The following is a 70,796-nucleotide window of genomic DNA, read 5'->3' on the forward strand; positions in this document are numbered from 1 at the left end:
TATTTTACATTCCTTTTTAAACCAGCAGTTACACTATAGGAGCGACACTCTGCAATTCTGCAAAATCTGTAAGTTCTCACTTGTCACTCCCGTCCTTCTCTTTTATTTCTTCTCTTTAGTTTCACTCTAGTAAATTTCTTAATCGTTTTTTTATTCCCTTATTTATTCATTTATACTTAAAATCCAATTGAATGAATTTTAATGAGTATCCATATTTTTAGTATTTTACATTGTGATTAAGGTTAATTTACTTGTTAACTTAGATTGGCTTTCATGGATACAAAAATGCCATCTTCTTCCACTTCTTATGGCCATCAGTGGAAGTATCATGTTTTTCTAAGTTTCAGAGGAAAGGATACTCGTAAAAGTTTTACAGATCATCTATATACTGCGTTGAAACAAAAAGGTATCTCCACCTTCAAGGATGATGAAAATCTCGAGAGAGGAAAACTTATTTCCACTGAGCTTTTAAGAGCAATTGAAGAATCGATGTTTGCTATTGTCATTCTCTCAAAAAAGTACGCATCTTCAACTTGGTGCTTAGATGAACTTGTAAAGATTATGGAATGCAGAAAAAAGATGAGACTAATAGTGTTGCCCATTTTTTACGATGTGGATCCATTTGATGTACGGAAACAGACAAGAACTTTTGCACAAGCATTTGTTAAACATGAGATATGTTTTAAAGAGAATATAAAGAAAGTTCAGACGTGGAGAGTTGCTTTGAGAGAAGTGGCCAATCTCTCTGGATGGTCTTTAAATGATAGGTATTTTATGCTATTGACATGATTACTATTTTTATTTTGTTTTAATGAGAATCAACATGATTTCTATTGAATATATTAAATTGCCATCTTCGTTAACATACCACGCTCTTTTAATATGTCATGAACATACCAAATTTATATTTTTGATCAATAACATACCTCATTTATATTGTAACTACTTGTGAGGATTTGATTCTAAAGCATTTGACATGACAACAACAATCTTTATATTTGGTTGTGTAATAGTCCCTACTCCCTTTGACATGTATACTTAATATATCATATAAATTATTATAATACAACACTAAGTGGGTAGATCTTTTAGATGTAAGATTATATTGACATGTAGAACCCTAAGTCTTTAATTATAGCTCATTACTATCTTCTTATAAATGTGATATTACCATTTTTACGTAGGAATTTTTATCTCCTTACTACTTTTTCAGCATGGAATTCATTTGAATTTAAAATGATTTAAAACAAATTTTCACATTGACGTAAAAGTAAACAAATAAATTTTAATTCTCTACTAGGATATACCTACCTTAATGAAGCTTTATACTAGCTTCACCTTAATGATACTTAACATAACTCGAAAATCTTCACGTCTACATTTTTGGATAACACTAATTAAAATCCACTATAAACAATAAGGAGTATATATAATCACATGATTTACTATTACAAATGACACTCACAAATTCTAAACAGTGCTATTATACTCAAACAAGATACTTCTTTTCAATTTTTTTAATCCCACAAGCTACCAGGCATCTTCAGCTTCTAGACACAATTACACCATATATATGCATGTATATTTCAAAGGGTACATCCTTCAATTTTATTATTTCCCATCTGAGAGGCCCCTCCAAAAACATGTTTTCACCCCCTTATATTAATCCTCCCCCACCAATAACCTCTCACTTTTATAAGTACTGAGTTTTATAAAAATTACTTCTCTATCTCAGCCAAGTAAAAAGTTGTTCTAAATGTTTATATATTTTAGGATTCAACTCACATTAAATATATATACAGTAAAGTATAACAGTGAGTGGGATTAAAAAAAACAAAAAAGCTTTGGGTGCTATAAATATAACATGCCACAATACACCAACCAAACCAAAGGTCCAAAGCAGTCAGCAGATAAAAGAAAGAAAAAAAAGAAAAAAAAAAGAAATTGCGAAACATAGAGAGAGAGAGAGAGAGAGAGAGAGAGAGAAGAGAAGCTTGGACCTGTCCACGCCAAGAGAGAGAGAGAGAGATCGGAAGGGACAAAGGGACAGAGGGAGCTCGCAGACTCGCTGATCGGCCCGATGTAGCGCCGGCGAGGGACAGAGGGCAGCAGGCAGAGGGAAATCAACGGTTGGGCTGTGTGGGTTTCTGATTTGAGATTTCTCACTTCTCACTTCTCACTCAATGGCATATCACAAAATCAACGGTAAAGATTTGTCCATCTGTCAAAATCTTGAATTTTATGTTTGCTTGTTTTTTCCACTGCTGCTGTGTTGGTGAAGTGAAGAAAAAAAAAAAAAAACGGTTTCGCTCGGACACCGAAGTCCGGCGAGTCTTACCAGTACCGGACATCTGTTAACCTTTTCCTTATATATATATATGCTACTTCATGTATGAGGTATTGCATTTATTTAGTTCTCTATCTCTCAAAGGTTACAACAAAACTTAACACTAATTATTTGCTCTGTTTCAAGAGGTGGAGGGTAATATGGGTGATTGAATTTCGTTGTTTGATTATCTCACTTCTTTTTGCAGGCATGAGTCAGAATTTATCGAAGATATTGTGCAAGCGATATTGCACAAATTAAGTTATGCATTCCCAAGAGATACCAAAGGTTTAGTAGGAATAGATGCTCCAGTGGAGGAATTGATGTCGCTTTTGGCTATAGGATCGAATGATGTTCGCATAATAGGGGTTTGGGGGATGGGGGGAATTGGTAAGACAACCCTTGCTAGATTTGTCTATTGGCTGATTTTTAATGATTTTCAAGGTGGTAGTTTTATCACTAATATTAGAGAAGAATCTGAAAAGCATGGTTTGCTTCCATCACAACAAAAACTTATTTGTGAAATTTTAAGGGAAAGAAGCATGAATATACGTGATGTTGATGACGGAGTTCTTATGATCAAGAATAGGTTATGTCATAAAAGGATTATTCTTGTCCTTGACGATGTAAATCAATTCAACCAGTTGAAAAAGTTAGCTGGAGAGCCAAATTGGTTTGGTGCAGGTAGTAGAGTTATAATAACAACAAGAGATAAGCATTTGTTGATAAGACATAAAGTATGTGGAATATACGAAGTTAAAGGATTGAAAGATGATGATGCTCTTCATCTTTTTAGTTTGAATTCTTTTAACAAAGATCATCCTACTCAAGATTATTTAAAGTTGTCTAAACAGTGTGTGAATTATGCACAAGGTCTTCCTCTAGCTATTGAGGTTTTGGGTTCTTTTTTGTTCAATAGAAGTAAGGAGGAATGGGAAAGTGCATTAGATAGGCTCAAAGAATTTCCGGTAGAAGAAATGAGCAAAATACTTCAAATAAGTTTTGATGGACTTCATAGAGTGGAACAAGAAATATTTCTACATATGGCATGTTTCTTTAATATGAAAGACAAAGATTATGTAGTAGAAATACTTGATTGTCTTGGTCTTCACCCTAAAATTGGATTAAATGTTCTTATTGAAAAGTCTCTCTTGCAAGAGTATGAAAATAAATTTTGTATGCATGAATTACTGCAAAAAATGGGTCAAGATATAATTCATCGAGAGTATCCTCAAGAACCTAGGAAGTGGAGCAGATTGTGGCGACATAAGGATATTCACAATGTGCTGATGAAAAACATGGTAAGAGATCATTTGGAGAACTTGAGCATATACCTTATCACATTATTTTAAAATTTTCAATTTGAACCATTTTAGTAATCGTATATCTTGCAATTCACCCATCTCTTTTTCTTTACTAATTAGGAAGCAGAAGCAGTTCAGGGCATAGTCCTTGTACTTCCGAAGATGCATGAATTGGGTGAACTACAAAAATCTGTAGAGGCACATTGGAACCTTGAAGCCTTTTCAAAGTTGCCTAACCTTAAGTTGCTTATAATTCATGGCGTTCACCTTCCACATGGTCCGAAACATCTTCCTAATGACTTAAGATATCTTGATTGGAGTAGATATCCTTCAAAATCTTTGCCATCAAGTTTCCAACCAAATGAGCTTGTTGAACTTCGCATGTGCGATAGCAAAATTGTTCGACTTTGGAATGGAATAAAGGTAACATTTTTATTTAAATACTCATATACGTTTAGTAAAAATTTATAAATTCTAAGCTTTATGGAACCTAATCTTACTTTTCTTATTCAATATTTTTTACTCTTAACAGCATTTTGGCAAGCTAAAGTTCATCAAATTGGAAGACTCCTTAGACCTCATTACAACCCCTGACGTCACTGGAGTCCCAAATCTTGAGAAATTAGATGTTAAAGGTTGTAAAAATTTGATTGAAATTCACCCATCTATTGTAGTTCATAAAAGGCTTACTCATCTCAACCTAGAAGGTTGCCATAACCTTAATACTCTTCCAAGTAAGTTTGAAATGGAGTCTCTTGAGATTCTTATCCTTTCAGGTTGTTCAAAAATCAGGAGAATTCCAGAATTTATGGGAAATATGATAAGCTTATCAAAACTTCACTTAGATAGAACTGCTATTACAAAACTTCCCTCTTCAATTGCACATTTGACTAATCTTGCTTCATTGCATTTAAGAGATTGCAAAAATCTTGTATGTCTTCCTAGTATCATTTGTAGCTTCAAGTCGCTTGAAGATGTCAATTTGGCTGGATGCTCGAAGCTTGATAATCTACCAGAGGACTTGTGGAATCTTGAAAGTCTAGAGGAGCTCGATGTGAGTGGAATAGCTTTAAGAGAGCTTACTTCCTCTATTGTTCTCTCAAGAAATCTTAAAAGATTATCTTTTCGGGGATGTAAAGAGTCACCGCCTAAACTTTGGAATAAGCTTTTCTCCTTTAATTTAATGCCACGAGGAAGCCTAAATCCTATGAGCTTGTTATCACCTTCTTTTCCAGGTTTGTGTTATTTAAAGAAATTGGATTTGAGTGATTGTAATCTCCAAACAATCCCAAATGATTTTGGTTACTTATCCTCTTTAAGTTGTTTAAATCTAAGTGAAAATACTTTTGATTGTCTTCCTGAAAGTATCATTCAATTATCTAAACTGACACATATTTATTTGAGGAATTGCACAAGACTTCGTTCATTGCCACAATTTCCATCAAGCACTTGGATGGTTGATGGTTGTAGCTCATTGAAACCATTACCAAATCGATTAACACTTGACAAATTTTGCCAACCACGTCTTTTCCTCTTCAATTGCTTCGATTTGGCTGATAATCTAGGTCGGAGTGACATGTTCTTTAGAATGCTATCAGTAGTTCCTCAGGTCTCTCTCTCTCTCTCTCTCTCTCTCTCTCTCTCTCTCTCTCTCTCTCTCTCTCTCTCTCTCTATATATATATATATATCAATTCTAAATATAATGGTTTGTATGTTTCAGGATATTGACAAGGAATCTATAGAATCTACTTTGGCAGCTATCTTTGGTATTGTTATTCCAGGGAGTGAAATACCGAGGTGGTTTAGCCATCAAAGTGTGGGGGCTACAGTGAATGCACAAGTAACTCATCTGAACAAAAATGTTTTGTCTAAGTGGATTGGAATGGCTGTGTGTGTTGTTTTTTCAGGCCGTAATCTTCATCCAAACAATCATGTTTTATCTAACTATCTTTATTTGTCATGTGAGATTCTAGTCAATAAACATGAAGGTGCAACCATTTCTGAAATCTTGGGCAAGAAATCTATTCAGATTAAATCAGATCACCTTTGGCTATTCTATTTACCCCCACAAAATTTTAATGAGAATGGGAGAGCATTATTGAGTCAAATTGATGAGAATGGATTCATTCAAATAGAGGTTAGATTTGATTGCCCTGTTTTGCAATGCTTGGAGGTTAAGAAATGTGGGTTTCGCCTAGTATTCGAGCAAGACATTGAAGATATCAGATATATGATGGCTCATTCCAGCAACAACACTTGCATCACTCCTTATGAGGGTTTGGATGTTCATCATGATTTTGACAATTCAGCAGAAGCTATCAAAATTAAGGGAAGTCATGATAAAGACGACGTGGCAGGACCTAGTAGTGAAGGCAGGTTAGGAAGCTCTTTTGATGTACCACTCTCAAAGAAAATTGAAAGATATATAAAGGATGTATGGCTCATGGTAACTTCGATTATATTAACTCTAATTATGGTGACTCTGATTGCAAGGATTGTAATGAAGGTGGCCAGGGACTGGTAAGTCATCATTACGTTGACTCTGTAGCTTCCTATAGCTCATATATACATGCTTTTTTTTTCACCAATTTTAACTTTAGAATTTAAGTTTAGTGAATCCCTTGATACATAGACTCTGGAGCTTCCTATTAGGCCTGTGGCACCCTTGATTTTTTTTTCTTTTCACAGAAAGTTGGCCATGATACAAAGGAGTCTTCCTTGTCCACAAGATTTTTTACAGGACATCCATATTATGAGACACTTTCTTTGTTACACATCCCCAGATTGCTTGTTTGACATCCAGAGTAAGCTTAGTCTGGTTGAGATTGAAAATGAATATAGGCTAATTTGGATTACTGAGAGAATTGCAAAATATTCTTGTGCAGGTGCATGGAACTATGTAAGGAAGAAATGCCCCAATATTAAATGGTGAATATCATCATCTGGTGTCCCAAAGTAATTCTAAAGCATGTGTTTATGGGTTGACTAAGGCTTCACAACAGAGTGTCCACAAAAGATTGAATGTGTAGTGATGATGTGCTAATCTGGATACTCAGTGCGTTCTTTGTAAAAAGAAAATTAAAAGTAGGGACCATTTATTTTGTGATTGTTGTTTCTCGATGAAGATATGAACCATAATGAGCTGGTGCTCAATAAAAAAACCCAAAGTTCCATTGGCTTGAGATTATGCTCTATGATGAGGAATCCATTATGTCTATACGGGCATTGTGGTCTATTGTGGATCACATTTGGCTTCAGAGGAATGCTAGTATTCATCAAAGAAGACTACTTTCTGAAGAGGCTATGGTCAAAATGATTGGGTGAGAAGTGAAGAACAGAGTTGAATGTGGCAGTTACTACAATACTATTTAGAACAGGGGTATTGATACTTAGAATAGAAGCTGTTAATGGTCATTGTCTCCATTAACTAACAATGTTGGATTTTTCACTTTGTAATGTTTATGGTGTAGGCTGTTTCTGTATTGGTGTTTTATTCTTTGGTGGTGCTTTAGACCAATCGGTTTCTACTTAAATGAATTGCTCATTCATCCAATTTACAAGTTGTTTGATTAACTAATACTTTTTTTATATAGTAAACACAACAATCAAATATTTTTTGCCCTTTAGAAATCTATGTTAATAATTATTGATTGAGTTATAGTTGAAATCATATTATTTGAGAAAATTAGATAAAATGATATTCTTTAATGAACTCATAAAAACTAGATTTATATTAGCTTTTTATAGTTACAAATTCTATATAGTTATTACAATTAAAATGGAATATTTATAATAAACTTAGTATACAATCTAATATGAAGTCTATATAAGAATATTATACACACACTTAACTTAAATTTCATACTTGTGAGTTTGTTCACAAATACATAATTATGAACTCATTTGCTAAATAAACAAACTTAAACAAAACTATTTATGAGTTAAGCTTGAACTATTCATAAACTATTGGGGTCTGCTTTCTTGTATGAGACTGAATGAATGTGCCCAAGCGTTAAAAAGGAGAGAGAGAGAGTAATAAAAACACTGCCTAGGCATCGAGTCTGCAGTTAGGCTGATGGTGAATATTCAATTCGTTACTCAATAAAACATAAGTCTTATTGAGTTATTTGATAAGACTCCACCCACAAAGAAAAACAAAACCGATCCTATTACCTTAAAAAAAAAAAAAAAAACGCAAGATCTAAAAGACAAAACTGCCCACGGCCCCAGCCAAAGATAAGACATAAGAGTCATAAGACTAAAGACTCCCCGTTTACCCACAGCCACAAGTCTTATACTCTTATTAGATAAGAGTATAAGACTATAAGCCACCCACAGCCACAAGCCAAAGATAAGACAAGTCTTATTTCATATAAAAAAAAGACAAGTCTTATTTATACAAAATGCTTTTTCCACACCAGCACTACACCCACGCCAAAGTTTAAAGTGAGTTAAGTCAGGTTTAAATGATTTCTAGACTGGACTAAAAACGAGCTTGAAAAAAGAAAAAAGAAAAAAGAAAAAAAAGAGTTACTATTAAGGGAAGATTCTCTCTCTAGTTCTCACGCACAACACGCTGTAACTTCCTTTACTTAAACCAGCAATTACTACATAAATATAAGAGCTTCACCGACAATACAATTATTACTGCTATTCTCCAAAATCTGTAAGTTCTCACTTTTTATTTTTTTATGAGTATCTGTAAGTCATCACTTGTTACGTTGAATCTTCTCTTTTATTTCCTCTCTTTAGTTTTACTCTTTAATTTCTATATCGTTTCCTTCTACCCCTTATTTGTTTATTTATTTTTATTTGAAATCTAATTGAATGAAATTTTGATGAGTATCTATAATTTTGTATTGTGATTCAAGGTTTACTTGTAAGTTTAGATTGGCTTTCATGGATGTGAAAAACTCATCTTCTTCCTCTTCTTCTAGTCGTAAGTGGAAATACGATGTCTTTTTAAGTTTTAGAGGTGAGGATACTCGCAAGAATTTTACAGATCATCTATACGCTACCTTAAAACAAAAAGGTGTTTTCACATTCAGGGATGATAGAAATCTCGAGAGAGGAGAACCTATTTCACACGAGCTTTTAAAAGCAATAGAAGAATCAATGTTTGCTATTGTCATTCTCTCAAAAAACTATGCATCCTCAACATGGTGTTTGGATGAACTCATGAAGATCATGGAATGTAAAAAAGAGATGGGGCAAACAATCTTACCTATTTTTTATGATGTGGATCCATCCGAGGTGCGAAAACAAACAGGAACATATGCACAAGCATTTGACGAACATGAAAAATGTTTCAAAGAGAATATGGATAAAGTTCACATGTGGAGAGCTACTTTGAGAGAAGTGGCCAATCTCTCTGGATTTTCTTTACAAGATAGGTAATTTGTTCTAATGTTATTATTTCCATTTGTATATAACTATGTATTAAATAATTGTCTTCATTGACATGCGGGATATATTTGTATCCCATTTTTAGGATGTCGTTTTAATGCATTTGACATGACAACAAATGATCTCTACTTTTGGTTGGGTACTAATCCCTTTGACATGTATACTTGGTATACCATATAAATGATAGCAATTGATATAACACTATAAGGGTAGTTCTTTTAGATGTAAGATAATCTTGACACGTATAACCCTAAGTCTTTAATTATATCACATTACTATCTTATGTGAGATTACCATTTTTACACTAAAATTTTATCTCCTTACTTTTCCACTTTTCAATATGAAATTCATTTTGAATTTATGATTTACAACAAATTTTCACTTTAGACTCAAAGAGTTCTAGAAAGAGGAGAATCCTATTCCACCAATTTGAAGTGGATTTAAAAATACTCTTCTATCTTAGCCAAGCCCAACAAATTGTTCTAAATTTTTATTTCAGGATTCAACTCACATTTCAAAAAAAAAAAAAAAAAACTATTTTGGACTTGTATTTCTCTTTCATAAGTTTTTAAAGGTTACACTTTTATAATCATAATGCATGGGACATCCATTTCATTAATGATAATAATAATAACTAGCCTCATCACATGCGCTCTGCACGTGATAACGCTCTTTTTTTATTTTTATTTTGAGTTTAATATAATTTTTCAATTTGAATTTATCGATTGTTAGTGAGATTACATATGAATGAAATTTAAGAAATTAAAATTTAAGATTTGAAAATAAGTGAACTGCTAGGTTTAGTGTGTGCTAGTTTTTAGGAAAAAATGTATCAAACGTGTGTGAGATATATTTAAATAGAGTGTGCTAATTTTTAGTAAAAAATATCTTTGGTAGTTTTTTTTTTTTTTTTTGAATTTTGTTGAATTACAATTTTAACCCGATTTTATTATTATTTAAGAATAAGGATTATCTAAATAGATTGAGGATATTTTTGACATTCTCTAATTAGATTGAGGATTATCTAATAATAATAATAATAATAATAATAATAACTACTGATGTGGTATGTGACACGGATGAACTATCAATTATAAATAAAGAAATAAAGATAATTGTTCCGCAGAACCTTGTTTAGGAGTTTCATATCCATAATTGCAATAATTGAAAATGAAAGTTAGGTGCTTAAACTAGAGAAAAGAAAGATTAATTATTGTACACATTTTTAATGTCTGTTTGAGAACAACTTATCTAGCTTTTTGCTGAAAATGTGCTACAGTATACTTGTACCTTGAAAAAATTTGAAAAAGTGAGAAAAAGCGGGAAAAAGTGAAGTTTTAAAAAGCTATACATAATAACTAAAAGCTGGAGTTGATGCCAAATAGGCTCTTAAAATAATCAAAATCACATATAGAATTTCTTGAAAATTTATAGGTAATCTTAAGTAGTTAAATTATTTGTTTACATTTCTTATATTTAGATTTCTCTTTATAAGTTCTTATGTTGATGAATACATATATTGATTTTTTATAATATATTTTAATTAATACTATGCTTTAAAGGAAATTACAATTTATGATTAAGTTATATTTTTTATGTGCAATTTTTTTTTGTTTATGTTTTAATTCGTTTACTTTTTATAACAAAGATGTTAAGATTTTAATTTATTTTAATACTAATTTTAATTGAAAACTTTGAATCAATATTCTGGCAAACTATGTCTTTTATTCTTACCCCGAAACTAAAATCTTGACTCCACATCTACTTAATAGAATTATTTATATATATTACTACATTCTTAGTCATTTGTGTTAAGAATATAAAGTGAGAGAGAAAGACTGAATAGTCTGTATATTCAGTGTAAATAATAATGTACAATAGATAGCCTTATATAGACTAGGTATGTGTGCAGTGCAAGTAATATGAGTGAACTACAAGTACAGTATACTAGGATAAGCCCAATGGGCTAATCTAGTCTAAGCTATATACTAACATCCCCCCTCAAACTCGAGGTGGCAAGGAGGAAGCCAATTGAAGTTTGGATATAAGATCTCGAAGATGACTAGGTAAGTGAGTCTTGGTGAAGATATCAGCAAGATGGTCAATAGAGGAGATGGTAAAAAACTTAAGATTACCTTTCTTGAGATGCTAGCAAGTGATGTGGCAGTCGATCTTAATGTGTTGGTATGTTCATGGAAGACATCATTATGAGTAATGTAGATAGCACTATGATTGTCACAATAAAGAGGAGTGACAGTGGGCTGTGGAGCATCCATGTCAGCCAAGAGCTAGTGAAGCCAGACAAGCTCGCAGGTAGTGTCAGCAAGGGCACGATATTCAACCTCAATACTGGAACAGGAAACCACATCCTGCTTCTTGCTACGCCACTAGACAAGAGAAGTACCCAACAGGAAACAGAAACTTGTGATAGAGCATCGATCAGTCGAATCATCTGCCTGGTCCACATCTAAATAAGCATGAAGCTCGAGAAAAGACCGAAATGAGTAGTGGAGACCATGATAAAGTGTGCCCTTGACATATCGAAGAATCCGAAGAATGGCAGAATAGTGGACAGAAAAAGGGGCATCCATGAACTTACTAACCATACCCACGACATGTGAAATATTTGGACGAGTAACAGTGAGATAGATCAGACTACCAACCAACTAACGATAACGAGTAGCATCGGATATAGATTCACCATCCAAGAGTGTGAGCTTTGCATTGTATTTCAAAGGAGTGGAAACATTCTTGTTGTTGGTGATATTGGCTTTGGAGAAAAGATCAAAAGCATATTTAGCTTGGGAAAGATAGTATCCATTAGAGGATGAGGTAACCTCAAGCCTAAGAAAATAGCTGAGAGTGCCTAGATATTTCATCTCAAAATGCTGACTAAGGAAGTACTGAAAAGAGCGGATACCTACAGAATCATCTCCAATAATAATCATATCATTAACATAAAGAAGAATAAGAATGATACCAGCAGAGGGGACAAAGAGAGCAGTGTCATGAGGATTCAAAGTGAAACCCTGCTTAGTAACAACTGAGCTAAACTTTTCAAACCAAGCTCGAAGAGCCTGCTTAAGGCCATAAAGAGCATGGCGAAAGTAACAAACTTGACTACCTGAGTGTGGATAGCTAAGGGGTGGTTGCATGTACACTTCTTGGAGGTCTCCATTGAGGAAAACATTCTTCACATGCATTTGATAAAGAGGCCAACAGCGAACAGCAACCACATCAATGAGACATTTGACAGATGTAAGGCGAGCAACAGGAGCAAATTTTTCCTCATAGTCAATGCCATACTCCTGAGTAAAGCCCTTAGCAACTAGGCGAGCCTTATACCGTTCAACAAATCCATCAGCCTTGGTCTTGATCTTGTAAACCCACCTACAACCTATTACAGACTGGCCAAGAGGCAAATCAACCATATCCTAAATGTCGTTCTTATAAAAGACATCTAGTTCTTCTTTCATAGCTTGCTATTAAAGAGGGTCAGTATGGGCCTCACGATAGGTGTGAGGTTCATAGAGGGTGGCAAGAGCAAAAGAGTAGTGATAATCAGTGAGATAAGTGGGAGTAATGCTTACCCGAGTGGAATGACGAAGTTTAGGATCAACCAGAGACTCAAGAGAGGGTGGTGCCATAAGATCCAAGATAGGCGGGTCATATGCCGGGACAGAACCGGAGATGAGTCGTCTAGAGAGGCAACCGATGTCAAAGAATCCTCCACAAGTTCAGGATAGAGAAGGAGGAAAAAGATCAGTAAAAATGGGAGACTCTAAGGAAGAGGTCGCAGGAAACTGCTAAAGAATTGTGAAAGGACGATGTTCCCAAAATTCAACATGACGGGGACACGAAGGCGATGAGAAATGGGATCATAGCAGCCAAACCCCTTTTGAGATACACCATAATCAAGGAAACAATAGAGACGAGCACAAGGCTGGAGCTTTGTTAGTTCGTGAGGAGGAAGAGAGACAAAGCAAGCACAACCAAAAACCCGAAGAGATGAGTAGTTAGGAGTTTGACCATAGAGAAGCTCGAATGGTGATTTGTTTTGTGTAGTTAATGAAGGAATACAATTAATAGTGTACACGGCAGTAAGTGCGATCTCACCCCAAAAGCGCTTAGGAAGAGAGGCAGAAATAAGAAGGGTGCAGACAACATCAAGAATGTGATGGTGTTTTCGGTCTGCATGACCATTTTTTGAAAGGTGTAAGGACCAGACCGCTGAGGAAGGGTACCATGACTGTCTAAAAAGGATAGGAAAGATTTATCATTACATTCTTGAGCATTATCTGATCGAAAGACTTTGATAGTGTGATTGAACTATGTTTCAATCATTTTATGAAATATTTGGTAAATAGACACAAGTTCAAACCTATGATAGGAAGACCCTAAATATCAGAATGTATAATATCAAAAGGTGCAGAGGAAAAGGAGTCACTATTATTAAAGGGCAATTTTGTTTGTTTGCCAAAATGACAAGAAGTACAATCAAAATTTTGAAACTGAACTGAACCTAAATGACCTTAAGAAGCTAACAACTGAAGACGAGATAAGGATGGATGACCAAGACAAGCATGCCATAGATCAGGTGAGGGGGTGGCAGTGGTAGCAACTACAGAAACAACTTGTGAAGGAATCTTCAAGTCATGAACCTCAAACATGCGACCAACCTTACAGCCTGTCCCAAGCACTTGACCAGTCCGGGGATCCTGCATATGCACACCATGATTAGAAAAATAGAAGATCTATGCCTAATTCACAAAGTTGACCAACAGAAAGCAAATTAAGGGATAATTTTGGGATATGAAAAGTGTCACTAAGGGATAAACAAGGAAAAGAGATTGTTCCTTTATGACTAACAGGCACAGGAGTTCCATCAGCAGTGTAAATGGTGATTGGATGTTCTAAAGGTGTCTTATCAAAAAATTGGGATTCATCAGGAGTCATATGGTTGCAACATACAGTATCAAAAAAATCAAGGTTGTTTACCTAAGGTGACAGAAAGGGCAGTGGAAGTGCAGGATAAAACTAGTTGAACTACTGCCTCAATATCAGCCGTAGTAAGTGAGGAAGCCAAAGATGGACCTATAGGAACCGATGGATCTTAAGGACATACAACAGCTGCCTAAGGAAGAGAAGCTTTATTCTGCTCTTGCATAAATTTCTGCAGTTTGCGACAAACTAAGATGTCATGGCCTTTGGCACGGCAAAACTCGCAGCGAATACCTTTGGAAGACTGAGAGGTGGGATGCCCAGAGTTTATTTGTGGAGGAGCAGTGAATGCAGCAATGAGAGGCTGTGGAGATGGTGTAGTCAATACATGATCAGATGATGACATGTGATGAGTAAGCCGACGGTTCTCCTTAGAAATGAGCTCCTTGACTGCAGCATCAAGAGAAGGAATAGGAAACCGGCTAAGCAGAGAAGTCTTAGTAGGCTCAAAATCCTCACGTAAACCCATCATGAAGTGCATAAATTTATGGCGATCCTGATATTTGACAAAGAGTTTAATGTCCTTAGAACACACTAGTGGAGGATCTGCAGCAGAGAGTTATTCCCACATAGTAGAAGTTTGAGAATAAAAATCAGAAATAGACTGACCTGTCTCTTGGCGCATTTGATAAACCTTTGATTCAATCTGGAACTCCAACCTTGAATCATTAGTACAATTATAGCGATCGGCCAAAAATTTTCAAGCAATCTTAGCAATCTCAAGACAAGGAAGAAGATTATGAATGGAGGGAATAGAGGTATTGATAAACCAAGATAAGATCTTACTCTGAATACTCTCCCATTTCTCTAGGCGTTCTTCATCATTATTTGCTGTAACCACAGTCTTGGAGGCATCTTCAGCAGTTGTGACTTTAGATTTAGGGTTTGGTATTGGCTTAGGAATTGAACCAGTCACATATCTCCATAGTTTATGACCCTTGAGAAAGACAATCATATTCTGAGACCATGCATGATAGCTAGTAGAACCATCCAACATAATGGTTATCGGACGAATGATATCTCGTTTGTTTTGTTAAGCCATAATGAAGAAAATGACCAAAAAGTGGGATTTAGAGACTTTAAATGAAGAAAAGGAGCCCAAAATTGGAACCTACGCAAAAAAAAATTGAGCAAGACAGGCCCTATTGAAAATTTTTTACTTTGGCCAAAAAGTAAACGGTCAACAGTGTTGGTTAACGGTCAACTGCTGATGTGTGCTAACGTAGGCGGATAACGCAAGGTGCTGACATAATCCGGTGATGCAGATGCTAACCTGTGCAGGATGCCGTCAACCTAGGGCTGATGTGGATAGACACTGATAGTGTTAGCAGCGTAGAGGCACGTGGTGGCACGTGTGAATTGTTGGTGGCGTGTGGTGGCGTGTGGAGCGCGTGTTTGACAGTCAAAAGCTTCAGGCAGCACGTGTGGGCGCGTGTCAGGTCTTTTCTGGCTGTTCTTGGTTGGGTTTTGCTTAGGATTGGCTGTTCTATTACGCTATTCCTTTGCTTTGGCAGTTGGATAAACAGAACGATGAGATTCGAGAGTTACAGGGACTGTGGATGTGACGGCGGTAACTTGCTCTGACAGTGGCTACTAGATGAAGGCAAGAGCAGCAGAAGAGCGCCAAAGATGACCACAGGAACTAGAATGTCAGAGCAATGGCTTTGATATTATGTTAAGAATATAAAGTGAGAGAGAAAGACTGAATAGTCTGTATATTCTATTTAGATAATAATGTACAATAAAGAGCCTTATATAGGCTACGTATGTGTGTAGTAGAAGTAATATGAGTAAACAATAAGTACAATATACAGGGCTAAGCCCAATGGGCTAATCTAGTCTAAGCTATACACTAACAATTTGGATTTTGGAATTACTATTCTTGTGTTTGCATTTACTTAGTTTTCTTCTTTTCAATGTGAGATTTGCAAGAATTTGAGGGTAATTTACAGTGACACTGAACACTAAATATATGCCTTCTTTTGGGAGGTGGAGGGTAACATGGGTGATTCAATTGCATTGCTTGATTGTCTCTCTTCTTTGTAGGCATGAGTCAGCATTTATCAAAGATATTGTGGATGAGACTTTGCACAAATTAAGTTATGCTTTGCAAAGAGATACCAGTGATTTAGTAGGAATAGATTCTCGAGTGGAGGAATTGATGACACTTTTGGCAATAGGATCGAATGATGTTCGTATCATAGGGATTTGGGGGATGGGAGGAATTGGCAAGACAACTCTTGCTAGAGTTGTCTATCATATGATTTTTAATGATTTTGAAGGTGGTAGTTTTATCACTAATATTGGAGAAGAATTTGAAAGACACGGTTTACTTCCATTACAACAAAAACTCATTTGTGAAATTTTGAGGGAGAGAAGTATGAATATACAAGATGTTAATGACGGAGTTCTTATGATCAAGAATAGGCTAAGACATAAAAGGATTCTTCTTGTTCTTGACGATGTAAATCAATTCAACCAATTAGAAAAGCTGGCTGGGAAGCTTAATTGGTTTGGTCCAGGTAGTAGAGTTATTATCACAACAAGAGATAAGCATTTGTTGATAAGACATGGCGTATTTGAAATATATGAGGTTATGGAATTGAATAATGATGATGCTCATCATCTTTTTAGGTTGAAAGCTTTGAAGAGAGATTGTCCTGCCAAAGATTATCAAGAATTGTCTAAACAATTTGTAAATTATGCTAAAGGCCTTCCTCTAGCTATTGAGGTTTTGGGTTCTTTTTTGATTGGTAGAGGAAAAGAGGAATGGGAGAGTGAATTAGAAAGGCTTAAAGAATTTCCGAAGAAAGAAATTATCAATATATTTCAAAGAAGTTTTGATGGACTTCATGAAGTAGATAAGGAAATATTTCTACATATTGCATGTTTTTTTAATATGAAGAATAAATATTATGTGGAAGAAATTCTAGATTATCTTGGCCTTCAGCCAAAAATTGGTTTAAGCGTTCTCATTGAAAGATCTCTTCTAAAAGATCATGATAGTCACATTTTGATGCATGACCTACTACAAAAAATGGGTCAAGATATAGTTCGTAAAGATTGCCCTCAAGACCCCGGCAGGTGGAGCAGATTATGGTTATATAAGGATATTCATAATGTGTTGATGAAAAATTTGGTAAGAGATCTTTTATAGAACTTGAGCATATACCTTATAATATTATTCAATACAGTTAAAATTTGAAAAATTCTAACCATCATATATCTTGCAACTCACTCAATATCTTTTTCTTAACTATCAGGTAACAAAAGAAATTCAAGGCCTCGTCCTAGAGCTTCCTAGGTTTCCTAAAGATGAAGAGCAACATAAATCTGAAAAGGCATATTGGAAACTTGAAGCTTTTTCAAAGATGCCTAACCTTAAATTGCTAATAATTAATGGTGTTCATATTTTGCACGGTCCCACACATCTTCCTCATGGTTTAAAATGTCTTCATTGGAGCGAATATCCTTTAAAATCTTTGCCATCAAGTTTTCAATGGGATGAGCTTGTTGAACTTTGCATGTTCCACAGCAAAATTAAACGACTTTGGGAAGGAATAAAGGTAAGATTGTTATTTAAGTACTCCTACACATTTAATAAGAAAGCAATAAATTATATGGTTTGTGGAACCTAATCTAGCTTTTATTATTATTGGCTTTCAACAGTACTATGGCAAGTTGAAGTCCATCAAATTGAACGATTCCTTGAATCTAATTGCAACCCCTAATGTCACCGGAGTTCCCAATCTCAAGAAATTGGTGTTTAGAGGCTGTATAAATTTACGTGAGGTTCACCCATCTATTTTAGTTCATAAAAGGCTTACTCTTCTTGATCTAGAAAATTGCAAAAGCCTTAGCAGTCTTCCAAGCAGGTTTGAAATGGAATCTCTTGAGATTCTTATTCTTTCTGGCTGTTCAAAAATCAAGAGAATTCCAGAATTTATGACAAATATGGAACACTTATGGAAACTTCACTTAGATGGCACTGCAATTACGAAACTTCCCTCTTCGGTTGAACATTTGACTAACATTGCTTCATTGCATTTAAGAGATTGCAAGAATCTTGTGTGTCTTCCTAGTATCATATGTAGCTTCAAGTCACTTAAAGATATTAATTTGGCTGGATGCTCGAAGCTTGACAGTCTACCGGAGAAGCTGTGGAATGTTGAAAGTCTAGAAATGCTTGACGTGAGTGGAATTACTTTAAGAGAGCCGCCTTCCTCTGTTGTTAACTTAAAGAATCTTAAAGAACTATCTTTCCAGGGATGTAAAGGGCCGCCACCTAAAGTATGGTATAAGATTTTCCCCTTTAATTTAATGCCAAGAAGAAGCCTAAATCCTATGAGCTTGGTATTGCCTTCCCTTTTGAGTATGTGTTATTTAAAGAAATTGGACCTAAGTGACTGTAATCTCCAAACAATCCCTAATGATATTGGAAACTTATCCTCTATAACCTATTTAAATCTAAGTGAAAATCACTTCAGTTGCCTTCCTGAAAGTCTCGTGCAACTATCTAAATTGTTAGAAATTAATTTACACAATTGCACAAGACTTTGTTCATTACCAAAATTGCCATCTGTGACTTTTTTTATTATAGCAGATGGTTGTATGTCATTGGAAGAATTTCCAAAAAGGTTAAAATCACACCTTTTCGCCCATATGCATCTTTTCTTCTTCAATTGCTTCAAATTGGCTGGTCGGAGTAACACGCTGGGAATGCTATTGAAAGTTCATGAGGTTTCTCTCTCTCTCTCTCTCTCTCTCTCTCTCTCTCTCTCTCTCTCTCTGTGTGCGCGCGCGCGCGCATATGTGTGTGTATGTTTGTATGTATTTGTCAATTCTAAAATCATGGTTTGTATGTTCAGGAAAGCTGCAAGCAATCTATATTTTGTCGCTTTGCTGCCTATGATCTTGTTATTCCTGGAAGTGAAATTCCACAATGGTTTAGCCATCAGAGTGTGGGGAATATAGTTAATGCACAAGTGCCTTCTCATTCTAGTAATAAGTGCTTTGGAATTGCTGTGTGTGCTGTTTTTTCATGCTGCAATGTTCATCTTTCTAATAGGGCACTTTTTTTGAGATGTCACATTCTAATCAATAAATGTGAAATTTCAGAGTTTCATGTAGGCATTTGGCCAAGATCTGTTCAGATTAAATCATGTCACCTTTGGATGTCCTATATACCCTCTCAATTGTTTAATGAGGATGGGAGAGCAGTCTTGAGTCAAATTGATGAGGATGGATTCATACAGATAGAGGTTAGATTTCAGTGGGATTTCAATGGCCTGGAGGTTAAGAAATGTGGGTTTCGTCTATACGAAGAAGATATCAGAGAAATCAAAATGAAGCGAAGACGTGATAAATATGAGGGGGCTGGAACTAGTGGTGAAGGCAGCTCTAACGATGTCCCTCACTCAAAGAGGATTCAAAGATAGAGAATATATGGCTCATGCTAAATCTGATTGCAAGGATCTAATGAAGGACCTGGTAAGTCATCGTTACATATATACTCTGTAGCTTCCTATTGGGCTGGTGGTAACCTTGTGTGTGTGTTTTTCCCGAGAAAATAGGCCATGATACAAAGGAATCTTCCTTGTTTACATGATAGTCTGTGAGTTTTTTTTTTTTTTTTTGGTGTCGAAATGTCGTAGTCATTACTCATTACTAGTTTCTTAAACCTGTTAGTGCCAGAAGGTTACTATGCCATTTTCATTTTAGTTAAGTAGTTTGATAATAAGTTAAAGAGGAAATTTAATGCAAATCAACCATATATACATCACTTGCTTGTTTTATTTTATAATTTTAAATTTTTTGTTTGTTGTTTACACCAAATTCTTATTAACTTTCTATTAGTTTTGGTGGAAAGTTAATGCAAATCAACCATTGTCTTTGCTTTGTTGAGTATATTAGCCTCCACTGCTCTATATTTGCACCCACTGGCAGTTTCTTATTCTTCCCTCTCTCACTCATGGTCACTGGCTCCTGAAGTAGTTGCAAGCAGTGGCAGAACAACGTCTGTGAAAGGTGAGTGTGCCTTTTCTTTTCTCTTTTGGTCTTATACCTGAATGCATCATTGTTGTCCATTTTTTATTTCTTGGATTTCATTTGATAGAATCACATTTCTTTGTTTGATTTAATAAGATGAAGACATATATGTTAGAATACCGTAGGCTATATCAAAACCGAGTAGATCATGCTTTTGTAGAATACATTGATTTTTCAATATAACTAGCTACTGTGATTTTAAGAATTTCATAATGGATCTAAAGTATTCCTATTTATACCCTTTCTATCATACAATTTAACAAAATAAAGATGTAGTTAGTCAAGGGTTTTCTAATATATAAGCGGAACCATGAAAATATTTACTTTTACTCTCTTTCCTTCTCAGTCTAAATTCTGAACACTTCTATTTTACATATTCTGACAATATGTGTAAGTGAGATTTGGAATTTGTGTGCTGAACTCATGCAATTGTATTCTTGACAGTTTCCCTACAAGGTGCTCGTGAAGATATTTGAATATAAATTAATTGTTTTTACTGAATTTTGGCTTATTTACTTGAGCATTTATTTTATTTGGACTTTCCTCCATGATGTTTCATCTTCTTATCCCTTCTTGTTTTGTTGGATTTCAATTATTATTATTTATTTGCACTCACCAGTGGTTTCTCACTCATCGCTCTCTCACCCACGGTCTGCGACTCCTCAAGCAGTCACAAGCAGTGTAGTCTCTGAAAGGTACATAAGTGTTTTTCTACTTCTTTTTTTCTTTAATTGGTCTCATACCAGAATGCACCATTGTTCCTTTTTTTTATTAGAATGATATTTCTGTGTAACTGTGTTGATGTAATGTGATCAAGACATATATGTTAAAATACAATACGCTATAATGCTATATCATCAATAGAGTAGACCATGGTCCATGGTTTTCTAGCTACCATGATTTTAAGTTTTCCATAATGGGCATAATGTATTCCTATTTATACAATTCAGTTTTGGATTCATTGTAGCATACAATTTTACATAATAAAGATGTAGCAAGTAAAACAAATTTTATTTTAACATATTCTAACAATATATGTAAATGTTGGTTTGAATTGATAGGCCTAAATCATGCAATTCTGTTCTTGACAGATTGCTTACAAGGTGCTCGTGAATGAGCTCCATTGTAATTTTTTTTTAAATGAAATTTGGCTTATTCATTTAAGCGTTCTCTGTTGGGTTTACTCTCTCCATAATTTTTCATCTTTATATTCCTTCAGGTTTTGCTATATTTCATTTAATTTGTATAATTTTTAAATACTTGGCTTAATTTAGGTTAGTTTGGAATCTTGGACTAATGGGATTAGACAACTGCAAAGACAATAGCTATATTGCCTACAAAATTGGTCCTGCTACATTTTTAATCCAATGTATAACTGCCCCCACAGCATTTTATATCAACTTATTATGACGAATCATTAAACAGATAAATAAAAAATAAATAAATTAGAAATTCTCGTTCAGATATGGAGAAGGATGCTAGAGGCTTTCACAATAAATTTGTATGTTATAGAAACTTCTAACAGCAAAATATTCTTGTGCAGGTGCATGGAACTGTGTAAGGAAGAAATACCCCAAGGTTCAACGGTGAAGATCATCATCTGAGTTTCCAAAGTAATTCCAAAGCATGTGTTTATAGGCTGGGAAAGACTAATGGTTCACAACAAAATGTCCAGAAAATATTGAATGTGTAGTGATGTTCTTTGTAAAAGAGAATTGAAAGTAGAGACCACTTATTTTTGTGATTGTTCTTTCTCAATGAAGATATGGTGAACCGTAATGAGCTGGTGCCCAATAAAAAAAACCCGAAGTCCCATTGACTTGAGATTATGCTCAGGGATGTGAAATCCATTTGGTCTATACTGTCATTGTGGTCTACTGTGTCATATTTGGCTTCTGTGGAATGCCAGTATCCAGCAAAGATTACTTTCTGAAGTGGCTATGGGCAAAATGGTTGGGTGAGAAGTGCAGAACAGAGTTGAATGTAGCAATTTCCGCAATTCTGTTCAAAACAGGGGTATTGATACTTCAGAATAGGGGTATTGGTCCTTGTCTCCGTTAACTAACAATGTTGGAGTTTTCACTTTGTAATGTCTATGGTGTAGGCTGTTTAATTTAGCTTTGCCTTAGCTGTAGAAACTTACGAAAGTCTAATCTATAGAAGACTAGTATCTAACAACTCTTTAAAACGTTGCATATTCCTTTGAAATAAAATAAGAGAGAGGGGTTTGAACTTTGAAGTAGACATTAGTAATTGTTGGATGGGCTTACCTTTCGGGCCTGTTGTAGCAGCAGCTTATAATTTGATGAATGGGTCTTTACGGTTCAGTTTTAGTTTTCGTTTGTTGATTTGGATTTTTTTTTTTTTTTTTTTACTTAATTATATTTTTTTAGGCTTCAAAACGATGAAGACAAAACAAACACTATAATAAGACAGGTCTTCCAACAAAGTTCAACAAAGTTCAGAAGAAGACAAGTAAACAACCACAAAAGTCATTTGCGTTTGAAATTTTGAATCCCTATTTACCAAAAAGAAAACCCACTCAATTTATTTATTTTGATGCACAACTTTTTAATCATTTTTTTAAAATTAAAACCATACAACTGTTTAAATTAGTAGCAGGAACCAAACTGTGGATCCCACCTTTAGCCCGCGTGAGAATCTGAGGGTGATTTGAGTATGAGTAAAATAGTTAGCTTGAACTATTTTTATTTACATTAATTTCCTTGAAGTTTTGGGCTTCCATAATTGGTGCAAAGTTAGGAACAAGCTCAGTAACATTGTCGGAAAGTGCTGGTAAGAGTTCGGTTAATAGGCATTAGCATATTTTTTGGACCTGTTGTTTTCCCTATATATTTTCTAAGCAACATCTTAGGAAGGCAAATAGTGCTGCTAAACAAAACAACAAAGTTCAAAAGCACTTCACAAAAAATGCCCTCGGAAGAAGACAAGTAGATAACCACTAAAGTCATTCTTATCTGTTTTGGGTTCGAATAGCTATATATATAGACAAAAAAATACCTACTCAATTTATTAATTTTATCTACAACTTTTTAATCATTTAAAATAAAATAAATTAATACAACTTTTTAAATTAAATAAGTAAATAAAAAATAAACTATAGCAACTATAGGGTCTATTTGATAATGTTGTTTGAACAACAGTTTTCATTGTTTAAACAACATAACACGTATTTCCACAATATTTTTTCACTCACACTTATTTCCACAACACTTAAATAACGTTACTAAAAATCTCTTATCAAATGAGCCTATATATCTCATTTTGTCACCTCTGCATTTAATAATTTAGCTTTGCCTTTCCAGTTGGAACCAACTATCAGCCCGTGTCTCCATTCTATAGAAGACTAGTATTTAACAACTGTTTAATTTACTCCATTCTATAGTCTATACTAAAGTCTAAAGATACTTTAAAAAAGCAAGGGTCATTACTTTTACTTTACACCTACACTATTTAACTTTAGTTAAATGAATTCTTTGCTGTGGACCATTAACGGAACTCTCTCTCTCTCTCTCTCTCTCTCTCTCTCTCAAAACGTTGCATATTCCTTTGAAACCTGCAATCACACAGTAGAAGCTTCAGGCACAAAACTGCAATTCTCTATAATCTGTAAGTTTTCACTTGTTACGTGCATCCTTCTCTTCTCTTTTTATTTCCTTTCCTTTTAGTTTCACTCTTTTCTTTCCAAATCGTTTCCTTTTACTCCTTATTTATTTATTTTTTAGCCCTTTAGAAATCTATGCTAATAATTATTCACTAAATAACAGTTGAAATCAAATTATATGAGTTAATTAGATATTTAGAATAATCTTCATTAAGAAACTCATAAAAATTAGATTTATATTAACATTTATAATTAAGAATTCCATATCTTTTCAAAAAAAAAAAAAAAAAGAATTCCATATAATTATTACAATTAAGAATAGTGATTGTGAACTCATTTGCTAAATAAATAAATGTAAATAAATAGATTTCGGGGTTACATGCTAGTCATTGGTATCCTTTTTTTATGGCGTCCTTTTTTTTTTCCTTAATTATATTTTTTAGTCTTCAAAAAGATGAAAGCAAAACAAATGATCTAAGACAAATCTTTCAACCAGGTTTGAGAAAACTTCACAAAAAATACCCTCGAAGAAGATAAGTAGACAACCACTAAAGTCATGCTTAATTTTGATTTCGAATCCCTATTTACCAACAAAAAAAGAAATTAATTGATTTAATTATTTTATTTTTAAAAAAAATTTATCAATTCTTTTTTAGAAAAAGCATACATTTATTTAAAATGGATAGGTAAAAAATATATATATATAACAAATATCTCATTTCACCTTCATTTTGCTCGCATTTGCATTTTGTTTAGCTTTGCCTTAGCACTAGCAGACTAGCAGCAGGAAACAATGAGTGGATCCCACCTTCAGTCCGCGTGAAAAATTTGAGGGAAACAAACGGGGAGTTTTATATGTTTAGAGTTCAAGAAATTTCCTCCATTCCATAACTAAGTCTAAACTACAGATACTTTTGAAAACCAAGGGCCACACTTTAGACCTACATTTTAATAAAGAGAGTCAATTAAATGATTTCCTGACTTGACTAAAAACAAAACGTTGCACTTTCCTTCATCTATATATATATATATATAGCAAAAACTTAGAAAAAATCTAATTAGGTTTTAATTAGATTCTCAATTTTGTGTCATGTGTCCCATTTAATTTTTAATTTAATGTCAAGTGAATTATTGAGTGTAAAAATTGAAGAGTCCAAATTTAATTAGATTCTAAATTGAATTTCAAATGAAATTCAATTTTGCGCCACGTGTTTATCTAAGTTTTAATTTTTGTGGCAAGTGAATTCTAAATCATATATATATATATAAAATATGAGAAATCGTTACATATTTTAGAAATGTATGGTTTAAAAATAGTGCAAGTTAATATCATGTATAATTTGAACATCTTCTCAAAAAAGTTTAATTTGAATTGTACAATTGTGATTTTTTTTTAATTGTACTGTGCATATGCATAATTGTGATTGTTTAAAAAAAAAGATATAATTTAAACCGTGTAATTGTGATTATTTTTACTTGTACCCGTGCATATGCACGGGTACAAATAAAAACAATCACAATTATATAGTTTAAATTATACATTTTTTTTAGAAAATGTTCAAATTATACATGGTATTAGCTTACATATTTTTTAAACCATACATTTCTAAAATATGTAATGAATTCTCATTATACATATATATATATGATTTAGAATTTAATTGGATTTAGACTCTTTGGTTTTTGCATCCGATAATTCACTTGCCATAAAAATTTAAAAATTAGATGGATAAGTGGCGCAAAATTAAACTCCAATTGAAATCCAATTTATAATCTAATTGGATTTGGACTCTTCAATTTTTACACTCAATAATTCACTTGGTACAAAAATTAAAAATTAGATGAAATACGTGGCGCAAAATTGAGAATCCAATTGAAATTTAATTGGATTTTTTCTAAGTTGGCTTTTAATTTATATATATATATATATATTAATAGGCAAAACTCAGAGAAAATTCAATTAAAATTTGAAACTATAATCCAATTTTGTGTCGTGTGTCTAAATTTATGTAGGGACTACACAATAATTATCTACTCAAGTTTGTGTCATGTGTCCACTTAAATTTTAATCTTTGTGCCAAGTGAGTTAATGAGTGCAAAATACTAAGAATATAATATTAATAAACTATAAATTTCTTTAAAAAAAAAAAAACTAATTACATATACTCAATAAAAATCATCACACGACAAAGATCACCACACGTTCTATCTTATTAAAAATTAGAAAAAAAATGATTATAAATAGTATTAAATTTATGTAAGAATTTTAATACGTGACTAATTGTGTATGATTTTTAATATATACATACGTATGCATATATTGCATGCTTTTTTTTTTAATAATTTGACTAACTATTTATATTTATATAATAAAAATTGTGTTTAATTTTAAATGCATCCAATTCATGCATATGGATGAGTTACATGCTAGCATATATAGAATTTAAACCATCAATTACACAATATAGTAGCTTCACCAACGATACAATACTGCTAATCTGCTACTCTCCAAAATCTTTAAGTTCTCACCCTCTTTTTCAATGAGTATCTGTAACTGTAAGTTCTCACTTGTTGTATATGTTCATTCTTCTCTTTAATCTCCTCTCCTTCGTTTTACTCTTTAAATTCTACATAGTTTCCTTTTACCCTTTATTCGTTTATTTATTTTTACTTGAAATCTAATTGAATGACATTTTGACGAGTATCTATAATTCTATATTGTGATTCAAGGTTTACTTGTAAGCTTAGATTGGTTTTCATGGATTCAAAAAGCCCATCTTTCTCTTCTTCCAACCATAAGTGGAAATATGATGTCTTTCTAAGTTTTAGAGGTGAGGATACATGCAAGAATTTTACAGACCATCTATACACTACCTTAAAACAGAAGGGTGTCAACACCTTCATGGATGATAAAAATCTCGAGAGAGGAGAACCTATTTCCCATGAGCTTTTAAAAGCAATAGAAGAATCATTGTTTGCTATTGTCATTCTCTCAAAACACTATGCAACCTCAACACGGTGTTTGGATGAACTTGTGAATATCATCGAATGCAAAAAAGAGATGGGGCAAATAGTTTGGCCCATTTTTTACGACGTGGATCCATCTGAGGTGCGAAAACAGACGGGAACATATGCACAAGCATTTGACGAACATGAAAAACATTTCAAAGATAATATAGATAAAGTTCACACGTGGAGAGCTGCTTTGACAGAAGTGGCCAATCTCTTTAAATTTCATTTACAAGATAGGTAATTTGTGCTAATGTCATTATTTCTCTTTATAAATTTTATTAAATAATCGTCTTCATTAACATTTGAGATTTATTTTGTATCTAGTTGTTAGGATGTCATTCTAATGCATTTGACATGACAATAATTATCTCTGTTTTTGGTTAGGTACTAGTCCCTTTGAAATGTATAATTACTTGGTACAGATTATAAATTATTAAAAATTTACAATATAACACTATAAGGGTACTTCTTTTAGACGTAAGATTTAGACGTGTATAACCCTAATTCTTTAGTTATAGCTTGTTATTGTCTTCTTTTAGATGTGAGATTACCATTTTTACATGGGAAATTGTATCTCCTTACTTTTCTACTTTTCAATGTGGAATTCATTTGAATTTAAAATGATTTACAACAATTTTCCACTTTTGACTCAAAAAATAAACAAATTAATTTTCATTCTTTACTACGATGGGAAATGATATGTCCACAACATTTTCATTATATTTTTACATCAAATTTTCACTGGTAGGTTGTTAATGGTTGTTATTGGTAGACAAAAAAGTAATTTAAGTTGTGAGACTCAAATTAGAGATAATAATAATTTACCACATATAAATTCGTTGTGAAAATGTTATGGACCGAAGCACTTATCTACTACGATAGTTTCACCTTAATGAAGCTTAACACAAGTAAGATAACTAACTTTATACAACCAAGGCCACGCTTGTGGAGGCTTGTCACAACCAATTTGATAGTAGTTTGTTGTCATTCGAAAATAGAAAATGTGCAATATTTATATAAACAATACATTAGAACATTGTCAAAGTCTTTGTAGTTGAATTGGCTCATCCCCATGAACAAAGTACTTGGGGGTCTAGGAGGGAAAGGGTTTCGAGCTGCGAGGTTAGCTGCATGTTGTAATTATCTCTCAAAATACATTAGAATATTTTCATAAGACAAACAATATATATGTGTGAGTAGTTCACAGAGAAAATCTTTCCTCCACCGTATTATTCCCCTAATGGGACTCCTCCTCCCCTGTCCGAGCCAAAAAAAAAAAAAAAGTTCTAAAAAGAAGAGAATCCTCTCCCAAAAATTTGTAGTGGATTTAAAAATTACTCCTTTATCTTTAGCCAAGCCCAATAAATTGTTATAAATTTTTATTTTAGGATTCAACTAACATTTGAAAAAAAAAAATTGCACTTGTATTTTTCTTTCATAATATTTTAAAGGTTACACTTCTATAATCATAATGGGACATCCATTTCATTAATTTAAAAAAAAAAAAAACAAATGTTGTACGTGACGTGGATGAACTATCAATTAATTACAAAAATAAAAATAAAAGTTATCCTATTTTTTTTGTTCCTTTAAAAAAAATTGTAAAACGATGGAACCTTGTTTAGGAGTTTCATACACATAATTTCAATAATTGAAAATGAAAGTTAGGGACTTCAACTAGAGAAAAGAAAGATTAATTATTGTGCACATTCTTAAAATAATCAAAAGCACGTATAGAATTTCTTGAAAATTAATAGGTACTCTTAAGTAGTTAAATTATTATTTTTTAGATTTCTCTTTATAAGTTATTATGTTGATGAATATATATTGATTTGTGATATTATATTTTAATTAATACTATTCTTTAATAGAAATTACAATGTACGATTAAGTTATGTTTTAAGTGAATTTTTTTTTTAAGTTTTTATTTATTTATTTATGATAATTAAGATATTAAGAATTTAATTTAATATTTATATTAATTAACATTTTTTGAATCAATATTGTGTCAAACTATGTCTTATTCTTACCCCCGAAACTAAAATCCTAACTTCAACTCTACTTAATATAATTGTGTATATATGGCTCCAACAGTAACTCATTTCTTTATTCTCGGTGATTTGGATTTTGGAATTACTGATCTTGTGTTTGAGTTATTGCATGTACTTAGTTTTCTTCTTCTCAATGTGAGATTTGAAATAATTTGAGGGTAATTTACATTGAAACTTAACACTAAATATATGCTTTCTTTTCGAAGGTGTAGGGTAATATGGATGACTCAATTGTATAGTATGATTGTCGCTCTTCTTTGCAGGCATGTGTCAAAATTTATCCAAGATCTTGTGGTAGAGATATTGCACAAATTAAGTTTAACACTAAATATATTCTTTCTTTTCGGGTGTGGAGGGTAATATGGGTGATTCAGTTGCATTGCTTGATTGTCTCTCTTCTTTGCAGGAATGAGACAGAATTTATCCAAGATATTGTGGAAGAGATATTTCCTAAATTAAGTTACAAATTCCCAAGATCAGATACTAGTGATTTAGTAGGAATAGATTCTCGAGTAGAGGAATTGATGTCGCTTTTGGCTATACAATTAAATGATGTTCGCATCATTGGGGTTTGGGGGATGGGAGGAATTGGAAAGACAACTCTTGCTAGATTTGTCTATCATAAGATTTTTAATTATTTTGATGGTGGTAGTTTTATCACTAATATTAGAGAAGAATCTGAAAAACACGGTTTACTTTCATTACAACAAAAACTTATTTGTGAAATTTTGATGGAGAAAAATATGAATATTCAAGATGTTGATAAAGGAGTTCTTTTGATCAAGCATATCACGTGCAATAAAAGGATTCTTCTTGTTCTTGATGATGTAAATCAATTGAACCAATTAGAAAAATTAGCTGGGGAGCTTAATTGGTTTGGTCCAGGTAGTAGAGTTATTATCACAACTAGAGATGAGTCTTTGTTGAAAAGACATAACATATTTAAAATATATGAGGTTAAAGGATTGAATAATGATGATGCTCTTCATCTTTTTTGGTTGAAAGCTTTTATGAGTGATTGTCCTGCCAATGGTTATCTAAAGTTGTCTAAACAGTTTGTAAATTATGCCAAAGGCCTTCCATTAGCTATTGAGGTTTTGGGTTCTTTTTTGTTCAATAGAAGTAAGAAGGAATGGGAAAGTGCATTAAATAGGCTCAACGAATTTCCTGATCAAGATGTTATCAAAATACTTCAAATAAGTTTTGATGGACTTCATGAAATAGAAAAGGAAATCTTTCTACATATTGCATGTTTCTTTAATATGAAAGAAAAATATTATGTGGAAAAAATACTAGATTATCTTGGCCTTGACCCTAGAATTGGTTTAAGGGTTCTCATTGAACGGTCACTTTTAAAAGAATTTAAAAATAAATACAAGATGCATGAACTACTACAAACGATGGGTAAAAGCATAGTTCGTAAAGATCATCCTCAAGAACCTGGGCGGTGGAGCAGATTATGGATATACAAGGACATTCACAATGTACTAGTGAAAAATTCGGTAAGAGATCATTTGTAGAACTTAAGCATATGCCTTATAATGTTATTCAACACACAGTTACAATTTGAATAACTCTAGTATCTTGCAATTCACCTATCCATTTTTCTTGATTATCAGGGAACAAGAGCAAATCAAGGCCTAGTCTTAGAGCTTCCTAAAGTTGAAAAACTACCTAAATATGAAATGAGATATTGGAACCTAGAAGCCTTTTCAAAGATGCCTAACCTTAAATTGCTTATAATTCATGGTGTTCAACTTCTGCATGGCCCCAAGCATCTTCCTAATAAATTAAGACTTCTTGATTGGAGTGAGTATCCTTCAAAATCTTTGCCATCGGATTTTCGACCAGATGAGCTTGCTGAACTTCACTTGTTGCATAGCAAAATTGAACGACTTTGGAAAGGGAAAAAGGTAAGATTGTTATTTAAGTACTTTGATACAACTTTGTTTTTAATCTTTAATTAATTGTAAGGTTTGTCAAATCTAACTCTTCTACTTTATATTTTGGCATTTAACAGTACTTGGACAAGTTAAAGTTCATCACATTGAACGATTCCTTAAATCTCATTGCAACACCTGACTTCACTGGAGTTCCCAATCTTGAGAATTTGATTTTTCATGGTTGTATAAATTTACATGAGGTTCACCCATCTATTATGGTTCTTAAAAGGCTTACCCTTCTTGATCTAGAAAACTGTAAAAGCCTTAGAAACCTTCCAGGCAAGTTTGAAATGGAATCTCTTGAAATTCTCATTCTTTCGGGCTGTTCAAAAATCAAGAGAATTCCAGAATTTATGGAAAATATGGAATGCTTATCAAAACTTCATTTAGATGGCATTGCTATTACGAAACTTCCCTCTTCAATTGAACATTTGACTAACCTTGCTTCATTGCATTTAAGAAATTGCAAGAATCTTGTGTGTCTTCCTAGTATCATCTGTAGCTTCAAGTCACTTAAAGATATTAATTTGGCTGGATGCTCGAAGCTTGAAGGTCTACCAGAGAAACTGTGGAATGTTGAAAGTCTAGAGAAGCTCAATGTGAGTGGAATTGCTTTAAGAGAGCCGCCTTCCTCTGTTGTTACGTTAGAGAATCTTAAAGAACTATCTTTTCGGGGATGTAAAGGGCCACCACCTAAACTATGGAATAAGCTTTTCCCCTTTAATTTAACACCAAGAAGAAGCCAAAATCCTGTCAGCTTGTTCTTGCCTTCCCTTTTGGGTATGTGTTCTTTAACGAGTTTGGACCTGAGGGACTGTAGTCTCCAAACTATCACTAATGATATTGGAAACTTATCATCTATATCCTATTTAAATCTAAGTGAAAATCACTTTAGTTGCCTTCCTGAAAGTATCGTGCAACTATCTAAATTGAAGACAATTTATTTAAGCAATTGCACAGGACTTCGTTCATTGCCACAATTGCCATCAACAATTTATCATATTACAGCAGATGGTTGTACCTCATTGGAAACATTTCCAGATGGAGTAAAACCATACGATCTAACCCAAACACATCTTTTCTTCTTGAATTGCTTCAAATTGGCTGATAATCAAGGTCAGAGTGACATGTTCTTGAGAATGCTATTAACAGTTCATCAGGTCTCTCTCTCTCTCTATATATATATATGTGTGTGTGTGTGTGTGTGTGTGTGTGAATTCTAAACATCAGAGTTTGTATGTTTCAGGAAATTTGCAAGCAATCTTTAAGATTTAGTTGCATGGCTACCTTTGATATTTTCATTCCTGGAAGTGAAATTCCAAAATGGTTTAGCCATCAGAACGTGGGGGATATAGTGACTGCAAAAGTTACTCATCCCTACAAAAATGTGACTATACAAGTGCCTTCTCATTCGAGTAATATGTGGATTGGAATCGCTGTGTGTGTTGATTTTTCAAGCCCCAATTCTTTACTTTCTGATAAAGGGGAGTTTTTGGTATGTCGCATTCTAACCAATAAACATAAAGGTTCAAACTTTTACGTAGGCTATTGCCCTAGATTGGTTCAGATTAAATCATGTCACCTTTGGATGGCCTATTTCCCCTCTCAATCGTTTAAAAATAATGATATCGGATTGAGTCAAATTGATGAGAATGGATTCATACAGATGGAGCTTAGATTTCGATGGGATTTAAACCAAAGCTTGAAGGTTAATAAATGTGGGTTTCGTATGGTATACGAACAAGACTTAGAAGATATAAGAGAAATGAAATCAGCTCAATCCAGCAACAGCATCTGCATCACTCCTTATGAGGGTTTGGATGTTCACAATGATTTTCACAATTCAACAGAAGGTATCAAAATGAAGCGAAGCCGTGATGAATATGAAGGGGCTGGACCTAGTGGAGAAGGCAGCTCTAACTATGTCCCACCCTCAAAGAGGATTGAAAGATAGAGAATATATGGGCTCATGCTAACTTTGATTGCAACAATTCTAATGAAGGTGGCCTGGTAAATCATCTTTACAAAGACTCTGTAGCTTCCTTTTGTTTTTGTTTTTGTTTTTGCTTTTGTTTTTCTTGTTGTTAAAATGTCATTGCCATTACTAGTTTGTTAAACCTGTTAGAGTGTCAGAAGCCACCTTTTACAAATTTTCCTTGAAAGAATAAATCCCAAATTTTAGTTAAGTAGTTTTGAACTTTTTTGATAATATACTAGGAAATTTAATGCAAATCAACCATATATATATATATATATATATATATATCACTTGCTTGTTTTGTTTTAAAATTTAAAATTTTAGTTTTAGTTTTTGTTGTTTACAACAAATTTTTATTAACTTTCTGTTAGTTTTGGTGGAAAGTTAATGCAAATTAACTTTTTATTAGCCTCAGCTGCTTTATATTTGCACTCACCAGCTGTTTCTCATTCTTCCCTCTCATGGTCAGTGGCTCCTAAAGTAGTTGCAAGCAGTGGCAAACAACCATCTGTGAAAGGTGAGTGCTTTTTCTTTTCTTTTTTGGTCTCATACCTGAATGCATCATAAATGTAGGCCGTCAAGCTGAACCAAGACCTATTTTCTTCTGTGTTTGGTTTTGCTATGAAACTTGATGTGCTTCTTCTGCTTTTTATTTATTTGGACTTTTCTCCATGATTTCTGATCTTCTTATCCCTTCTTATTTTGTTGGATTTCAATTATTATTATTTTTTATTTTCTAATTGCTTAAGTACTCAGCTTAATTTTGGTTTGTTTTGAATCTTGGACTAATGGGGTTAGATAATTGCAAAGACATTGGTTCTATTGCATAAAAAAAAAAAGTCCTGATTTTAACTTTGGTGCTGCTGCAATTTGAATCAGAAGCAGTAACCGCCACCTGTTGCATTTTATGTATATTTACTATAAGAAATCACTAAGCAAATAAATACATAAATAAATAAATTAGAAGCTCTAATTCAGATTATGGAAGGTTCATGCATTTCAAAGGTATGCTAGAGGTTTTCACATTATTTGCTTTGTATGTTATAGTAGCTTCTAATTGCCATAAAATCTGATGCAATGAGATGGTACTTGCAGCTTTTACTGGACAACTCAAAGAGGATTGGAAGACATATAATGGATGTATGGCTCAGGGTAACTCTGATTATATTAACTCTTATTATGGTGACTCTGATTGCAAGGATTCTAAGGAAGGTGGCCTGGGACTGGTAAGTCGTCATTACATTGATTCTGTAGCTTCCTATTGGGCACATATATACTACTCTTTTTTTTTCAATTTAAACTTTTGAATTTACTTTTAAGTGCAGCACTTGATGCATAGACTCTGTAGATTCCTATTGGGCCTGTGGTACCCTTGATTTTTTTTTTCCTTTCCACAGAAAGTTGGCCATGATAACAAGGAATCCTCCTTGTCCACAAGATTGTTTACAGGAAATCCATAATATGTGAGTTTTTATTTTTGTCAAAATGTCATTGCCATTACTAGTTTCTTAAACGTGCGAGTGTCAAAAGCTTACTATGTCATTTTCATTTTACCACCTTGCTCAAGTTTTTCCATAAAAGATTAAATTCCAAATTTTAGTTAAGTAGCTTTGATAAACTTATATTGGGAACAAGGTACAAGGAAATTTAATGCAAATCAGCTGTATATACATCATTTGCTTATTGTTTTTAATTTTTTTTAATAGTCATTTTGCGCTAAATTCTTATTAATGCTCCATTTGTTTTTGGAACGTTTATTCAAGATTTCAAATCAACAATTGTCTTTGTTTTGTTAAGTACATCAGCCTCAGTCCCTTCATACTTGAACTCCCTGAAGTTCTCTTTTGTTTTTTGTAAGATCTCGTTTTGTTGAATGATATTTCTGTGTTTGATGTAATGCGATGAAGACATATATGTTAGAATACAATAGACTATATAAAAATAGAGTAGATCATGCATTTGTAAAATACCATGATTTTGCCATACAACTAGCTGCTGTGATTTTAAGATTTCATACATAATGGTCCTAGTGTATTTCTATTTATATCCTTCGTTGTACTCTTTCAAACATTCAATTTAACACAATAAAGATATAGTTAGTGAAGGGTTTGCTAATATAAGTGTAGGCTGTCAATTCCGGTTAGTTTGGAATCTTGGACTAATGGGGTTAGATAATTGCAATGACACTGATTGTATTGCCTTGAAAGAAAAAAAAAACTTCTACTTTTAAATTTGGTGCTGCTGCAATTTGAATAACATGAGTAACTGCTCTGCTGCATTTTATGTCTATTTATTATAAGAAATCATTAACCAGATAAATACAAAGTTAAGTAAAATAGAAGCTCTTATTCAGATTATGGCAAGTTCATGCATTTTGAAGGCATGCTAGAGGCTTTCACATTATCTTCTTTGTATGTAATAGCAGCTTCTAATTGCCACAAAATCTGATGCAATTAGATGGTACTTACAGCTTTGACCAGACAGCTTTCACATAGCTGGAGGCGCTTTCTTTGCTATGCATCCCCAGATTGCTTGTTTAACATGTAGAGTAAGCTTAATCTGGTTGAGATTGAAAGTGAATATAGGCTAATTTGAATTACTGAGAGAATAGCAAAATATTCTTGTGCAGGTGCATGGAAGTGGAACCGTATAAGGAAGAAATGCCCCAAGGTTAAATGGTGAAGACCATCATTTGGTTTCCTAGGATGCACGGACACGAACACGGGTACAGGTATAACAAAGCGACACAAGTAATTTTTGAAAAATTATAACATGAAATGGCAAGTACGACACTGGTATGACATGGATACAACACCCTAAATGAAGTGTCCGTGCATCCTAGCTGGTTTGCCAAAGTAATTCCAGGCATTTATAGGATGGCTAAGGGTTCACAACAGATTGTCTACAAAAGATCGAATGTATTAATGATATGCTAATCTTGATGCTCGGTGTGTTGTTTGTAAAAGAAGAATTAAAAGTATGTACCACTTATTTTGTGATTGTTCTTTCTTGATGTGGATATGATGAACCAAAATGAGCTGCTGTCTAAAACCCAAAGTTCTGTTGGCTGATTATGTTCTACGAGGAGAAATCACTTGTGTCTAGACTGGCATACTGTCTATCATATTTGGCTCTAGAGGAATGCTAGTATTCATCAAGGAAGCTATTTTCTGAAGAGGCTATGGTCAAAATGATCTGGTGGGGAGTGAAGAACAGAGTTGAATGTAACAGTTACTACAATTCTGTTCAAAACAGGAGCTTTCTTTGGGGGTATTTCGTGTTCTGTACTGTTAATGGTCCTTGTCTCCTTGAACTAACAGATTTGGAAATTTCATTTTGTAATATTTATGGTGTGGTCTAGGATGTTTGTGTATTGGTGTTGCTTTGTTTGGTTATATTTTGAACTGATTGTACTTGTTTTTATAAATGAATTGCTCATTCATTCAAGAAAGAAGACTGCTTTTCTTTCATGGTTGTAGCTGCAGTCTTTGTTATTTCTGAAATGGTCATTGGTTTCAAACTTGGTGTACCCAAAAGGAGAAAGCATGATACTGTGAAGAAGGATAAGATGGATCGGATTCTCAAAGATAAATGCTGTCTTGCAATTTCTCTTTGGTTGCAAGACCAGCAAATATGATGGCATCCTCAAGAATGCACAAAACCAGCTACAAAAATTGGATATATGCATTCAAGATCTTGAAGGAGGACAAGAATAGCTGTTTAGGCGTTTGATAGAAACAAGAGTCTCCATTCTCTAACATCCTCAACCACTACTCCTCCAATTAATGCAGGCTCTACTTCCTAAATTGTGTTGTAATTCTCTATTTTAAAATAATATATTTCTGGCTTTTGATTAAGAAAAACAATAGTCTCATGGCATTTTTTTTTCCTTTGTGTATATTGATTACCTCGGAGACATGGAACATGTACTGTGATGTTTACATGCTTGTTAGACATTGAGCATGCTTGGTCATGTGGGTTCAAGCCTCAATCCAGGCTTAAATATAATAAAAACACTAGTGCCTAGGCATGCCGCATGCATGCTTGATGATGAGTATTTTACATTCTTAAGGCCTTTGCTCATGATGAAGCATCAGAATTTGAGCTTAGTGCAGCTCTTGAACCTTGATACATAGATTCTATAGCTTCCTTTTGTGTGATTTGTTGGGCTTACACAGTTGGTTCAAAGAAACAACCTTAGTAACGCCGTTTGAAAGTGCTGCTAGGGAAGTCTAGTTGTTGGATGGGCTTACCTTTGGGGCCTGTTGTAGTGTCCTTTATTTGTTATTAGGAATGGGCCTTTACTGGCTCGCTTTCTTGTGATGGTGTAAGTAAGGACTGTTTAGGTTTTTTTTTTTTGTTTTAAAGAGGAACTATTTAGTTTTTGTTTGGTTGTCTGTTTTTTTTTTTTTTTCTTTTTTCTCTCTCTCTAAATTATACTCTAACATTTATATTTAGGCTTCAAAAAGATGGAAACAAAACAAACGTTTTGAGTGTCTGTTTGGAAATAGTTTATTTAGCTAAAGCTAAAAAAATTTTGATAAAAATATAGAAAATAGGTTAAAAAATAAGTTGAATAGTACAGTTGGACTTGTGAATAGTATTAAAAAGTACAATAAAATCCATAAAAATTAGCAAAAATAAACTAAAAATGTAAATAAACTGAATTTTTCAGCTCATTCCAAATGGTTGCTAAGAAGAATTTCCAACATGGTTGGAGAGAACTTAACAAAAGATACTAGACAAATAGCCAACCATCAAAGTCAAGCTTAATTTTGAGTTAAAATCCCAATTTAACGACAAAAAAGAAATTACTCAATTTATTTATTTTATATAGGAGAAAATTTATAAATTATTTTTAAAAATAAAAGCACACATTTTTTTTTAATTAGATAAGTAAATAGTATAAAAAATAAAATCTATAACAAATTACCGCATCCCACCTTCATTTTGCTCACATTTGCATTTTATTTAGCTTTGCGCCTTTGCCTTTAGCACTAGCAGCAGGAACCAACGTCTTGGATTTAGGATCTCTCCATTTCTCTTTCAACTCCAAGACGTTTGTAGTTTGCAGATTCTGATTCAAGTTTTCAATGTAAGTTCTCAATCTCTCTCTTAGTTTCTCTCTCAATAATCAATATACTCTGTCAATTTTTTTCCATACCCATCTTCTTTTAGGAGCTTCTCTTTCGGTATAAATTATGAAAATCCATCTTTCTTTATTCTTGCTTGTATAGACTCATACCCAGAAGAAATTATCGGCTGTGTATCAATTTTGCTGTCGTAGTTCCTCATATTTAATAATATTTGGCACCTGTGGGAAAGTCTCTGAGTTGATTGTTTAATAATATTTGGCACCTATCAAATTTATGCAAAATGTTTGTTAAAGATTCTGATTAGTGGGTTTTAGAGTCATAAGCTCAACGTAGTTGGGGGTCTCTCGTGTTCATAGATATCAATTTATGCCACATGCCTTTCCATTGTTTCCATGGCCTTTATTGTGATCTTGATGAACATAGGGATTCATTTTGAATCATTGATTGACTTGAAATAAAAATTGAACTGTGATTAATGGAATTGAGTTCACAACTTAGGTAAATTATTTTTGAATTTCAATTGTTTGATAAATTGTCCCAATGAATTAACTTTGTGATTCCTATCCCTAGTTTCACTCATTTGTTTCCAAATCGTTTCATTTTATCCCTTATTTATTAATTTTTACTTTTAAAAAGTTAATTGAATGAAATTTTGACTAGTATCTCTAATTCTATATTGTGATTCGAGGTTTACTTGAAAGCTTAGATTTGATTTTCATGGATTCAAAAGGCCCATCTTCTTCCTCTTCTTCTAGCCGTAAGTGGAAATACGATGTCTTTCTAAGCTTCAGAGGTGAAGATACTCGCAAGAGTTTTACAGATCGTCTCTACACTACTTTGAAACAAAAGGGAATTTTCACCTTCAGGGACGATGAAAAACTCGAAAGAGGCAAACCTATTAAACTTGAGCTTTTAGAAGCAATAGAAGAATCATTGTATGCTATTGTCATTCTCTCGAAAAACTATGCATCCTCAACATGGTGCTTGGATGAACTTGTAAAGATTATGGAATGTAAAGATAAAATAGGATTAATAGTTCATCCCATTTTCTACGATGTGGATCCGTCTGAGGTACGAAAGCAGACAGGAACTTATGCACAAGCCTTTGTCAAACATGAAAGAGAGAATATAGATAAAGTTCACATATGGAGAGCTGCTTTGACAGAAGTGGCCAATCTCTCTGGTTTGTCTTTACATGATAGGTAAATTTTGCTAATAACATTATTTCCATTGAATATATTAAATTGTTGTCTACATTTACATATGCTAAATTTATTTTTTAACTAGTTGTTGTTATGATGTGATTCTAATCTACTTATCAAAAAAAAAATGATGTGATTCTAATGCATTTGTCATGAGAAAAACTACAATCATAAATGATTGTGTATTTGTCCCTTTGACATGTATATTTTGTTGGGTCCTAATCTAATCCTGTGTGAATTAAGAAAATTAGTTAAGAATTTTAATCAATCTTTAGAAAATATAATCACCAAATTCACCAAGCCAAGATATCAATCACACAAGAACATAGAGATTTTCAATATAAATACAATGATTGAGGGGTAGTTTTCTCAGATTTGGGTTTACCTTGACATGTAAAGCTATAAAAGTTTGCTTAGGTTAGTTAATTTAGCAAATAAGTCAAGTTAATGCAAGCTTAAGTTTAGGTTCAATTATAAATAATTTGAGTTCAAATATGATAATGTGTTTATAAATAAACTCGTGAGTATGAGACTTGATTTAAGCATGTATCAAATTATATGTCTATGTATATACATATACAAAAATATACTTATATAGTTTTGAGATTGGATCGTGTAAGTTTGTAAAATGGTTCAAATTATTATTTGTAATTTATTGATAATATAAATAATCTAATATGTAATAAAAATTACATATATTTTTTAACAATACAAGATTAGTGAATTCAATTTTTACATGTTTATAGACGAAATAAGTCTATCTAATTAACTCAAATGGTATAATTTCAACTATAATTTAGATATTAATTATCATAATAGATTTGTAAATTGGTAGCAAAAAAATTTAGTTATAGTGTTTATTCTATATGGGTAAAGAATAAGTTAATTAATAGAGCTTGAACATGTAATATAATTTGGTGATAAGCTCTAGCTTTGATTGTATTCTAAATAAAATTAAATGAATTATTAATATTACACAAAAAATGAGTCCTTGATGATTGTAACTCATTACTGTCTTCTCTTTGATGTGCTATTACGATTTTACACAAAAATTTATTACTTCTCCTTCCTTTTCTAATTATCAGTGTGGATCCATTTGAAATTTAAACGATTTAGACAAAATTTACACATTGAATCAAATTCCCTCAACGAAATCCAAGCTTACATTGCATGCGCTTATCTCAAACCAATTTTGTACATCCACTAAATATCTTCTTCTCTTGAATTAGGTTTGGATAGAACTTTCAAACTTTGATGCTATTTTGACGTTTATCTAGGATACCATATATAAGTGCATTCTTATGTGTACATACATTTCAACCTTATTACTCCTCATATGAGAGGACCACCTTGATCAGAAGTCCCTTTTTGTACAAAAGTTATTAACTATCAAGCCCTTAACCTTTAACAGCATTGTTTATATATAAACAGTAACTCATTAATATGTTTGTTTATATATAAACAGTAACTCATTAATATGTTTTCTGTGATATTGGATTATTAATGTTATGTAGAAATTATTTCATTGAATTAGTTCTCTACTTCTCAATTGAGATTTAATAGATTTGAGGCTACTTTACAACAAAACTTAAAACACCGAATATCTGAATTTTTTTAGGGGTTGGGGTGTATTGGGCGGTTCAATCATATTTGCTTAACTGTCTTTCTTCTTTGCAGGTATGAGTCAGAATTTATCCGAGATATTGTGGAATTCATATCACATAAATTGAGATATCCATTACTAAGAAATATCAAAGGATTAGTTGGAATAGATTCCCAAGTGGAGGACTTGATGTCGCTTTTAGCTATAGGATCAAATGATGTTCGCATAATCGGGATTTGGGGAATGGGTGGAGTCGGTAAGACAACTCTAGCTAGAGTTTTTTATGAGATTGTTTTTAGTGAATTTGAAGGTGGTTGTTTTATCGCTAATGTTAGGAGTAAATCTGAAAAATATGGGTTACTTCCATTACAACAAAAACTTATCAGTGAGATTTTGATGGAGAAAAGTGTGGATATTTATATTAGGGATGATTATGATGGAGTTCGTATTATCAAGAATAGTTTATCTCATAAAAAGATTCTTCTTGTTCTTGATGATGTAAATCACTTCAATCAACTAGAAAAGTTAGCTGGGGAAGCTGATTGGTTTGGTCTAGGTAGTAGAGTTATCATAACAACAAGAGAAGGGCGTTTGTTGAAAATGCATAATGTATGCGGAATATATGAGCCTCAAGGACTGAATGATATTGAGGCTCTTCGTCTTTTTAGTTTGAAAGCCTTCAAAATTGATAACCCCCCTGAAGATTATCTAAAATTGTCCACATATTTTGTAAATTATGCTAAAGGCCTACCTTTAGCCATTGATGTTTTGGGTTCATTTTTGCATGGTAGAAGTAAGGAGGAATGGGAAAGCGCATCATATAAGCTCAAGGAATATCCTGAAAAAGAAATTAATGAAACACTTGAAATAAGTTTTAATGGACTTCAGGATATAGAAAAGGAAATATTTCTACATATCGCATGTTTCTTCAATATGAAGGACAAAGATTATATAGTAGATATATTAGATTGTCTTGGCCTTTACCCTACATTTGGATTGGATGTTCTCATTGAAAAGTCTCTCTTAAAAGATTATGAAAATAAATATTGGATGCATGACTTACTACAAATAATGGGACAAGACATTGTTCGTCGAGATTATCCTCAAGAACCTGAAAAGTGGAGCAAATTGTGGCAATATAAGGACATTCGCAATGTGTTGATGAAAAATACGGTAAGATACGTTTAGAGAATATACCTTATGACGTTATTTAAAGAAGTTGAAATTTGAACAACTCTAAGTAAGCATATATCTTGCAACTAACTCATTCCTTTTTCTTATTGTTAGGAAATGGAAGCAATAGAAGGACTTGTCCTTGAATTTGGTGAACTACATAAATCAGAAATGGCACATTGGAATCTTGAAGCCTTTCCAAAGATGCCTAACCTTAAATTGCTTATAATTCATGATGTTCAACTTCTGCATGGGCCCAAACATCTTTCTAATAAATTAAGAATTCGTGATTGGAGTATGTATCCTTCAAAATCATTGCCATCAAATTTTCAACCATATGAGCTTGTTGAACTTCAATTGTTGCATAGTAAACTTGAACAGCTTTGGAAAGGGACAAAGGTAAGATTGTTATTTAAATACTTTGATAAAACTTTGTTTTTAATTTTCAATTAATTGTAAGGATTATTAAAGCTAACTCTTCTACTATATATTTTGGCTTTGAACAGTATTTGGACAAGTTAAAGTTCATCAAATTGAACAATTCCTTAAACCTCATTGCAACTCCTGACTTTACTGGAGTTCCCAATCTTGAGAAATTGGTTTTCAATGGTTGTATAAATTTACTTGAGGTACACCCATCTATTTCAGTTCTTAAAAGACTTACTCTTCTTGATTTAGAAAACTGCAAAAGCCTTAGAAGTCTTCCAAGCAAGTTTGAAATGGAGTCTCTTGAAATTCTCATTCTTTCTGGCTGTTCAAAAATCGAGAGAATTCCAGAATTTATGGGAAGTATGAAACGCTTATCAAAACTTTACTTAAATGGCACTGCTATTACAAAGCTTCCCTCTTCAATTGAACATTTGACTAATCTTGAAGAACTATCTTTTCAAGGATGTAAGGGGCCACCATCTAAACTATGGAATAAATTTTTTCCCTTTAATTTAATGCAAAGAAGAAGCCAAAATCCAATGAGCTTGTTATTGCCTTCCCTATTGGGTATGTGTTCTTTAAAGAGATTGGACCTGAGTGACTGTAGTCTCCAAACAATCCCTAATGATTTTGGAAACTTATCCTCTATAGCTATTTTAAATCTAAGTGAAAATCACTTTACTTGCCTTCCTGAAAGTATCATGCAACTATCTAAATTGTCGGCAATTTATTTATGCAATTGCACAAGACTTTGTTCATTGCCACAATTGCCATCAACGACTTTTTGGGTTGTAGCAGATGGTTGTACCTCATTGGAAACATTTCCAAATGGATTAAAACCACACCATACACATGGTACACATCTTTTCTTCTTGAATTGCTTCAAATTGGCTGGTCGGAGTGACATGTTCTTTAACGTGCTGAGAATGCTATTAACATTTCATCAGGTCTCTCTCTCTCTCTCTCTCTCTCTGTGTAAAAATATATATATATATATGTCAATTCTAAACATTATGGTTTGTATGTTTCAGGAAATCTGCAAGAAATCTATTATATTATATCCCTTTGGTTCCTTTAGTATTGTGATTCCTGGAAGTAAAATTCCGAAATGGTTTAGTCATCAGAGTGTGGGGAATAGAGTTAATGAACAAGTTACTCATCCCAACAAAAATATGAATATACAAGTGCCTTCTCGTTCGAGTAATATGTGGATTGGAATCGCTTTGTGTGCTGTTTTGCCATGCCCCAATTTTGATCTTTCTAATATTTTGAGATGTTGCATTGTAATCAATAAACATAAAGGTTTAAACTTTTCTATAGGCATTAACCCTAGATTGGTTAAGATTAAATCACATCACCTTTGGTTGTCCTATATACCCTCTCAAATGTTTAGTGAGAGAGTGGGAGCAGTATTGAGTCAAATTGATGAGAATGGATTCATACAGATAGAGGTTAGATTTCAATGGGATTCCAACTACTTCCTGGAGGTTAATAAATGTGGGTTTCGTATGGTATACAAACAAGACATTGAAGATATAAGAGAAATGATATCAGCTCAATCCAGCAACAGCACCTGCATCACTCCTCATGAGGGTTTGGATATTCAACATGATTTTCACTATTCAACAAAAGGTATCAAAATTAAGCAAAGCCGTGATGAATATGAAGGGGCTGGAGCTAGTGGAGAAGGCAAATCTAACGATGTCCCACACTCAAAGAGGATTGAAAGATAGAGAATGTATGGGCTCATGTTTACTCTGATTAAGACGATTCTAATGAAGGTGGCCTGAGACTGGTAAGTCATCATTACATAGACTCTGTAGCATCCTATTGGGCATATAAACCTTTTGTTATTGTTTTTGCTTTTGTGTTTTATGGAATTTTTTAAGCTTAGAAATTACGTTAAGTATATGTTACACAAAGTCTGTAGATTCCTATTGGGCCAGTGGTAACCTTGTTTTTTTTTTTTTTTTTGAGAGAAAGTAGGCCATGATACAAAGGAATCTACAGAGTCAAAATGTCATTGCAATTACTAGTTTCTTAAACCTGTGAGTGTCAGAAGCTTACTATGCCATTTTCATTTTGCCATCTTGTACAAATTTTTCCTTAAAAGAATAAATCCCAATTATTAGTTAAACATTTTTTTTTTTTATAATAAGGTACTAGGTGCTCGTGAAGATATTTGAATATAAATTATTTTTACTGAATTTTGGCTTATTCACTTGAGTTTATCTGCTGAGTTCACTTACACACACACATATATCTGCTCAACTTAGGTGTGAATCAATTTGGAAAAAGACCTATTTTCTTCTGCTTTTGGTTTTGCTTTGAAATTTGTTGGGTTTCTTCTACTTTTAGTTTATTTGGGCTTTTCTCCATGATTTTTCATCTTCTTATCCCTTCTTGTTTGGTTGGATTTCAATTATTGTTATTTTTTATTTTCTAATTGCTTAAGTACTTGGGTTAGTTTTGGATCTTGGACTAATGGGGTTAGATAATTGCAAAGACATTGGCTGTATTGCTTTAAAGAAAATATTAAAAGTCCTGATTTTAACTTTGTTGGTGCTGCTATTTGAATCCGTACAAGTAACTGCTCTACAGCATTTTATGTCTATTTACAATAAGAAATCATTAAACCGATAAATACATAAATAAATAAATTAGAAGCTCTATCCAACTTTGATGGCATGCTAGAGGCTTTCACAGTATTTTTTTTGTTTGTTAAAGTAGGTTCTAATTGCCACGAAATCTGATGCAATTAGATGGTAGTTGCAGCTTTTAGTAGACATTTTTTCTGTTTTTTTTTTTTTTTTTTTTAATCACTGGAGGCACTTTCTTTGTCATACGTCCCCAGATTGCTTGTTTAACATCTAGAGTAATCTTAGTTTGGTTAAGATTGAAAGTGAATATAGGCTAATTTGGATTACTGAGAGAATAATAAAATATTCTTGTGCAGGTGCATGGAGCTGTATAAGGAAGAAATGCCCAAAGGTTAAATGGTGATGAATGTGTAGTGATATGCTAATCTTGATGCTTAGTGTGTTGTTTGTAAAAGAAGAATTAAAAGTATGGACCACTTATTTTGTGATTGTTCTTTCTCGAAGAGGATATCGTGAACCATAATGAGATTATGTTCTAGGATGAGAAATCCATTGTCTATACTGGCATTGTGGTCTACTGTGTATCATAATTGGCTTCAGAGGAATGCCAATATTCATCAAGGAAGACAACTTTTTGAAGAGGCTATGGTCAAAATGATTGGGTGGGAAGTGCAGAAGAGAGTTGAATATAGCAGTTACTGCAATTCTGTAAATGGTCCTTGTTTCTGTAAACTAACAATGTTGGAGTTTTACTTTGTAATGTTTTATTATTGTTAGAGATTTTACTTTGTAATGTTTATGGTGTAGGCTGTTTCTGTATTGGTGTTGTATTCTTTAGTGGTGTTTTGGACTAATTGTACGTCTGTTTCTGTTGAAATGAATTGCTCATTCATCCCAAAAAATAGAAAGCATTCTTTTTCAAATTAGGAAGGTTGAAATTGTTTGATTTTAACTTATACTTTTCCTATATAGTAAACACAAAAACCAAATATTTTTAGTCCTCTAGAAATCTATGCTAATAATTATTGACTAAGTTATGGTTGAAATCATTATTTTTTTAGTTAATTAGATAAAATGATATTCATTAGTAAACTCATAAAAATTAGATTTATATTAAACTTTTTTAATAAAAAATTCTATATAATTATTACAATTAAAATGGACTATTTATAATAACAAATTTATACAATTCAATTTGAAGTCTTTATAAGAATGTTATATATATATATATATATATATATATATATATAGAGGGAGAGAGAGAGAGAGACCTTAAATTATATCTCATACTTTTATCGTTAAAAAAAATGTATTTACCAGTTTGTTCATGAATACATTATTATAAGCTCATTCTAAATAAACAAACAAACAAAATAAATAAATAAATAAATTATGGATCAAGTTTGAACTATTCATAAACTGTTGAGTTCATTTACGTTTGGGGCCGTCAGATTTCCGAATTTAGCTAGGTTAAACTATTTCTATTTACGTTATCTTCCTTCAAGTTTTGGGCTTCCATAATTGGTGCAAAGTTAGAAACGAGCCTAGTGACATTGTCGGAAAGTGCTAGTAAGAGTCCAGTTGGTGGGCATTAGCATATCTTTTAGACCTGTCCGTTTCCCTATATTTCTTCTAAGGAAAAGCTTAGGAAGGCAATTAATGCTGCTAAAACTTTAGTGAATGGACTATTGGGGGGGCTGTTTTCTTGCATGGGACTGAAATCTGAATGTGCCCGCGCAAAATAAAATAAGAGAGAGAGACCATAAAAATAAAAAAATAAAAAAAAAAGTAAAAAACCACTCAATTTATTTATTTTACGCACAACTTTTTAATCATTGTTTTTAAATATAAAATCATACAACTGCTTAAATTAGCAGCAGGAACCAAATTGTGGATCCCACCTTCAGTCTACGTGAGAGTAAGGGTAGGATGAGTGTATATATATATAATATATATATATATATATATTTTATTTTTTTTGTTGACAAGAGGGTATAATATTTTTAGTTGTGATGAGTATGGTATAATATTTTATTATTTTGTTTTATTTCATTTTAATTTATGATAGAAGTATAGAACAACTCTTTAATATACTTTGTTTTATACTAAATTCTAGAGATATAAAAAACAAAAAAAAAAATCTAGAGATATTGTAGACTCCAGTTAGCTCAATTGGTAAAATCTCTGATATCAAATAAGAGATTTGAGATTCAATTCCCGTCTACACCATACACCGATTGGTGTTTTGGTTTGATAATAAAGAGTTATTTTCAAAAGCGAACACTAAAATAGAAACTCTTTTTTTTTTTTAAGTCTAAAGATACTTTAAAGGGCCATTACTTAGGGTGACTTTGGTTTAGCTTTTTGATACTGTGCTTTTAGAAAAAGTGGTGATTTAAAAAGTGTAGAATAAAACTTGGGTTTTTTAAAAAGTAGATTGTTTCGTAAAAATTGTTAAAAAGTGATTTTTGAAAAAATTGAGTGTTAACTAACACTTATAAAAGTAGCGGTTTAAATTATAAAATACCAAAAATGACAAAATGTATATATAAGGGAATTTATTTCATACTTAGTATCAACTTCTTAATAATGATAGTAATAAAAATAATTATAATAATTACTTCATGTTAATAATAAATGATTCTCTTAATAAAGGATTTTGTAAAAAAGTATTTGGTTTTAGCATTTTTTTTTTAAGAAGTGTTATATCCATAATATTTTTGTAATATTTTCACAACAAATCCTATATAATAAGTTATTATTGATTTTAATTTTAACTTATAGCTTAAATTGTTATTTTATTCATCAATAACAATCTGTTACTTGAATTGTGTTGTAAAAATATTATAAAATAATTTATATTACTGATCCTTATATTTTCTTCAGGTTGCTTTACCCAAACCCGAAACCTTTTTTTTTTTTTTTTTTCTTTCTCTTTTTTATCATCCACTCATTCACTTCTTGCTCATCTTCTTTTAATCTTTTTGTCCTTTTCTTTTACTTTCCTCCACGCCTTTCATTTCATCCAAAAGTTACACCTACACTTTTTCATAAAGTGAGTTACGTAAGTAAATAAAAAAAAAATAAATAAATAAAAAAAACTTGGCTGGACCATATATAAACGAAAAACTCTCTCTCTCTCTCTCTCTCTCTCTACGCACAAAACGTTGCAGATTCCTTTGAAACCAGCAATCTCACGATAGGAGCTTCACATACAATACTGCAATTCTCCATAATCTGTAAGTTTTCACTTCTTACATGCATCCTTCTTTTTTATTTCCTCTCCTTTTAGTTTCACTTTATCTTACTAAATTGTTTCCTTTTACTCTTTATTTATTTATTAGCCCTTCAGAAATCTATGCTAATAATGATTGACTAACTTATAGTTGAAATCAAATTATTTGAGGTAATTAGATAGAATGATCTTCGTTAAAAAACTCATAAAAACTAGATTTATATTAACCTTTTACCATCTAATATGAAGTCTATATAATGATGTTGTACACACACACTTAAATTAAGTTTCATACTTGTGAATTTATTCGCAAATACATAATTATGAACTCATTTTCTAAATTAAAAAAAAAAACTTAAACAAAAATATTTATGAGTTAAGCTTGAAATATTCATAAACTACTAGTCGCTAACCCGTGCGATGCACAGAAAAATTATTGATTCTGAAAAAAAAAAAATCCAACAATGAGTAAATAGACATTATGAAAAAAAAATTAATTGAAATTAATCTAAATAATTAATTAATTAACCAAAAATATAGCTTTTAATAAGAAAACAAAAAATCGTATGAACTTAAATAAAAAAGCATCTAAGGTGAAGAATTAAGATCAACCTACTGATACGCAAATACCAAAAACTCCAAAACTTAAAACTTCAAAATTTATAGAATTCCTAAATTTTACTTCAGAACCAAACCAAATTCAACAAATTTATATATAACATACCAAATAAAAATTTATCGTTCCCTAGGCTGGAAGACATAAGTTACACATTTGATTTTTCTCCCAAAAAATAGAGATGTTTTATCTGCCATGTATAATAAAAAAAAAATAATTAGTAGAAATTTCAACTTAAAAACCAAACCCACGATTATCAACGTGAGTCTCTTTTTTTTCAACATTAGTCTTTTTTTTTAGTCCTATCATAATTTTTGTTTTTATATAGATTATCAACATTTGAGTTTGAGTTTGAGTTTAAGTTGAACTTGTTAGAAAGATAAAGTTTCACTCCTGTGGCGTTTGGTACGGGGAATCCACATTACTCCTGGCATCCAGATTCCTCAGATTTCTAGGAATGTGATTCCTAGAAATCACATTCCTAGGAATGTAGCTATTCCTATGTTTGGTTTCATTAGGAGATTCCTAGGAATGTGAGATGATAATGTTTGGTGTATTCCCAAGAATCTTAAATGAATTTTTTTTTTTTTTTCCATTTTGTCCTTAGATTTGAATGTGAAGTACCAAGCCCTTTAAAAAAAAAAAAAAAATCTTCCTTTAAATAAATAATGAAAATATATATATAAACTATTAATTAGTCCTTAAAAAAAATATCTTACTCTAAATAGATAGATAAAAAACATTATATAAACTATTAATTAGCAACACATTCATTAAAACTGTGATCTAACATTTCAAAATGACAAGAATAATATAAAAATAACTATTAGCAAAGTTATTTATCCTGTTTATGTTGTTTTGGCGGAAAAAGATAAAGACAAGAGAGAAGATATTGATAATTTGTTTTATAATTTATCTTAATTGCTTAAATGATAAGGAAAAAGGGTTAAAATTGTCAATTTATAAAAAATACAATTTCTTTTAAGCTTGGGAATCTGGATTCCCACCTGTTTTAAAGGGAATCCACATTCCTACTGAGAGGGGTTTAAGGATTCTCCTGGCATCTGATTCCCTAGCGTAATTTGCAACCAAACATGGGAATCTTTAAACATTCCTAGGAATTCTAAAACATTACCCCATACCAAACGCCACCTCCTTGTTAAGTTTTGATTAAACAAAAATAATATTATTTTTTAAAAAAATGATAATGATGAGTTTGAATTTAAGTTGGACTTATTAGAGAGATAGAGTTTCACTCTTGGTTAAATTTAAACTAAAAATAATAATTTTATTTAAATTTTGTGCTGACATGGAAAATAATGAGAGCTTCAGAGGTTTCGATTATATATATATATATATATATATATATATATATAATTATAATTTTTTTTTATTAGACCTCATGTTAGAATTTTTTTTTTATTTTAAAAGGACTCACTTTAAGTTTCAAAAAAAGTATAAAAAAAAAACTCATGTAAAAAAAAAAAAAAACTTTAGGACTAAGGAAAAAAGAGAGAGAGACTCTTGTTAGGACTCTCTCACTATTAAGTTTTAAAAATGACCACACATTAGAAATTTTTTTTTTTAAATGTCTCACTTTAGGTTTCAGAAAAAAAAAGACTCGCGTAAAAAAAAAAATTTTGGATTAAGGAAAAATGAGAGAGACTCATATTAGGACTCTCTCACTATTTAGTTTAAAAAATTAAAAAAAATTATAAATTAAAATAATGGTGTAGATTTTAAAATAACAAGAGATAAGGCAAACCCATAAAAAAAAAATACTATATTTATGATTTATCTACTCTTCTGCATGTTAATATCTTTTATTTTTCTTTTTTACTTTCTTCCCTCTTTTTTCTTCGCATATTATCTTCTTTGCTCCACAGCTAGCTTCAGCCACTGACACACGTTGCCTCTCCACAATATTTGACACACCACGTCCACAAAGGGTAAATTATGATCTGATTTCAAATAAAAACATATATTTCACTCTCGTTCAGTCTTTGCTATTTTGGCCCCTTGTACAAGTTGCAGATCTCTCTTTGTTTCCTCATATAACTGGCAGCCATTGCATCAAGATTTGGTCCACGGACGAAGGTCTCTCTCAGCAGCAATGGCTGAAGTTCTTTATGCTTGGTAAGGGACTGCGCTTTTTTGTTTAAATTAGTGCCAGTCAAAGTGCGGGTATGAAATATATCGGTCGTACCAGCCAGGACGGTCCCATATTCACTCCCTTGGTTGAAAGGCTGAGAAAAGAGAGAGACGGTAGCTGCTTCGAAGGAGGGAGAAGAGAGAATTTTTCTTTTTCAAGAACTATCGGGATTTGTAATTTGTATTTGATGGAAAAAAAAAAAGATATTTATTATTATTTTTTTAATAATGCTGATGTGTAAAAATGTAGAAACTTTATAGGTTTTGGTTTTATATGTATGTATAAATGATGTGGATTAAATTTTTTTTTATAAATTAAAATGATGATGTAGAAAATCGTGAGAGTTAAACTGTTTTTGACTTTTTGAGAGACTTACGTTAGAATTAGGAATAAAAAAATAATTATAATTTTTTTAATTAGACCTCATGTTAGAATTTTTTTTTTTTTTTTAAAAGGACTCACTTTAAGTTTCAAAAAAAGATAAAAAGAATAAAGAAAGACTCATGTAAAAAAAAAAACTTTAGGACTAAGAGAAAAAGAAAGTGACTTCTGTTAAGACTTTTTCACTATTTAGTTTAAAAAATTAAAATAATAATGTGGATTAAATTTTTTTTTTTTTATAAATTAAAATGATAAAGTGAAAAATTGTGAAAGTTTCAGAAGTTTCGATTTCATATATATATTAAGTTCCTTTTTTTCACTTCTCCTTGAAACTAGGGTTAAAATTTCAGTACTATGGCCCACCCCAATTTCATTGCTTGGGAAGCTTTAGAAGTAAGCTCCCTCTTCAGCCTCATTTGATGTTGGCAACTGAATTCAAAGCATGGACCTGAAAAAATAAGAAAGGAAAAAGAGAAATAAAAACATTGAACTCTTTTTATATGGGATTTTATCGAAGGGACAAGGAACGTGAATCTCAATCATAGTTCCTAAAAGTAAAAGGGAAGTCAAGTCAATCTCAATGGTTGGGATTTTTCATTTTTTTAAAAAAAAATTATACACCAACAAGCCCAAATTGAACTTGAATATTGCACTGAGAGAAATCCAGGCCTAACAATTAAGAAGGATTACAATTATGGGCCATTTAACATGAACTGGGCTCCTCTTAGAATTCCTGAAGAATAGGTTTCGTTGAGTCTGGATGTTTTGCAAGATTCAAAACCAACCCTGGCCTGGCCCTATGATCCTATAGGTGAGAATTTGGGTTCCATGAATGACGACCAAGTACACAGCCAAATATTATTATGAGCTCCCAAGATGATATTTTTGTTACAAATAAAATGGACTATTTATAATAAATTTATACAATCCAATTTGAAGTCTATATAAGAATGTTATATATATATATATATATATATATATATATATAGACACACATACTTCTTTAAATTAAATCTCATACTTTTATTTATATAAAAAAAAAACTCTTACTTACAAGTTTGTTCATGAATACATTATTACAAGCTCATTCTAAATATAAAAAAAACAAAATAAAAAAAATTATTGATCAAGCTAGAACTATTCATAAACTGTTGAGTTCATTTACATTTGGGGTTGTCAGATTTCCAAATTTAGCTAGGTTAAACTATTTTTGTTTACATTATCTTCCTTCAAGTTTTGGGCTTTCATAATTGGTGCAAAGTTAGGAACAAGCCTAGTAACATTGTCGGAAAGTGCTAGTAAGAGTCCAGTTGATGGGCATTAGCATATCTTTTGGACCTGTCGTTTTCCCTATATTTCTTCTAAGGAAAAGCTTAGGAAGGCAAATAGTGCTGCTAAAAATTTAGTGAATGGACTATTCGGTGCCTGTTTTCTTGCATGGGGACTGAAATCTGAATGTGCTGAATGTGCCCACGCAAAATAAAATAAGAGAGAGACCATTGAAAAAAAAAAAAAAACCACTCAATTTATTTATTTTATGCACAGCTTTTAATCATCTATATATATATAACCGAAACTTTTGAAACTCCTACAATTTTCTACGTCAGCACAATATTTAAATAAAATTATCATTTTATTTAAATAAAATTATTTTTTCTCAGTCCAAACTTAACAAGGAGTGAAATTCTATCTCTCTAACGAGTCCAACTTAAACTCAAATACATCATTTTTTTTATAAATAAAATTATTTTTGTTTAGTCCAAATTTAACAAGGAGTAAAACTCTATCTTTAACTAGTCCAATTTAAACTCAAACTCATCATTATCATTTTTTAAAAACAAAATTATTTTTGTTTAGTTCAAACTTAATAAGGATTGAAACTTTATTTCTCTGACAAGTCTAACTTAAACTCAAACTCAAACTCAAACATTGATTAAAAAGAAAACTTAAATAAATCTTACATTAAGATTATCCCAAACGTGGCTTTATTTGGATAAATATAAAAATCATCAACTATTGATAAAGTTAAACTTCTTTGGATAATAGAAGAATTCTACTACAACTTCTTTAAAAATTAATTTTCATACATAAATCACCAAACTCTTTTTAGCTATTTTTTACAAGATAAAAAAGCTTGCAATAATTGAAATTATTCTTTTGAATGTAATCCACCTTTCTTTTATATTTCTCTATTGTCTAGTCATATTTTTTTTTCAATAATTTCTAAGCAGTGAATCATCTGATTTTTAAATATTTTTTAGTCTTTTAGAAGTTTTAATATCTGAATTTTTGAGTTATTTTTTTGCAGTATTTGAAATTTTCTTACAAATTTTTTATAAATCATTACACATTCAAGCAATGACTTCTTCATTCAATTGTAACACAAATTGAAGTCATACAAGAGCACATCATGCAATGGTGTAGTTTCTTAATCAATTTAAGATTTTATAAAATTATTTTAGTCTACCTCACAAATATGTAGATTTCTGTGCATAGCACGAGTTAGCGACTAGTTGTTTTAAAAAATAAAATCATACAATTGCTTGAATTAATAGCAAAAACCAAATTGTGGATCCCACCTTTAGTCCACGTGAGAATATGAGGGTAGGATGAGTATGGGTATAATAATTTTTTTTTTTTTTTGGGAAGAGGGTATAATATTTTTAGTTGTGATAAGTATGGTATAATATATTCTTACTTTTCCTAAAAAAATATTATTTTATTTTATGATAGAAGTATAGAACAACTCTTTAATATACTCCATTTTATACTAAAGTCTAAAGATACTTTAAAAAAGCAGGGGCCATTACTTAAACTTCAATAAAGTTGCTGGGTTATGTAAGTAAAGTAAAATGAATTATTATATTCCTAAAAATAAAAAATAAAAAAAAGAAGAAATTCATTGTTGGACCATATATAAACGGATGATGCTCTTTCTACCTCATAAATATGTAGGTTTTCGTGCATAGCATAGGTTAGCGATTAATTATTATTAAAAAATAAAATCATACAACTACTTAAATTAATAGCAAGAACCAAATTGTGGATCCCACCTTTAGTCTGCGTGAGAATATGAGGGTAGGATGAGTATGGGTATAATAATTTTTTTTTTTTGGAAAGAGGGTATAATATTTTTAGTTGTGATAAGTATGGTATAATATTTTATTATTTTTCCTAAATTTTTTTTATTATTTTATTTCATTTTATGATAGAAGAATAGAACAACTCTTTAATATACTCCATTTTATACTAATAAAAAGCAGGGGCCATTACTTACACTTTAATAAAGTTGTTGAGTTACATAAGTAAAGTAAAATGAATTATTATATTCCTAAAAATAAAAAATAAAAAATAAAAAAAGAAGAAATTCATGGCTGGACCATACATAAACGGACGAAGCTCTCTCTCTCTCTCTCTCTCTCTCTCTCTCTCTTCATACGCACAAAACTATGCATATTCCTTTTAAACCAGCAATCAGACGATAAGAGCTTCACAGAGAATACTTCAATTCTCCATAATCTGTAAGTTTTCACTTGTTAGTTGTTACAAGCATCCTTCTCTTCTTTTTTTAGTTCCTCTCTCCTTTTAGTTTCACTATTTATCTTTCTAAATCATTTCCTTTTAATCCTTTTTTTTTTTTGTCCTTTTAGAAATCTATGCTTATAAATTTATAATTATTGAATAATTAAATTATAGTTGAAATAAAATTATTTGGTTTACCAAAAAAAATCAAATTATTTGAGTTAATTAGATATATAGAATAATCTTCATTAAGAAACTCATAAAAATTATATTTATATTAACCTTTTATGATTAAAAGTTAATTCTGTATAATTATTACAATTAAAATGGACTAAAAATGTTATACACACACTTACTTAAATTAAGTTTCATACTTGTGAGTTTGTTCATGAATACATAATTGTGAACTCATTTGTTAAATAAAAAAAACATAATTAAACAAAAGTATTTTTGAGTTAAGTTTGAACCAGTTATAAACTGTTGGGTTTTTTATTTTTTATTTTTTATGAATGGACTATTGGGGGGCTTGTTTTGTTGTATGGGACTAAATGTGCCCACGAATTAAGAGAGAGAGAGAGTAGATATTAATTAGTTGGATTCACTAATTGCCAATGGATTTTGCGTATATTGATTGGCTCGGAGACGTGGAACATGTTCTGTGGGGTTTACATGCTTGGTCATTGGTGCACCATGTTTGCTATATATGATTGATTTCTCATGTGGGTTAAGGCTCAATTCAGGCTTGAATATAATGCAAAACCCGCCTAAGCATGCATGCCTAGCTTAGTCTATTAGCTTTAATTACTCCATTCTTAAGGCCTTTGTTCAAGATGAAGCATCAGAATTTGAGTTTAGTGCAGCCCCTAAATCTTGATACATAGATTTTATAGCTTCCATTTTTTTTTTCTTAATTATATTTTTTAGGCTTCAGAAAGATGAAAACAAAACAAACAATCTAAGACGGATCTTCCAATAAGGTTTGAGAAAACTTCACAAAAAATACCCTTGAAGAAGACAAGTAGACAACCACCAAAGACATGCTTAATTTTGATTTCGAACAAAAAAAGAAATTACTCAATTTATTTATTTTATGCCAAAAAAAAATCAATTCTTTAAGAAAAAAACAAAGCATACATTTTTTTTAAATGGATTAATTAAGTAAATATGAAAAATAATAAAAAACTATAGCTAATATTTGTATTTTATTTAGCTTTGTCTTGGCACAAGCAGACTAGCCGCAGGAAACAACGTTACGTGTGGATTCCACCTCCAGTCCGCATGAGAAATTGAGGGAAACAAACGTTTAGACCTAAACTTGAATAAAGTGAGTCAATTAAATGATTTATTGACTTGACTAAAAACAAAACGTTTTTCTCTATGGAACTAAAAATCAAACCTTTCTTGACTTGACTAAAAACGAAACATTGCACTTTCCATTATTTAAACTAGCTTGTAACCACATGCATATGCATGAATATACTTAAAAATATACAATAAGATGCATAATATAATTCTTATAAATAATTTAAATACTATTGATAGTCGTTTTTATATTTTGTTAACTCTTTAAAAAAATTTGTAAGGATATTATTATGTATAAAATGTAAATTGTCTATTTTTTTTATTTAAATTATTGTGAAGCACTTTTTTTTTTACGATTCATTTATTCTAGAATTTTTGGTTTTTGTATTTAATAATTCACTTGGATGAATATTTATGATGTGGTTTCACATTTGATTTTAAAATTAAGAAATAAAACTCTTTAAAAATAAATAATTTAGGACACATGGCACAAAATTGGAACTTTAATTTGGAATTCTAATTTGAGTTTCTCTTAACTTCACCTATTATTATTATATATATATATATATATATATATATATATAGACTAGAAATGGCAAATGGGCGGGTCAAGTCGAGTTTGGGTCAAGTCAATCAAGTTGTGAGTTCGGGTTGTGGGTTAAAACGGGCCATTTTAAGTGGATTAAAACGGATTCAGGTCAATTGGGATGCGGGTCGGGTCAGGTTGACCTATATTTTTCACATAATTTTTTTTTTTTAATAAACAACATATATTTCTATTTGGAAAGTCATGCAACAAATTTCTTGATGTAAAATATATTACTTTGAATTCACCACTTATATCAAGAATGAACTCAGTTAACTTATTAATATTTATTCAATAGTTTTAAAATTATACAAATCTCAACATTGCTAACTAAAATATAAAAAAAAAACACAAAGATAAATAAAACAAATACAAAAGTTTTATTTCTATACAATATTAACATCCCAAAATATAAAAAAAAATTACAAATGACTTATTAGATAACTCATTTGACAAAGAATAAAAACATATAATAAATTTATAATCTTAAAAATTAATTTTATAATTTATTATCAATTGTAATTGACACTCTATTTCAATTTGAGAATATACATTAAAGTTTAATTGTTTACTTATTTATAAATGGTTTCTTTTATGAACATCATATCATTAATAAGAAACACACAATTTAGGAAATATCATAATTTATTTTGAAAAGCCGTTTATTTTGGACATAAATTGTTAAAAAAAATAGGTCTAAGAATTCACTATTTTCATACTTATGAATATTTCTCACATATGTCTACAATTTAAAATCTATGTTTTTAACTCTACTGTAACTAAATTATCTTGGCATGTACTTTGCTATTTGATATCTAAAAATATTTACTCATTACAAAATGTTCAACCATTCATCTTTCAATTCATTTGCATGTAGTTATGAAAATGTCTCAATTGTTTTCTTAAAGCTCACAACAAACAATTAAACCAATATTCTTTTAATTTTATTTTTATTTTTACCAAAAAAACAAGTTTAAAAAATGGTTCGGGGCATGGATTGGGTCGGGTCACGGGTCAATTAGTTTTTGCTTCAAGTAAAAAAAATCGAGTTCGGATAGGTTTTTCGGGTTGGGTCGGGTCAGGTCAGAAAATTCTAACCCGTTCTACCATGTCTAATTTAAATAATCAATTACACAAATATACTAACTTCACCGACAATTCAAAACTACTAATCTGCCATTCTCCAAAATTTGTAAGTTCTCACCGTTTTTTATTTAATGAGTATCTGTAAGTTCTCACTTGTTACGTTCATTCTTCTCTTTAATTTCCTCTTCTTAGTTTTACCCTTTTAATTCTACATAGTTTCCTTTTACCCCTTATTCGTTTATTTATTTATACTTCAAATCTAGTTGAATGAAATCTTGACGAGTATCTATAATTCTATATTGTGATTCAAGGTTTACTTGTAAGCTTAGATTGGCTTTCATGGATTCAAAAAGCCCATCTATCTCTTCTTCTAGCCATAAGTGGAAATATGATGTCTTTCTAAGTTTTAGAGGTGAGGATACTTGCAAGAATTTTACAGATCATCTATACACTACCTTGAAAAAGAAGGGAGTCAACACCTTCAAGGATGATAAAAATCTCGATAAAGGAGAACCTATTTCACATGAGCTTTTAAAAGTAATAGAAGAATCATTGTTTGCTATTGTCATTCTCTCAAAAAACTATGCATTCTCAACATGGTGTTTGGAAGAACTTGTGAATATCATCGAATGCAAAAAAAAGATGGGGCAAATAGTCTGGCCCATATTTTACGATGTGGATCCATCTGAGGTGCAAAAACAGACGGGAGCATATGCACAAGCATTTGATGAACATGAAAAGCATTTCAAAGATAATATAGATAAAGTTCACATGTGGAGAGCTACTTTGACTGAAGTGGCCAATCTCTTCGGATTTCATTTACAAGATAGGTAAGTTGTGCTAATGTCATTATTTCTATTTATATATCTTATTAAATAATTTTCTTCATTGACATGCAAGATTTATTTTGTATCTAGTTGTTAGGATGTCATTCTAAGGGAAAAATGCCTAAACACCTCCTGAACTTTAAACTAGTGGCCAAAACACCTTGAACTTTTTTATTGGCTAATTTACTCCATAAACTATACACACCTGCCAAACCAATACTTCAATTAATTTCACGTTAAAACACTAATGGAATAAGAGCAGGTGAGAATCACGTGACCTTTAAAAACTAATTAAATCACTATTTACAAGATCGAAAGAACAAAGGAGAGACTGACAGACAGAGAAGAGAGAGAGAGAGAGGCGGTAGCACCATCAGAGTTGATATCTTGTGAGAATATTCCCATACTGTCACGCACTTCATTTTCTTCAACCGGAAGGTTCAAATCCAAATACCTAGTTGATGTCTTGTGAGCCCGTTTGGCCATTTCTGAGATTTGAGGCTGCCCCAGAGAGTCAATACCACTGACATGCAAGCTTCCTTTTATTAAAAAAGGTTGGGTTAGAGATGTCTTTTCTCATTGTATCCAATACATTCGTGCTCCGGCTTTTGGTGTTATCTCCAAAGGCATGTGAAGTTGTACTTTGCATTGGCCACCATTTTACTGGTAAAATTCTTTCCGCAGAGTATTTTGAGGGTTCCCTTCTGACAGTGTGAAGATAGTTTCCCCTTGAGAATGTTGAAGTTGTCACGAATATCGTGTTATTGATGTTGATTTCTCTTCCATGTGAGTTTGAAAGTTTACCGGTCCGAATAGCCTGAGAAAACTATTTTGAGCCAGGACATTAGCTTTATCTACATTTTCAAGGAAGGCAATGGATAACAGGACAAGGGTTTCTACTTTCTTGGTTAACTCCTCAGCAAGACAATCAACAAGAGTTTTCCCCCTGAACTTTATATCATAATCATTCATTTCTCATTGACCAATGATTGTGTTTGAATTAATCATCCCATCTTAGGAACTCAGATCCATAAAAATAAAATGTTCTTGGCTTCCATTTAATTTCTCAGCAAGGGCAAGAGCCATTTTCTTCTTACCAAGCCTATCAAGTCCAACAAAATTAAACCATATATTTGCTCTCAAACTTGCTCAATGGCGTTTTTTACTTCTTGCTTGGCAGCAGGCTATTGTTTGGCTACTAAGACAAATTGCTTTGTCTTGCCAACCAACCCTCTCAATCAGTGCTCTAAATAGTGTCTTCAAGTATGAGTTGTACATCCGATCTTTGTTGGAACTAAGTTCCAAGCTTTTCCTCTGGTGGTTCTACCCCGTCTCTCTATCTCGCTCTCATCTCAACCGGTCAATCTCCCCTCTCTCTTCTTTCTGTGTAAATAGTGATTTACTTAGATTTTAAAGGTCATGTGCTTCTCACTTGCTATTATTTTATTAGTGTTTTAACGTAAAACCAACTGAAGTATTGATTTGGCAGGTGTGTATAGTTTAGGGAGTAAATTAGTCAATAAAAAAGTTAAGGCTAGTTCTTACAATATAACACTATAAGGCTAGTTCTTTTAGACGTAAGATTATCTTGATATGCATAACCCTAAGTTTTTAGTTATAGCTCGTTATTGTCTTCTTTTTAGATGAGGGATTAGCATTTTTACACGCGAAATTGTATCTCCTTACTTTTCTACTTTTCAACGTGGAATTCATTTGAATATAAAATGATTTACAACAAATTTCCACTTTTGACTTAAAAGATAAATTAATTAGTTTTTATTCTTTACTACGATGAGAAATGATATGTCCATAACATTTTCATAACACTTTTACAACAAATACTAAATGGTAGGTTGTTATTGGTTACTATAGGTGGATAAAAAGTAATTTAAGTAGTGAAATTCAAATTAGAACCAATAACAATTTACTATCTATGATTTGTTGTGAAAATATTGTAGACCTAGCACTTCTCTACTTCGATAGCTTCACCTTAATGAACCTTAATACGCGTAAGATAACTAACTTTATACAACCGAGGCCAATCTTGTAGAGGCTTGTCTCGACCAATTTGATACTAGTTTGTTGTAATTCGAGAATAGCAAATGTGCAATATTCATAGAAACAATACATTAGAATATTTTCACATGACAAACAATATATATGTGTGATTATTTCACCTAGAAAATCTTTCATCCACCTTATTATTCCCCAAATGGGACTCCTCCAAAAAAATGTTTTACCCTTTATATCAATCAAGTTTCTGCTCTCCTGTCCCAGCCCCAAAAAAAAAAAAAAAAACAAAAAACAAAGTTCTAGAAAGAAGAGAATCCTCTTCCAACAATTTGTAGTGGATTTAAAAATTACTCCTTTATCTTAGCCAACCCCAACAAATTGTTATAAAATTTTTATTTTAGGATTCAAATAATTAACATTTGAAAAAACAAATTGCACTTGTATTTCTCTTTCATAATATTTTAAAGGTTACACTTCTATAATCATAATGGGACATCCATTTCATTAATCTAAAAAAAAAAAAAAACTGATGTGGTATGTGACGTGGATGTACTATCAATTCTTTTTAAAAAAATTAAAAAAAAAATTTATCCTATTTTTTTGTTCCTTTAAAAAAAAATTGTAATACTGTAGAACCTTGTTTAGGAGTTTTATACACATAATTTCAATAATTGAAAACGAAAGTTAGGGACTTAAACTAGAGAAAATAAAGATTAATTATTTTACAAATTCTTAAAATAATCAAAAGCACATATAGAATTTATTGAAAATTAATATTTACTCTTACACAGTTAAATTATTTGTTTGGATTTCTCTTTATAAGTTATTATGTCGATGAATATATATATTGATTTTTGATATCATATTTAATTAATACTATTCTTTAATAGAAATTACAATGGGTCTGTTTGGATAGAACTTATTGCTGAAAACTGAAAACTGAAAACACTGTAGCAAAATAATTTTAAAATGTGTGAATAATACCGCGGGACCCATTTTTAATAAAAAAGTTGTTGAAAAGTGAAATTTGTGGGTCCGTGAACAGTGCACGGATGCACTGTTCACAGAAGACTGGGTCAACAACTGCGGCTGGAAAAAAAAAAAAAAAACTGAAAACGCTGAAACGCAAAACGCAGTTTCAGTGGAATCCAAACGCCCTCAATGTATGATTAATTTATGTTTTATGTGAAAAATATTTTTTGAAGTTTCTATTTATTTATTTATGATAATTAAGATATTAAGAATTTAATTTATTTTAATATTTATATTAATTAAAATTTTTTGAATCAATATTGTGTCAAACTATGTCTTATTCTTACCCCCGAAACTAAAATGCTAACTTCAACTATACTTAATAGAATTGTTGAACAATAACTCATTTCTTTATTCTCAGTGATTTGGATTTTGTAATTACTCTTCTTGTGTTTGAGTTATTGCATGTACTTAGTTTTCTTCTTCTCAATGTGAGATTTGCAAGAATTTGAGGGTAATTTACATTGAAACTTAACACTAAATATATGCTTTCTTTTGGGAGGTGTAGGGTAATATGGGTGATCAATTGCATTGCTTGACTGGCTCTCTTCTTTGCAGGCATGAGTCAAAATTTATCCAAGATATTGTGGTAGAGACATTGCACAAATTAAGTTTAACACTAAATATATGCTTTCTTTTCGGATGTGGAGGGTAATATGGGTGATTCAATTGCATTGCATAATTGTCTATCTTCTTTGCAGGAATGAGACAGAATTTATTCAAGATATTGTGGAAGAAATATTTCCCAAATTAAGTTACAAATTCCCAAGAGATACTAGTGATTTAGTAGGAATAGATTCTCGAGTGGAGGAATTGATGTCGCTTTTGGCTATACAATCGAATGATGTTTGCATCGTAGGGGTTTTGGGGATGGGAGGAATTGGTAAGACAACTCTTGCTAGATTTGTCTATCATAAGATTTTTAATTATTTTGACGGTGGTAGTTTTATCACTAATATTAGAGAAGAATCTGAAAAACATGGTTTGCTTTCATTACAACAAAAACTTATTTGTGAAATTTTGATGAAGAGAAGTATGAATATTGAAGATGTTGATAAAGGAGTTCTTTTGATCAAGCACATTATGTGCCATAAAAGGATTCTTCTTGTTCTTGATGATGTAAATCAATTGAACCAATTACAAAAATTAGCCGGGAAGCTTAATTGGTTTGGTCCAGGTAGTAGAGTTATTATCACAACCAGAGATGAGTCTTTGTTGAAAAGACATAACGTATTTAAAATATATGAGGTTAAAGTATTGAATAATGATGATGCTCTTCATCTTTTTAGGTTGAAAGCTTTTGTGAGAGATTGTCCTGCCAATGGTTATCTAGAGTTGTCTAAACAATTTGTAAATTATGCCAACGGCCTTCCATTAGCTATTGAGGTTTTGGGTTCTTTTTTGTTCAATAGAAGTAAGAAGGAATGGGAAAGTGCATTAAATAGGCTCTACAAATTTCCTGATAAAGATGTTATGAAAATACTTCAAATAAGTTTTGATGGACTTCATGAAACAGAAAAGGAAATCTTTCTACATATTGCATGTTTCTTTAATATGAAGGAAAAATATTATGTGGAAAAAATACTAGATTATCTTGGCCTTTACCCTAGAATTGGTTTAAGGGTTCTCATTGAAAGGTCACTTTTAAAAGAATTTAAAAATAAATACAAGATGCATGAACTATTACAAACGATGGGTCAAAGCATAGTTCGTAAAGAGCATCCTCAAGAACCTGGGAGGTGGAGCAGATTATGGATATACAATGACATTCACAATGTACTGGTGAAAAATTCGGTAAGAGATCATTTGTAGAACTTAAGAATATGCCTTATAATGTTATTCAACTCAATTACAATTTGAATAACTCTAGTATCTTGCAATTCACCTATCCCTTTTTCTTGATTGTTAGGGAACAAGAGAAAATCAAGGCCTAGTCTTAGAGCTTCCTAAAGTTGAAAAACTACGTGAATACGAAACAAAATATTGGAACCTAGAAGCCTTTTCAAAGATGCCTAACCTTAAATTGCTTATAATTCATGGTGTTCAACTTCTGCATGGCCCCAAGCATCTTCCTAATAAATTAAGACTTCTTGATTGGAGTAAGTATCCTTCAAAGTCTTTGCCATCAGATTTTCAACCAATTGAGCTTGTTGAACTTCACTTGTTGCATAGCAAAATTGAACGGCTTTGGAAAGGGGCACAGGTAAGATTGTTATTTAAGTACTCCTGATACAATTTTGTTTTTAATTTTCAATTAATTTTAAGGTTTGTTAAATCTAATCTTGTACTATATATTTTTGCTTTGAACAGCACTTGAACAAGTTAAAGTTCATCAAATTGAAAGGTTCTTTAAATCTCATTGCAACCCCGGACTTCACTGGAGTTCCCAATCTTGAGAAATTGGTTTTTAAAGGTTGTATAAATTTACGTGAGGTTCACCCATCTATTATGGTTCTTAAAAGGCTTACTCTTCTTGATTTAGAAGACTGCAAAAGCCTTAGAAGTCTTCCAAGCAAGTTTGAAATGGTGTCTCTTGAGACTCTTATTCTTTCTGGATGTTCAAAAATCGAGAGAATTCCAGAATTTATGGGAAACATGGAACGCTTATCAAAACTTCACTTAGATGGCACTGCTATTACGAAACTTCCCTCTTCAATTGAACATTTGACTAATCTTAAAGAACTATCTTTTCGTGGATGTAAAGGTCCACCCTCCAAACTATGGAATAAGCTTTTCCCCTTAAATTTAATGCCAAGAAGAAGCCAATATCCTATGAGCTTGTTATTTCCTCCCCTTTTGGGTATGTGTTCTTTAACGAAATTGGACCTGAGTGATTGTAATCTCCAAACTATCCCTAATGATATTGGAAATTTATCCTCTATAATGTATTTACATCTAAGTGAAAATCGCTTTAGTTGCCTTCCTGAAAGTATCGTGCAACTATCTAATTTGTCGGAAATTCATTTACGCAATTGCACAAGACTTCATTCATTTCCACAATTGCCATCAACGACTGATTTGGTTGAAGCAGATGGTTGTAGCTCATTGGAAACATTTCCAAATGGATTTCAACCACAGGAGTTTGCCCAAACACATCTTTCCTTGTTCAATTGCTTCAAATTGGCTGATAACATGTTCTTTAACATTCTGAGAATGCTATTAACATTTCATCAGGTCTCTCTCTCTCTCTCTCTCTCTCTCTCTCTCTATATATATATATATACACACACGTGTCAATTCTAAACATCATGGTTTGTATGTTTCAGGAAATCTGCAAGCAATCTGTAATATTGGGTAGCTGTGCTGCCTTTAATGTTGTTATTCCTGGAAGTGAAATTCCGAAATGGTTTAAGCATCAGAGTGTGGGGAATATAGTCAATGCACAAGTTACTCATCCAAAAACAAATGTGAATATACAAGTGCCTTCTGGTTCAAGTAATAAGTGGATTGGAATGGCTGTGTGTATTGTTTTTTCATACCCCTGTTCTTATTTTTCTGAACTTCCGGATTTTTTGAGATGTCGCATACTAATCAATAAACATGAAGGTTCAGAATTTTGGGTAGGCATTTGCGCTAGATTGGATGAGAGTAAATCACGTCACCTTTGGATGTCCTATTTTCCCTCTCAAATGTTTAATGAGAATGAGAGAGCAGTATTGAACCAAATTGATGAGAATGGACTCATACAGATGGAGGTTAGATTTCTATGGGATTCCAACCCAGGCCTAGAGTTTAAGAAATGTGGGTTTCATCTACTATACGAACAAGACATCGAAGATATCAGAGAAATGATATCGGCTCATGATTGTCATGATTTTATCAACTCAACTGAAGGAATCAAAATGAAGCGAAGCCGTGATGAAAATGAAGGGGCTGGAGCTAGTGGAGAAGGTAGCTCTAACGATGTCCCACACTCAAAAAGGATTGAAAGATAGAGAATGTATGGGCTCATGCTAACTCTGATTGCAACGATTCTAATGTAGTTGGCCTAGTACCAGTAAGTCATTGTTATATAGACTCCGCAACTTCCTATATACCTTTTTTTTTTTTTTGGTAACTCTGATTGCAAGAAATTACGTTAAGTTAATGTTGCATAGACTATGTAGCTTCCTTCTCAGTCTCAATTCTAAAACTTCTATTTTTCATATTCTAACAATATATGTCAGTGAGATTTGGAATTGATAGGCTTAACTCATGCAATTATATTCTTGACAGATTACCTACAAGGTGCTCCTGAAGATATTTTGGCTTACTCACTTGAGCTTTCTCTGTTGAGTTCACTTTTTTCTCTTTTCTTTTTTAAATACTCAGCTTGGGTATGAATCAATTTGGAAAAAGACCTATTTTCTTCTGCTTTTGGTTTTGCTTTGAAATTCATTGGGTTTCTTCTACTTCAATTTTATTTGGAATTTTCTCCATGATTTTTCATCTTCTTCTCCCTTCTTGTCTTGTTGGATTTCAATTATTGTTATTTTTTATTTTCTAATTGCTTATGTACTTGGCTTAATTTGGGTTAGTTTTGAATCTTGGACTAATGGGGTTAGATAATTGCAAAGACATTGGCTGTGTTGCTTTTTTTATTTAATTAAAAAGTCCTGATTTTAACTTTGTGCTGCTGCAATTTAAATCAGAACAAGTAACTGCCCTGGTGTATTTTATTTCTATTTATTACTATATAAAATCATCAAACCAATCAATACGTAAAAAATGAGAAACTATATTTCAGTTATGGCTGGCATGCTGGAGGCTTTCACATTATTTGTTTTGTATGTTATAGTGGCTACTAATTGCCACAAAATCTGATGCAATTAGAAGGTACTTGAAGTTTTTATTGGACAGCTTTTTGTATCACTGGGGGCACTTTCTTTGTTATATGTCCCTAGATTGTTTGTTTAACATCCAGGGTAAGCTTAGTCTGGTTGAGATTGACAGTGAATATAGGCTAATTTGAATTACTGAGAGAACATCAAAAAATATTCTTGTGCAGGTGCATGGAACTGTATAAGAAATTGTGAAGATTATCATCTGGTTTCCCAAAGTAATTCCAAAACATGTGTTTATAGGCTGGCTAAGGGTTCACAACAGATTGTCTACAAAAGATTGAATGTTTTAGTGTGTTGTTTGTAAAAGAAGAATTAAAAGTATGGACCGCTAATATTGTGATTGTTCTTTCTTGATGAGGATATGGTGAACCATAATGAGCTGCTGCCTAAAACCGAAAATTCTGTTGACTTAGTATGTTCTATGACGAGAAATCCCTTGTGTCTCTAGACTTGCATTCTGTGTATCACATTTGGCTTTAGAGGAATGCTAGTATCCATCAAGGCATGCAATACTTCATTTCCGGCTACCATTAGTATTGTTATTCATGGATATGAAATTCTGGGATGGTTTAACCATCAGAGTGCAGGGACTACGGTGAATACATGTCACACATTCTTGTAATAAGTGGATTGGAATGGCTGTGTGCGCTTTTTTTTCACTCCATTATCTTCATCAAGAAGATATAATGAAGGGTTGTTATATCTCCATCAATAACACTGGAAATTCCAGATGTTTCGGATTCTTAAATCATAAATTTGTTCAGACTGAATCAGATCACCTTTGGCTGCCTTATATTCACCCTGAATGTTTTTCTGAGAATGAGAGAGCAGACTTGAGTCAACTTGGTGAGAATGAAATCATTCATATGGAGGTTGAATTTGATTGTAAGCCCACGCATTGAGTGTAAGAAATGTGGGTTTCATATGGTATACAAGGAAGACATTGAAGAGATCAGAGAAATGATGGCTCAATCCAGCAACAGTAGCTGCATCCTTTTGAGGTATTGAGATCTCATGCAATACCTATACCTCGTAATCATCCTTACAAGGGTGTAGATGTTGATGCACGACATAATTTTGAAAATTCAACAGAAAGTAGCAAATTGAGAAAAACCGTGATGAATACAATAGGGCTGGACCTAGTGGTGAATGCAGCTCTAATGATGTACCACACTCAAGGAGGATTCAAATATATACAAAGGATGTATGGCTCAAGGTAGCTCTGACTATGGTAACTCTGATTGCAGGGATTCTAATTAAGGTGGTTCAGGACTAGTAAGTCACCTTGTTTCTTTCTATTACAAGTATTGTTGGTTGCTTTTTTATTTTTCCATTTTCTTTGGCATATATATACTTTTTTTATATTTTTCAATTTTAAATTCAGAAACTGTTTTTATTGCAGCCCTGATTTAGTCTCTGTAGCCCTCTCTCTTTGACCTGCTCCACCAACGGTAACAAGGCATACCCCTCTCTCTCTCTCTCTCTCTCTCTCTCCCTCCCTTTCTGTTCTTCTCTGATGTTCAATTTTTTGAGCTAATCTTTTCTTTGTTGAGTATGTCGGCCTCAGTCACTCAGCATCTGCACTCACCTGTGGTTTCTCACTCTTCACTTTCTCACCCACAGTCAGCAACTCCTAAAGCAGTTGCAAGCAGTATTGTCTTTGAAAGGTACATAAGTGTTTTTCTTTTATTGGTCTCATACCAGAATGCACCATTGTTGTCCCTTTTTCTTATTAGAATGATATTTCTGTGTAACTGTGTTTGATGTAATGCGATCAAGACATATATGTTAGAATATAATACACTATTTCATCAATAGAGTAGACCATGGTCCATGGTTTTCTAGCTACCAAGATTTTAAGTTTTCCATAATGGGCATAATGTATTCCTATTTATACCATTCGTTGGATTCATTGTAGCATACAATTTTACATAATAAAGATGTATCAAGTAAAACAACATCTGTTTTAACATATTCTAACAATATATGTAAATTTTGGTTTGAATTGATTGGCTTAAATCATGCAATTCTGTTCTTGACAGATTGCCTACGGTGCTCATGAATGAGCTCCATTGTAATTTTTGTCTTATTTATTTAAGTGTTCTCAGTTGGGTTTACTTTCTTCTTTTTATGAAATGGTTTTTTCTTTTGGTTGAAATTGTATCTTTTTTTCTGCTTAGCTTGTGTGCAGATTGATTTGTAATTTGTAAACAGACCCATTTTCTTCTGTTTTTGGTTTTGCTGTGAATATTGGTTGGATTTCTTCCACATGTATTTTATTTGGACTTTTCTCCATAATTTTTCATCTTTATATTCCTTCACGTTTTTCTGTATTTCATTTAATTTTTCTAATTGTTTAAGCATTTGGATTAATTTAGGTTAGTTTGGAATCTTTGACAAATGCAAAGACAAATGCTATATTGCCTAAAAAAAATGGTCCTGCTACATTTTTAATCCAAATGTATAACTGCCCCACTGCATTTTATATCTATTTGTCATAGCAAATCATTAAACAGATAAATACAAAAATAAGTAAAGTAGAAACTCTCATTCAGATGATGGCAGGTTCATGCATTTTGAAGGATTCTTGAGGCTTTCACAATAACTTTGTATGTTATAGTAGCTTCTAATTGCCACAAAATCTGATGCATTTAGATGGTACTTGCAGCTTTTACTAGACAGCTTTGGTATTGCTGGAAGGACTTTCTTTGTTATATTTCCCAAGATTGCTTGTTTAACATTCAGAGTAAGCTTAGTCTGGTTGAGATTGGAAGAGAAGATTTGCTGATTTTGATTACTGAGAAAACAGCAAAATATTATTTTGCAGGTGCATGAAACTGTACAAGGAAGAAATGGCCAAAGTTAAATGGTTAAGATCATCTGGTTTCCCAAAGTAATTCCATAGCATGTGTTTATAGGCTGGCTAACGGTTCACAACATATTGTTGACAAAAGATCAAATGTCGTAGTGCTGTGCTAATCTTGATGCTCAGTGTTTTCTTTGTAAAAAGAGAATTCAAAGTAGGATCACTTAATTTGTGATTGTTCTTTCTTGATGAGGATATGGTGAACCATAATGAGCTGCTGCCTAATAAAAAATCCAAAGTTCAGTTGGCTTGAGATTACGCTCTATGATGAGAAATCCATTTGTGTCTAGATTGGCATTGTGGTCTACTGTGTATCATATTTGGTTTAAGAGGAATGCTAGTATTCATCAAGGAAGACTATCTCATGAAGAGGCATGGTCAAAATGATCATGTGGGAAGTGAAGAACAGGGTTGAATGTAACAGTTACTGCAATTCCGTTCTAAACAGGAGAATAGTAGCAGTTAATGGTCCTTGTTTCTGTTATCTAACAGATTAGGAAATTTCATTTTGTAATGTTTATGGTGTAGGCTGTTTCTGTATTGATGTTGTATTGTTTGGTCGTGTTTGGACTGATTGTACATCTGTTTCTATTGAAATGAATTGCTCACTCTGTTTCTATTGATTACCTTGGAGACATGGAACATGTACTGCGGTGTTTACATGCTTGTTAGACATTGAGCATGCTTGGTCATTGGTGTACCATGTATGCTATAAATGATTAATTTGTCATGTGGGTCAAGGCTCAAGCCAGGCTTGAATATAATAAAAAAAGTACTGCCTAGGCATGCATGCCTGTTAGGCTGATGATGAGTATTCAATACTCAACAATGTAACGTTGTTGTCAGCTTTGTTTACTCCATTCTTAAGGCCTTTGTTGATGATGAATTAGCACAAGCATTTGCCTTAAGTGCAGCCCCTTGAATTTGATACGTAGATTTCAATGATGTATCACACTCAATGAGGATTGCAAAATATATAATGGATGTTACTCTAATTATATTAACTCTGATTTTGGTAACTCTGTTTTGCAAGGATTCTAATGAAGGTGGCCTGGGACTGGTAAGTCATTGTTACATTGACTATAGCTTCCTATTGGGCATATACGTACTTTTTTTTTTTTTTTTCCGATTTTGACTGTTAGAATTTATGTTAAGTGCAGCCCTTTTTCCATAGACTCTGTAGCTTCCTCTTAGGCCTGTGGTAACCTTGATTTTTTTTTTTTCCAGAGAGTAATTCATGATGCAAATGAATCTTCCTTGTCCACAAGATTGTTTACAAGAAATTCATTATATGTGAGTTTTTTGTCAAAATGTCATTGCCATTACAAATTTTAGTAAAGCAGTTTTGACAAACTTATATTGGGAACAAGGTACAAGGAGATTTGATGCCATATATACATCTTTTTTTGCAACCGAGGCTTTGATGCTAAGAAATTTGGGTTTCATTTATTATATGAGCAAGACATGAAAGATATCAGAGAAATGTTGGCTCAACACAGCAATAGTTCTTGCATCACTCCTTATGAGGGTTTGGATGCTCAACATGATTTTGACAAT

General features: G+C 32.2%; 5 protein-coding genes across 25 annotated transcripts; all 5 read left to right on the forward strand.

The window, feature by feature from the left end:
• Window positions 1-273: 273 nt before the first annotated feature.
• On the forward strand, window positions 274-7,089 carry LOC142618266 (TMV resistance protein N-like). The gene is made up of 5 exons (XM_075791173.1): window positions 274-767; window positions 2,535-3,627; window positions 3,751-4,053; window positions 4,163-5,234; window positions 5,338-7,089. Exons 1-5 carry the CDS (start codon window positions 274-276, stop codon window positions 6,153-6,155), a joined length of 3,780 nt encoding a protein of 1,259 aa, XP_075647288.1. The 3' UTR covers window positions 6,156-7,089.
• A 924-nt stretch (window positions 7,090-8,013) lies between these two features.
• LOC142618730 (TMV resistance protein N-like) lies at window positions 8,014-22,299 on the forward strand. 2 transcript variants are annotated; one of them, XM_075791736.1, is made up of 9 exons: window positions 8,014-8,297; window positions 8,503-9,024; window positions 16,085-17,177; window positions 17,302-17,604; window positions 17,708-18,778; window positions 18,907-19,528; window positions 19,952-20,065; window positions 20,706-20,781; window positions 21,630-22,299. In XM_075791736.1, exons 2-6 carry the CDS (start codon window positions 8,531-8,533, stop codon window positions 19,474-19,476), a joined length of 3,531 nt encoding a protein of 1,176 aa, XP_075647851.1. In that variant the 5' UTR covers window positions 8,014-8,297; window positions 8,503-8,530; the 3' UTR covers window positions 19,477-19,528; window positions 19,952-20,065; window positions 20,706-20,781; window positions 21,630-22,299. The 2 variants fall into 2 exon arrangements, with proteins under 2 accessions (XP_075647851.1, XP_075647852.1); XM_075791737.1 differs by lacking the exon at window positions 8,014-8,297 and having other exon boundaries at window positions 8,316-9,024; window positions 20,033-20,065.
• A 1,286-nt stretch (window positions 22,300-23,585) lies between these two features.
• Window positions 23,586-36,567, forward strand: LOC142619628 (TMV resistance protein N-like). 12 transcript variants are annotated; one of them, XM_075792809.1, is made up of 12 exons: window positions 23,586-23,716; window positions 26,442-26,960; window positions 29,181-30,276; window positions 30,394-30,687; window positions 30,795-31,877; window positions 31,964-32,212; window positions 32,384-32,727; window positions 33,165-33,212; window positions 33,791-33,921; window positions 34,093-34,158; window positions 35,166-35,238; window positions 35,325-36,567. In XM_075792809.1, the coding sequence occupies exons 2-7, from the start codon at window positions 26,470-26,472 to the stop codon at window positions 32,669-32,671; spliced, it is 3,501 nt and encodes a 1,166-aa protein (XP_075648924.1). In that variant the 5' UTR covers window positions 23,586-23,716; window positions 26,442-26,469; the 3' UTR covers window positions 32,672-32,727; window positions 33,165-33,212; window positions 33,791-33,921; window positions 34,093-34,158; window positions 35,166-35,238; window positions 35,325-36,567. The 12 variants fall into 12 exon arrangements, with proteins under 12 accessions (XP_075648924.1, XP_075648916.1, XP_075648920.1 ...); XM_075792801.1 differs by having other exon boundaries at window positions 31,964-32,727; window positions 34,021-34,158; XM_075792805.1 differs by having other exon boundaries at window positions 31,964-32,727; window positions 35,118-35,238.
• Window positions 36,568-37,641: 1,074 nt separating this feature from the next.
• Window positions 37,642-45,721, forward strand: LOC142619547 (TMV resistance protein N-like). Of its 3 annotated transcripts, XM_075792676.1 has the most exons (7): window positions 37,642-37,790; window positions 38,480-38,993; window positions 40,671-41,769; window positions 41,884-42,168; window positions 42,276-43,145; window positions 43,230-43,993; window positions 45,155-45,721. In XM_075792676.1, the coding sequence occupies exons 2-6, from the start codon at window positions 38,509-38,511 to the stop codon at window positions 43,929-43,931; spliced, it is 3,441 nt and encodes a 1,146-aa protein (XP_075648791.1). In that variant the 5' UTR covers window positions 37,642-37,790; window positions 38,480-38,508; the 3' UTR covers window positions 43,932-43,993; window positions 45,155-45,721. The 3 variants fall into 3 exon arrangements, with proteins under 3 accessions (XP_075648791.1, XP_075648793.1, XP_075648792.1); XM_075792678.1 differs by lacking the exon at window positions 38,480-38,993 and having other exon boundaries at window positions 37,654-37,790; XM_075792677.1 differs by lacking the exon at window positions 37,642-37,790 and having other exon boundaries at window positions 38,786-38,974.
• An 8,903-nt stretch (window positions 45,722-54,624) lies between these two features.
• Window positions 54,625-70,293, forward strand: LOC142619548 (disease resistance protein Roq1-like). 7 transcript variants are annotated; one of them, XM_075792683.1, is made up of 11 exons: window positions 54,625-54,703; window positions 57,990-58,508; window positions 62,252-63,344; window positions 63,460-63,753; window positions 63,861-64,724; window positions 64,817-65,547; window positions 66,538-67,648; window positions 67,776-67,824; window positions 67,941-68,040; window positions 69,042-69,119; window positions 69,201-70,293. In XM_075792683.1, exons 2-6 carry the CDS (start codon window positions 58,018-58,020, stop codon window positions 65,483-65,485), a joined length of 3,411 nt encoding a protein of 1,136 aa, XP_075648798.1. In that variant the 5' UTR covers window positions 54,625-54,703; window positions 57,990-58,017; the 3' UTR covers window positions 65,486-65,547; window positions 66,538-67,648; window positions 67,776-67,824; window positions 67,941-68,040; window positions 69,042-69,119; window positions 69,201-70,293. The 7 variants fall into 7 exon arrangements, with proteins under 7 accessions (XP_075648798.1, XP_075648796.1, XP_075648797.1 ...); XM_075792681.1 differs by having other exon boundaries at window positions 67,776-68,040; XM_075792682.1 differs by lacking the exon at window positions 69,042-69,119.
• The last annotated feature ends 503 nt before the right edge of the window (window positions 70,294-70,796 follow it).

Source organism: Castanea sativa, chromosome 12 (assembly GCF_040712315.1).
Source record: "Castanea sativa cultivar Marrone di Chiusa Pesio chromosome 12, ASM4071231v1".
In the NCBI taxonomy this organism is placed as follows: domain Eukaryota; kingdom Viridiplantae; phylum Streptophyta; class Magnoliopsida; order Fagales; family Fagaceae; genus Castanea; species Castanea sativa.

What these genes read in the sequence shown, in the direction of transcription:
- LOC142618266 (XM_075791173.1), top strand. Translation starts at nt 274, where the DNA reads ATGGATACAAAAATGCCATCTTCTTCCACTTCTTATGGCCATCAGTGG. An exon ending in ATGTGCTGATGAAAAACATG is followed by an intron (nt 3,628 to 3,750) that starts GTAAGAGATCAT and finishes TTTACTAATTAG; the next exon opens with GAAGCAGAAGCAGTTCAGGG. An exon ending in GACTTTGGAATGGAATAAAG is followed by an intron (nt 4,054 to 4,162) that starts GTAACATTTTTA and finishes TACTCTTAACAG; the next exon opens with CATTTTGGCAAGCTAAAGTT.
- LOC142618730 (XM_075791736.1), top strand. Translation starts at nt 8,531, where the DNA reads ATGGATGTGAAAAACTCATCTTCTTCCTCTTCTTCTAGTCGTAAGTGG. An exon ending in GGATTTTCTTTACAAGATAG is followed by an intron (nt 9,025 to 16,084) that starts GTAATTTGTTCT and finishes TCTTCTTTGTAG; the next exon opens with GCATGAGTCAGCATTTATCA. An exon ending in ATGTGTTGATGAAAAATTTG is followed by an intron (nt 17,178 to 17,301) that starts GTAAGAGATCTT and finishes CTTAACTATCAG; the next exon opens with GTAACAAAAGAAATTCAAGG.
- LOC142619628 (XM_075792804.1), top strand. Translation starts at nt 26,470, where the DNA reads ATGGATTCAAAAAGCCCATCTTTCTCTTCTTCCAACCATAAGTGGAAA. An exon ending in AAATTTCATTTACAAGATAG is followed by an intron (nt 26,961 to 29,180) that starts GTAATTTGTGCT and finishes TCTTCTTTGCAG; the next exon opens with GAATGAGACAGAATTTATCC. An exon ending in GACTTTGGAAAGGGAAAAAG is followed by an intron (nt 30,688 to 30,794) that starts GTAAGATTGTTA and finishes GGCATTTAACAG; the next exon opens with TACTTGGACAAGTTAAAGTT.
- LOC142619547 (XM_075792676.1), top strand. Translation starts at nt 38,509, where the DNA reads ATGGATTCAAAAGGCCCATCTTCTTCCTCTTCTTCTAGCCGTAAGTGG. An exon ending in GGTTTGTCTTTACATGATAG is followed by an intron (nt 38,994 to 40,670) that starts GTAAATTTTGCT and finishes TCTTCTTTGCAG; the next exon opens with GTATGAGTCAGAATTTATCC. An exon ending in ATGTGTTGATGAAAAATACG is followed by an intron (nt 41,770 to 41,883) that starts GTAAGATACGTT and finishes TCTTATTGTTAG; the next exon opens with GAAATGGAAGCAATAGAAGG.
- LOC142619548 (XM_075792681.1), top strand. Translation starts at nt 58,018, where the DNA reads ATGGATTCAAAAAGCCCATCTATCTCTTCTTCTAGCCATAAGTGGAAA. An exon ending in GGATTTCATTTACAAGATAG is followed by an intron (nt 58,509 to 62,251) that starts GTAAGTTGTGCT and finishes TCTTCTTTGCAG; the next exon opens with GAATGAGACAGAATTTATTC. An exon ending in ATGTACTGGTGAAAAATTCG is followed by an intron (nt 63,345 to 63,459) that starts GTAAGAGATCAT and finishes CTTGATTGTTAG; the next exon opens with GGAACAAGAGAAAATCAAGG.